Source organism: Eleutherodactylus coqui, chromosome 6 (genome assembly GCF_035609145.1).
Source record: "Eleutherodactylus coqui strain aEleCoq1 chromosome 6, aEleCoq1.hap1, whole genome shotgun sequence".
Taxonomy (NCBI): Eukaryota; Metazoa; Chordata; class Amphibia; order Anura; family Eleutherodactylidae; genus Eleutherodactylus; species Eleutherodactylus coqui.
This window is the reverse complement of record NC_089842.1, coordinates 51063393-51135029: the sequence shown is the minus strand read 5'-3', so window position 1 is coordinate 51135029 and position 71637 is coordinate 51063393. Positions and strand designations below refer to the sequence as shown.

Here is a 71637-nt window from a genome sequence, read left to right as displayed (position 1 = left end):
GTAGACTAAGGGTGACTTTACGGTGGACAACTATTGTCTAAATTGCTCAAAATAGTCGCTAAAGCATTCTAAGAACAGCGGTTTGTGTGCTTTTAAGAGCGATTGATCTTTTACCTCTCCTGAACCCACGCTCATTGGTTGCCGAGTCCACTGAATGTACATAAATACGTGCGAGCCATCTTCAAGTGAACGCTCAAGAGGCCGCAGCACCGAGTGCTCCGAAGAAGGCCAAACCAGTGATAGATAGACTGCAATGAGTGTATATACGAAGACCAAAACCAGTCAGAGAGCGTAACAGTGAGAGTTCTTTTGAAAACCAGCAGTGACTGTTCAGTCGAGGATCAGTCACACACATTTATGTTTTTTTGGGAGCCAATGAGCATTAAAAGGGCGGGCAAAATGTTTTAAAAAAGGTGTGAGCCAATCAGCATTCAGTGGAAGCCACACGCTGAATAAGCGCACACCTCCCTGCAAAGTTGTTGGGTGGTCGTTGAAGGACGATTACCTGTTTACACCAGAGGATAATTAATCAACCAAGGACTATTTAGGGTGAGCTGAAATGAAGCGACTAATGATTGAATTCTCACTCGTCACCCAGCTAGTGGCCGTGTTTACACTTAACAACTGTCGCTTACATTCGCTCTACCAAGCGACTATTCAGATGATAGTAGTAAAGCCAGCTTAAGACATAACAACACAAGGGAAATGAATTTCCACTGCAAATATTCAAAGGGGTAGAACCAGAATTTCAAGTTATTCCCTACCCAAAGGATAGGAAATAACTTGCTGATCGAAGGGGTCTCATCGCTGAAACCTCAACCAATCCAGAGGGGTCCCGTGTTCTCTATAACTCTCACTGCAGGCTTATTGTTCCCCCTGCTCACGGAAGAGAAGACTGAATAAAGTGACAGTTGCACAAGTGCGCTGTCTCTCCATTCACTTTCAGTGGAACTGTGGAGATAGCTAAGCAGTTATTTCCCTTAGCTCCATTAAAATGAATGGAGCGCCAACTGCGCATGCTTGGCCAGCGTTCCATTCACTGTGACGTTACTGTAGGGGAAGAAGCATACCCGTTGTGATGAGAAGAGGGGGATATGCTATTGGTGGGGGTCTCAGCGGTGAGCCACCCACCAATCAGCAAGTTGTCCTCCCCATAAATAGGGGTCAATTTGTAATTCTGGTAGAACACCTTTAAAGCATCCTAAAACAGTCCTGATAGGGTAAACACTGGGTCATGTAGAACTTCACTCTATGGTGACAACATCTTATTGCTGTCTGTATCAGAAAAAGAGACCCCCCCCCCCCCATAAGAAAACATGCCTCAGTGTCCCCATAATACAGCCTGCAACTGAAAGGACATTTTCATGGTAGAAGTAATCTAAGTAAATCAGGAATACTTGGAAGGCTTTTGCTTACTGTGCAAGGAGATTTTCCAACTTATTTTATGAGACACTCAAAGGAGGACTATAAAATCCCATCATCTGTGAAACACAGTCAGCTAGGATCAGAGCGGATCTTGGCGAGTTCAAGGATGAGTGCTCCTTACAGGGTGAGACATCTGCCACCAGTGTCGGATTGGGGTTCCTTGGGTGCACTAGAGGGTACTACTCTGAGGGCCCAACTTACAGCTATACAGATCATAAGCACATCCGCTTTTAATTTGCTGCTATATTTGTGCACATAGAAATACTCAATAAGATTTAATATGTTACCTGTAAATCATAAGGAGTAGACCATAGAGGCAAGTTTAAAATCACAGAGGAAAAAGAAAAAAAACAGGCATTTACTGAAAAAGCCAAAAAAATGCAATACCTGATATGCTTCAGAGCAGGCACAATCACTGTAGAGCAGGCACAGTCGCCACAGGAACAATCACCGTAGGGCAGGCGCAATCGCCGTAAGCCCTAGAATGCAGTCAGCCAGACTATGATATGGGGGAGCAAATTGTTCAATGCAGACTAATGTGCAGTCACCCACTCAACCTCGCCCAGATTGGCTGGGAGCAACTGCAAACAAAATAGCCTGCATATGTGAATGATACCAAAGAGGCCAGCAAAAGATGGATGTGGCCCACCATACAGGATAGCAACTCTCACTGATATAGCAGTGGGTTGCCCTGTATCTCCAAAGTGGGCCACAGTGGCTGACATCTTGGGTTCCCCCAAAATCTATAGTAAACTGCATACAAAAAATATTGATACATACTAATAAATGTGGGTGTTAGTTCTGCAATTTTGGCCAAAACGCATAGACTGATGGGCCACGGTAAGGCCACCATGCGTTCGTCGGAACCTACGCTATCTTACTATTAACTACATTAAAATCACAGAGGTGAGAGAAAAAAAACAAAGGCATTCACTGAAAAAGCCAAACAAATGCAATACCTGATAGGCTGCAGAGCAGGCACAATCGCCGCAGAACAGGCACATTCGTCACAGGCATCTGGATTGGGGTTGGATTGGGGTTCCTTGGGTGCACTAGTGGGAACTACTCTGAGGGCACAATCTACAGCAATACAGATCATAAGCACGTCCGCTTTTAATTTGCTGCTATATTTGTGCACATAGAAATACTCAATAAGATTTAATACGTTACTTGTGAATCATAAGAAATAGACCATAGAGGCAAGTTTGGCTCCAAAGTGATCCCAAAGTGGGGTTTGTCACGTACCGGAGAGGGGAGGATACCTATCGATTCTGCCTCTGTCCCCAATTACTCACGGATCAACTATTCAGAGCGCTTTTGTCACTACCAACCATCAAAGCAGAGCCTCGATCGATCACTCTAGGGAGATTGCAAGCTTAGGATTGTTAGAGTACAGGCCGATTTAAATCAAGCTTTCCCGTTGTCCTTCCACATGCAGACCGAAAGCAGAAATTAAACCTGACCAGTTCTAACGCACAACAGAGCTCTACAATGCGCACACAAGCACACGCTGCCATCACCAGCTGTTAAGTGAAGCTGGGACCTAGACTTATGAATTATGAGCATAATCTTTAAAGTTATGATTCGTTTTAAAATGGACAAGGCTTAACTTAAAAATTGTAGATTTATTCTAGAAAAGGTCTAGCACCGCAGATATATATGTACAAAAGATATACAAAAAGGTTGTTACACTGGAGTATAAGGAAATACAGGTATATACACAAAACAGAATTTTCTAAATAAACGGAGGGAAATAAAAGAAAGATACTGTATTTGGATCACGGTCCAATGTTCCAATATGTGCAGAATCACTAAAGTGAATGGAACAGCCTTATGATAAGGGCATGTCTCTGTAGTCTGATACTGGGTCTCTCTGAGACACTTTGATTTAAAAGTTTCCCAGAACACACCTCCCCCCACCCCCTCTGAGGTCATTTGGAGAGAGGTGGGTGGGATTCTCACTGGCTCTGAAAAATCATAATTCCCCATTTTCAGTCATATCTCCACACAAGATTCTCTGATCTGGAAGATATGCCTGCTATATTTCTTGGCATGATTTTACCAAGCATGATGCGTAGATTATAATCAGGTATTGGGATACGTAGTTTGAGGCTGTTACTGAGCCCGTACCGCAACCTGTGTGGATGCGTTTTGTTCAGTTGACCCACCCAATTCTGAAAATATAATTCATATCTTGCTGGGACCATTCATATGTCCCAGAATCCTTAATAACAAATTTCTCTCTGACGGTGCCTAATCGGCTGGAAACCCATAAACAGGCAAACGATTCAAATATTGTGACTTCCTCATGCTAACTCTAGCTAAGTAGACATTTGGGGTCAGGAGGCTTGAGGAGAATGGGGCTTATTTACATCACTGCTAAGGTGAGGTAATATAATTATCTTTCTAAAGGCAATATCCAGCAGGCAGGGAGGAAGGCAATTAGAATCTACCTGTCACTAGCTAGTTTTATTGCTATTGGAACAAAGGATTTCCTATAGACAAATGCATATCAGAAGCTCTCAGATGTGAGGGAGAAGGGGAGATTAGAACATTGGATTTGTCTTTTCCAGTAGCCTATCATCTATCTATCTCATATCCATCCATCTATCTATCCATCTATCTATCTCATATCTATCTATCTATCTCATATCTATCTATCTATCTATCTATCTCATATCTATCTATCTATCTATCTATCTATCTATCTATCTATCTATCTATCTATCTATCTATCTATCTATCTCATATCTATCTATCTATCTATCTCACAGGGTTGTCTTCTGTATGACATTTGTAGCCACTTTAGGCCAAACATACACAGTGTAAGAACTATTTTGTCTGGTAGCGCCGTCTCAGACTATACTCATCAGTCATGGTGTCATTATGTCTGCATTGTGACAGCTGTGTCCTTCTTGGGAACACAGATGTTTGGGACAAGTTTTCTTTCATATACTTTTTCTTCTGTCTCATTCTGGAGGAAGAGTGTGGGAATATTGGGAAGAAACCAGCGGGATGCATGGTCTATGATATAGTCCTACACTACGGTTATGTATTCCAGGGAGCCATCGACAGCAGCGAGTCTGCTCGGGACAGCCATAGGCAGAAGAGGAGCTTGACTTACCGCACTTACCCGTGGACCAGGTTGTAAAATTCCTAGTACAGCCTTCACTGACTTTGTGATTGAGTTGCGATACTTCTGGACTGTAGTAACCCCTTGAACTACATAACTATAAAAGAACTCTTGGTTGCAAGGATGGGGCTGAGCTAGGCGAGCTGGCAAACATTTTATCCATCTCCACATAGTTTGCAGCAGAACTTTTGTTGTTAACCAAAACTACAGTCTGTGACAAATGGCATGAACAGTCTAGGTAGAGGTCAGTGGGCAGTCTGCCAGAACCGGTTGGTGATGAGCACATATTTGCAATTCAAATTCAGGCCCGGATCTCCTTCGGTTTACCATCTTTTTCATTGAGCTTGCCCTTTTCCTCAACAGCTTGTCTTGCCTCTCTTAATAATGTCCAGGAGCTTTTTTTCAGCACGTTTGCCCATGTCTCATGTTCAGCTACAATTGCGCCACACAGAATGGCAATGGGCCACTTCTTGTTCCGGCCCTGCCAGACTCACTCACCGATTCTGTGCTTCTCAGAAGAGACATAGCTTAAACACATCCATCTAGCAAGAGCAATGTTACCTTCCCAGCACAATTGAGGAAGGGGTTGCTGTACCCAAAATGCTACTTTTTGCTGGATCAATTATAATTATCTAATAAAAAGAGAAGTTGGATTTACATATTTTACCTTCAAAGTCCTACTTTAATTTGGGAGATTGCTCTGTGACCAGAGTCTCTTTTTATAACTTTTATCCCTTACAGTGATGTGAGCGCACAGTCAACTTTCTTCCTAGATTACCCAGTACATAGAATCAGGTTCTCCTATTACTTGCATATTTACCACCAGTTGAAGGAGTTGCGCAGTTTAGAGAAATAGTTTTTGTATTACCTTAATTGGGAATTTTGAGGGGGTGCTTTGTTTAGGATCCATATCTCTTGGGCAGAGTAGACAGCAGTTACAAAGAATGTCTTGATCAGTCTGAAATTCCTGTCCTGTCTGTCACATTTGGTTTGAGTAGTTTGCACAACCGGAGGTGACAAGCAAAGGAGAGATAGACAGGACTGAATGAAAAACTAATAATACGGGTCTTTTCAAACTACCGAAGGATACCAGGATAACATATAGCAAAGTGCAGACAAATTTGCCAGAACTGCTAAATCATAATGATCTCTCAAGTGCAGCACCCGCCTCGAAAAGAGCAACCCCACTACGGGAGAGAGACTGGACATAGATCTGAGCCGAATTGGTGATAACTACTCTAAACCTCTGTACCTAACTAAGCTAAAGGAATATACTGATTGAGACCCGAATAACGTAATACTAGAACAACAGACTACTTAAACACCAAATGCTTTGGCAGGGCAAGTGGCCAAAATACAAACTGTATAACTGGCACTCTTAGAGCTAAGGAGCTGGTTTAAATACATTATAGTTACAATTGATAGACTGACTCGGCTATCAGACAACTCAGCCAGCCTATCAGCGCTGGCACCATAGGGAGTCCTAAATGACAGTGAGCATGCACTACCCGCCATATCATGTGGTCTGGGGTGATGTGCTGACACCAAAAAGGCGTGTGAACAGATGACTCTTATGTAAATGTATAGAATCGTATTGATCCAATCTGCTTGCCACGTGAGGACAGGAAGGAGTTTTGCCCTCCGTAGGGTGGATTGATTCATACCTTATGGGGTTTCTTGCCTTCCTCTCGCTCTAACAGAACACCTTAGTGGGACCCAATGGACCCTATTAAAAGTCAATGGGATCCGTCACATCCAGCATATCGTTTTGGCTTTCTTTTATAAAATGCAGATGTGAACAGAGCTTTAGACAATGAAGAACTATTCCGTTGGACACTTTTTTGATCGTTCTCTGTTTTGCTCATAAAGCTCATAAGGAATGCGCCTCATGATCCAGTACAGAAGAATCTGAAGCTGGCATGTCCTTCTAATGGCCAAGACAGGTTAATCCAGGGCTTTGTTGCAAGAGCAGGAAATGTGCAAGAAGTCGGACACATAAAACCAGGTTGATGTATTTATGTCAATATAATGTGGCCTCAGGACAAGCTTATAAAAGATTATTGGGAGTTGCCAAAAGGGATTGTGGGCCCCATGATATTATTGCATATTGTTACTGATGTGTAAACCATCTGCACCTCTGTGTTCTGCAAGAGGTTTGGAAAGCATGGCTACAAAAACAAGAGCGGTAACATTCATTCAACTAGAACTAGATCAGCATGATAGGCTGACATTGTGGTTTCCAAGCCATTTTCCATCTATAGTTATATCTGTTGTAGCTCCTAGGTATGTGGAACCATACATCTGGTTTGCTCACTCTTCTTCCAGACATTCCACCATAGCGTGCCCCAACCTCACACGGCACAGAGCTAAATCTATTTTTCCAGCTATCTCTACTGTAATTCTTATAAACTCCAGTCCAGGTCAGTAAGACCATCAACTCTGGTTATACACTAAAAATACTGTTAGTCCATTTTAACCTAAACTGGTGCCCAGTGTAAAAAAAAAATGTCTTGACCGTCTTAAAGGGGCTTTCTGTATTTGGACACACTTGTGAAGCAGGATGCCCTGTAAGTGCTAGAGTAAGTCACCAATTTGGGGTCTCTGCATCACTGCAGCTCAACGCACTACAGGCGCAGATAGATATCTCTCGTACACCTTCGCCTCACATCATTGTTTCCTGGCGCATAACGCTGCTACTCCAAATTGCCTTGTTCTCCACCTACAGTATATCTCATATCTTCACGTGGCATCCCTTTGCACATACTACCTTGCATCATATTTCCTATTTCCCTACTAAGCACCAAACATCCCACTCCGTCATCGCAATCCCTGCATTCCCCATATCACAGTCCCTGGGGAGATACTCCCTCAGTCGCATTAGTCCGTCATAGTCCCTATAGTGTGCACACTTTTGCCTTGTTGGACCGGCTTTACATATGCAGCAGGGTTGCTCTGTGTTTTTGGGTCCATAGCACTATCATCTGCTTCACTATCAAGTCCCGGCGGGAAGAGAGCCTCCCTTTCCTTCCATGCTGCATTGGCCCCCCGGGTCATCAGAGCTCTCTGGTGTCCTCAATTTCAGCCCTCTGGTCCTCAGGGCTACTTAGGTGGCCTCCTGCTGTGCTTCTCCCAGTATGGGGCTGCTGTGACATCACCCATGTGCCAGGCTTAGTCCACATTCACAGCCCCAGTACAGAGTCAGTCCTAGGGTATTCCAAGACTTTTCTGTGGTCAGGGCCAAAGGTCCTTTTCCACAGTCATAGAATCATAGCACATAATCATGCGACCTCTGTCTCTGAAGGTCCTTGAATATATAGAAGTCTGCTCCTGTATAGGCAGGCACATTAAAAGGGGTTTAATCTCTTATGTTCCTCCCTTACACTTGTTAGGAGGGTCAGTGATAGTAAGCCCATCACAAAGTTACCCCACTGCTGGAGCCCTGAGCGATCAGCTATGATCTATGTTCAATTTCCTTACAGCCACAGGAGGAATAAAACATAATTGCCTTTCAAATCAATGAGTTGTCTGTGAAATGCAGGATAGTCTCAAGGCGCCAACAGCGCCTTTTTGTAATAATGTGATCACCAATGGTCTTCATTTTTTCATCTTAATAGTACTTCACTTGTCAGAGCAGCAGTGTGCACTCCAGAGCTTCTCTTCTTAGTGTAACTTAGAAGTTAGATGAGAAGTTTCCGCCACCAAGGCTACAGCAAGCTCTTTTTGATCAACCAGTTACCGACATGCAAGCAAAAATATGTACAATGAATAAACCGTTTATAAAGGGGTTGTGCCATGTTTGAAAGTTATCCACTATCCACAGGAGAGGGGACTTTCCGATTGAAGGGGGTCCAATGTCTGGAACATCCATGACTCCTGATAACAGAGCATCCTGAAGTGAGGGAAGCAGTGGTCACACATTTCATTGGGACTGTTGGGAGTTAGCCAAGTTCAAGTGATGCCGATGAAATTAAAGGATCGGCGGGGCACGTGTGCAACTGCGGCTGCCCTTACTTCAGGACAAGCCAGAGCTCTGTTCTCAGGACTTGCGGAGTCCCAGTAATCAGACCCTCACTGATCTGAAAGTTTTTCCCTATCCTGTGGATAAGTAATAACTTTCAAACATAGAATTATAGAATTTTAGAGTTGGAAGGGACCCCCAGGGTCATCAGGTCCAACCCCCTGCTCAGTGCAGGATCACTAAATCATCCCACACAGATGTCTGTCCAGCCTTTGTTTGAAGACTTCCATTGAAGGAGAACTCACCACCTCCTGTGGTAACCTGTTCCACTTATTGATCACCCTCGCTGTCTAATATCTAATCTGTGTCTCCTCCCTTTCAGTTTTATCCCATTGCTTCTAGTCTTTCCTTGTGCAAATGAGAATAAGGCTTCTTTTACATGAGCGCAAATCGGTCGGCTGTGATATACTATATGTTGGGGGCAAAAAAACTGGTGAACGGGCGCACAAATCAAACGTTTGTGCGTCCGTTCATATGGCCTGGTGAGGCTGGCGCAAATGCACCGACCTCACCAGGCCATCTCCCATTTCCCCTCCCTTCCCGCTCGGTCTGTGCAATGGGTGGGGGTGGGATGGGGCGGAGCTAAGTACTGGTCCAGCAGGCCTCCTCCCATTGATGGTTATGGACAAGGGGCAGGGAGAGGGCGGTCGCTTAGCTCCGCCCACATCCCACCCCTTGTCCATAGCCATCAATGGGAGGGGCGGATCGGCGCTTAGCTCTGCCCAGCCCCCATTGCAGAGACTGAGCGGGGAGGAGAGGTAAGCCATAGGAGCCATGCAGTGGCCCGACGTATTCTGGCCCAAACATAGTTCCAGAACTATGTTTTGGGCCCGACGTGAAAACGCCCGGCGCTATATTGGCCGGCCAGGCGTTTTTACGTCTGGCAAATATGCCCATGTGATCTGATGCATTGGAATCCACTGCATCATATCACAGCGCATATCCGGCGGCTGTGAAAGCGGCTGGCCGATATGCGCTCGTGGGAAAGAAGCCTAAGGCTGATTGATGCCTCTGCACTGTGACAGCCCTTCAGATATTTGTAGACAGGGGCATAGCATGAAGCTGCTGGGCCCCAGTGAAAAATCTGGAACTGGGCCCCCAACTATAAAGCTTCATTGATAGTATTGGTTCAGTAGTTCCCATTTCCTGGCACAGTGCCCGGAAGGACCAATAATTGAGTGAATGATGAAAAAGTTTACGACTAAGGCCAACCTGCTGAGTCCGGAAGTGGCTGATATCTGCTGTTACGACCCCTTTAGGGGCTGGTTATGATTATTAGCCCCTGTAGAACTCATATAGGCACCTACAGAGGCATTGTTCAGGACCACAGTTTTAAAATGGGTTCTTGTGTGCCCCCAGTTATAAAAAAATGTGTACTGTATTGTATATTCCCCTGCCCCCTCAGAATAAGCAATCACTCATATATATGTTTCTGCATAGCTGAAATAGTGCAGTAGAAAATCTGCACCTAAATCAGCATTAAACCGCGTCAAAAACCTTACATCAAAATCTGCATCACTGGTGTGGATTTTGCTGTAAATCCCATTCAACTAAAAAGGTTAAATCTAGTGTGAATCCACAGCAAAAAAAGCACCTCAATAGCCAAACCAGATGGTGTGGATTGTGGCATAGATTTTGGTGTGGATCCAGAACAAAATCCCCTTTTGGTGCATTTTTTTGAAACGCAACATGTTCTAGATTTGGCAGTTTTTAAGGCGTTTACTTATAGGCTTCTTTATAGGAAAAGTAACACCTGAGAAAAATGCATACAGTATGTACATAAAAAGGTCACCACCCATAAAAACTCTTGTAAAAAATAAATGATAGTCATCTTATTTTTTTTTTACAAGCCTCAAAAAAAATAGTGTGAAGGAAACATTAAAGGTGCGATCCAGGAAAAAATGTTTTAATTAAACAACAAGTCTCACAGAGCTGATGAAAATAAAGAAGATGGAGTCTGAAAAGCTTCCAAAAGATCAATGATTGAAATTTATCTCACCACTTTGTGGTCAACATTAGATGGTGCTTAGATGCAATATACACCATGAAACTACCTCCTCTTCACCATCTGAAGGAAAATGTTGAGTCCGCTATCATGACTACCTCCTATTTTCGACGTCGGCAGCACGAACCCCTGTAGGCTGGCTTGGTGGGTATATAAGGTGTGCGATAGGCCGTCTGCTCACATATCACTTGTCGTGGGCAGAAGGGATGATTTATCAGAGTTGCAAAAAAGGGATGATTATGGCTTTTGGGCCAAAGGTGGTGGTATTTATCAAACAGTGCGGTTTGTAAACTTTTCGCATACTCCTGTGGTCGAATGGGACCATTAGGAATAACCGAGGTGGAAACTAGGGAGCACCAAGTGTCATCCATGTGAGAGGTGATCATTGGTTACCAAGGTGCGCAAGGGCCAACCGATTCACCACAGTGGAGCTGCTCACCATGCAAATGAACCAGGGGGCTACCAGACATGTCTCTAAAACAGTTCAGCGAACCCTATTGTGTATGGGGCTCCAAAGCAGATAGATGGTCACTGCAGCTATGCTAACAAAGGTGCATCGGAAAAAAAAGTTTTAATTTGCACAGCGGATTTGGAATTGGAGCACCGCTGATTGGCAAAGGAATGAGTCACGTTTTCTGCTTCATCGAATGGATGGACGTTGTCATGTCAGATGACAAATATCAGAGAACAAAAACCCTGCAGACATTACTGGAAGGACACAAGCCGGTGACGCCAGCATTATGGTCTGGGGAAATGTTTTGTGTTCTCTGGGCCGCTCATCCATGTGGAAGGCACTCTGAACTGATGTGGTTATAAATCCATCCTTGCAGATCACATACACCCATACATGCCGTTTGTCTTCCCCGGGGCACATGGGATCTTCAGGAAAAACAATGCGACATGTTGCACAGCTAGAAATGTCCAACAGTGGTTGGAAGAGCACAGCCAAGACTTCCAAGTACTTCCCTGACCCCCTGATTCACCAGACTTAAACCCAACTGAGCATCTATGGAACCACCTCGATCGTGCGTGTTCACTCTATGGATCCTCCCGCACACACCCTCCAGAACTGCAGTCAGTATGGCTCCAGATACCTGATACCACCTACCAGCACCTTACTGAGTGACTCCCGGCCCGTCTAGCTGCTGTCCGTGCGGCACACGGTGATTACTCTGGATGTTAGCTGGTGGTCCTAATAATGTGCCTAGACTCTGTATAAATAACACCTATTTTACAATAGGTTCCTGCATGCATGGAAGTGCTATTTGTATCATACCAGGAGGTGCGCTATCTATAAGTTTTCCTTGAAATTGTGAAGAGGTAGTTTCATGGTGTATACTGCATCTAAGTTGACGCCGTCTAATTGAAGACCACTAAGTGGTGAGGTATATTGGAAATGGGGACATTTTTTAGCATGGTAGTGGAGGTAATGCACCTACTGTAGTCAAGAGCCGCTCTGCTCCGGTCCCCCGATGTCTCACGTTATCTGTACTGTGGTGTGCAGCATCCTAATGTAGAATGCAAATCACTTTCTCTATTAATTCCTATGAGACTCACATTGTGGCTCTCATAGGAATGAATACAGAAAGTGACTTTTTGTCCACGCAGTAGACAATGTAGGATTTGGTAAGAACAGTGGTAATAGTGCGAGTCAATATTGTATGTAGGCTGGTGGGATTTGTGTGTCAGGGCTACAGATCTGCAAGAAAAACTGCACCAATGAATTTTACTAAGTTTTTAAAGTGGAAATGATAACGATTTTGGTGCAGATTTCCTGTTGTAGACCATCCACGACATTTTTGGTTGGAATGTACCCTAAAACACCAAGACAGTAAACAGTCTAGCAATGATAGGATCCTGACGTGCGCTTTGTATAGAAGGTCTCCTGGACAAAGCATTCCTTGCAAAATGTGCACTGGCTGTGGTGGACTCCTGACAATACTGAGGGGTCTCCAGCCTCCAGCCTTTTTTGCTTGTAGGTGTTTATATGTGTGCCATGTTGTAATGACAGTGTTTTGGGGTCATTGATGGTGGTGTCTAGAATAATAGAAGTTGTTTTTATGCAAAACTCGGCATGCAGTTCCATCTCAGGCAGATATACAAATGATGAGAGTTGTGGTGATTAGATGAACGGTCTTGTCACCGGAGGCCCTAAAAGTGGTTCCCCCCTTGTCCTATAAAAGGCTCTCGGAGGCTCCTTGTGTGCAGTGACCTCTTCTTCTGCTTGTGTAGAGCTTGTTGGCCACTAGACGCCTCTACGATGCGGAGAAGAGATTTCACCCCGTTACCAGAGTCTGGGAGGGGTACATTATTGGGATGGGAGAAGCTGGATGGTCGTATCGATGAATTGTCCCTCACCGGCCATTCTGACCAGACTGTTAGGAGGTGTAGGGACCAGTTGATGCATAAGGGCACCCACACAAGGTGACCGGGCTCAGGACACCCTGATAGACCACCAGTAGAGAGGAGCGTCTGATCGTCCAACAAGTTCGAGCTCCAACTATTTTGTTTTTCGCCATCCAGAGACAGATGGCACCATCGTTACAGGCCCATGTGTCAGTCGGAACCATTTCCAGGCACCTGGACCGAAGGATATTTGGTCTCACGGTGCCCACTACGTGTTCTGCCTTTGACACCCACCATTGCTTCTATTTGCAGCGGTGTCAAGAATGACGATACTGGACTGCTACGGAGTGGAACCGGATTGTCTTCAGTGATGAATCCAGGTTTAGCTTCGGCACTGACGATGGCCGTGTTCGTGTCTGGAGACCTCGGGGTGAGCTCCTCAATCCTGCTTTTGCTGTGGAGCGGCACACTGCCCCCTGCTGGTGTGATGGTCTGGGGGGGCATCGCATACAACAGTCGGTCACCTCTAGTAGTGATATGAGGGACAATGACAGTGCCAGGGCCTAGAGGCAAATAAGTCCCCGTGTATACGCGAGAAGACAGAGGATATGCTGCTAATATGCACTGGGACTATTTCTTCTCAGATGAAAGCTAAAAAAGTAAAAATTGGGAGAATAGTCCTTCTCATTGGCGCTGAAGGGGTTAAACGAGGAAAGGCGCTTTTCTCTTCCAAGTCGTCAACAGCTTGGTTCACGGCTCCCTGCTAGCATCTTATTGTCGGAGTTGCACATTTTTGTGGTTTGGCCAGCAGCATGGGGAATATTGTGACCGCACAAAGACTCACGCTGGCATCTCCCGGCAGTAAGGCCCAGCCCTGTCTCTTTCTCCCATATATGTGGGCGAAAATCTGAATTTATGTAGATTTTGTAGAAAAAAAAACACAACAGGTTTTAATCATTTTCATTCTCACAACGGAGCCTCATTGTAGAAATGATGTCATTGACGGCAAGGAAGTCATTAAAATCTGGTTTATTTTAAGTAAACACTTTAGTCAAAAAAAACAAGAAAATTTAAAGGGATTTTCCACTTTTTACGAATTGTTGTATCTTAGGTCGGCACCACAAGTGTACACAGATTATAGTATGCGAACGCTGAAAAGTCATCTTTTACATGGATGTGCTTTGTAACAGCGGACTATAATTGTACATGGGCTTCAGTGGGCACAACCCATCCTTATAGTGGAGCCAGGGGGCTTGGCGGGTTAGGTGCCTATTGAAGTCAATGGCATCCATTGTTTAGAATTGGTATAAGTGTTGTCCTTTTTGTCAATTAAGTCGGGAGGGGGGGGGGGAGCGTTGACTATTTAGGTCGTAAAAAAAAAAAAGCACAATATCCAAGGGTAAAAGCCAAACATGCAAATACCAGACTGAGCACTGATGCCAGTCTCTGTTTAGGACCCTTCTTCCATATGTTTTTACAGATGTCCGATGCCAACCATCATGCCAGCAATTGGAGGGTTGGGGCTATATACATACCTGTTCTATGACCCTGTGAGTGTTTCGGGTGCATAGGCTTGTGGAGGGTCATAGTAGAGCTACTATGGCTGCTGCTCCCTACACAACTGCCTCTTTTGCCCACTCCTTGATCTCCAGTGGTTCTTGCCCACTGAATCCCACGAGTGCTGTTGGAGCAGGTGTGCTTGAGGATTCACCTGTCCTCCTGGGCATGAAAGGGCATTCTTCCCTTAACCCCTTATTGACCAGAATGTTTGGCCCTAAATGACTCAACACTCTTTAGCAATTTTATGCATGTGGTGGTTTAATGGGCCTATTTTTATTTTTTTCTCAGGCTGCTGCAACACCCCAGAGGGCTGACCCCAGACACTTGCCACACATGGGGAGGGTTAAGTGATGGCTTGTCACAGCGACACTTACCAGGCTCCTTGTCCCAGAGGCATTACACGTAGCCAAGGCCAGAGCAGGAAACCGCAGCAAAATAGAGTAGACAGCACTTGAAAATCGCTTAATTCGAAAATGCCACGCACACCTGCAAGGCCCAATTGAAATCAATCTGAGCGTTCTACCGCGGCGATCAAAAAGTGAATGTGTGAGAGTGGCCTTAAGCTAGCTTGACACTGGCGAGGGCGATATCGGGCTATGATTCACGGCCCAATATCGCGCTCGCAGATGCGAGGATTGTTTTTAATGGGAGACCTTGCATCGTATGCATCTAGCACGTGGCGCGATGCTGCCGATGGCGCCGTTAAAAACAGTGGCCGCTGCAATGCGAGAGCATGCTGATAGAACATGCCGCGATTTGTATGGCGGTGCGGAAAAACAACGCTCATGCGTACGGCCCCATTCGAATGGGGTTCCTATTCATGCGAGATCTGTGCGTCTCGCAATGCACAAGTGATTTTCTCGCTCGTGTGAAGGCGGCCTTAGGCTGGATTCACATGAGCGTATTTGCGTGCATATTTGATATATTGATAACAATGGGATCATCCACATGAGCGTATTTGGCGTGCGCAATTCGGTCGCCAAAAAAAATACGCAGCATAAACTCATGAAACTACTGGCATTTCAATGGCTGAGAGCATTAGTGTGTGTGCGCAAAAAGAACAGTATAATACGCCAATGCGCGCACAAATATGTAACGCCCATTCCGCAAAAACGTATGTAAATATGCTTACGCTTGAGCGAAACCAGCCTTAGGCAGTAGAAGCTCTTGTCCAAGTGCGGCCTCTAATCTCTAACGGCAGAGAGCATCTATGTAAGATGCATATAAGGCATTGTTGGGATTCCTTCTGTATAGAGCAGCATGCTGTAGTTACAGAGTTTTTTCTGGCATTTTTCACGTTTCTATAGGAATTGAAAAACTCCTTGAAAATGCAGCCCGGAGCATGCCGCATCATGAAAAAGGGCTACTGGAATATTTTACAAGCATTTTAAAAAAAAAAAACGCTGCAAAAATAGTTTGCGTGAAGGCGCTCTAAGGGTTAACCAGAAACTTGGGCTTTCGGCAGCAGCAGTCGTTCTGGCCGATACATCAATGCTGCGGCGCTGGTAAGAAGTAAATAGAAGGTTGAGTAACAATCATGTGAATTCAATTAAGAAAAATAGCCATCTAGAAAGTCAGCGCTTCCTGCCCGGTTGTTGTTCCTGGCGGCAGATGGACCCTTCAGCTACCAGGAGGGGGGCTTACTGAGGAACTACAGCTCTGAAGCCACCGCTGCACCAGAAGATGGATCTGCTATGGAGGAGGTCGGCACAGCTGTGTATAAAGGTGGAGCGCTGCCAGCGACTGCAATCTGTACAAGTCCTGTAACTGCAGCAGCCATGTGGGGGTCTTGATGTAGACCCTGTCCTGGTCACGTAGAACACACATGTAGTTATTGGATTTGTGAGGACCCACGCACTCACAGGACGAAATTACAGCAAGCAGAGATCTTGAAGTCTGTAAAGGTACCTTTACACGAAACTCCTGCCGTTCGGATAGTCACTTAGAAAACTCGTTGAAGTGTATGAACGGTCATCGCATGTACAGCTATCTAAAGGGCTTGTCCAATCGGAGCGTTTCCTAGCAAAGATGAGAAGTCCAACCACTTTGGAAAATGTTGCCAAGGCGAGGCGCTGTTTCTGTAACTCCCACTGAAGTGAAGGGGTTTTAAGGACACGGCGCACTCTGCGGTTTTCGCCATACAGGAGTTATGGAAACATGATGTGCGCTGTGCTACGTTATGTCCGGAAGTCCCACTCACTTCAACAAGAGTAAGGCCGCGTGAACGCAGTATGCACGGATTCAGTGTGGGGAACCCCGTACGGAATCTGCCCGTGCCTGCGACCCTACTTACTTATCATTTCTTCTGCCACCACCGCACATGCGCAGTATAGATTTCCCTGTGCCGATGCTAGGCGATGACGCAGATCCCGATACACTTCTGTAATGCTCATTGCAAAAGTGCCGCAGGACGGACGGCTTCCATTGACTATAATGGAAGCCGTCGCCGTGTATTCCACTGTAACATAGAGAATGCAGTGACTTTATTTTCCGCGCGTTGTGTCCGCAAATAAAATCTGCTTGTGTGTGGAGAGAGCAATTGCCACGCACATCTATGGGCAAATTGAGCAGCAAATCCCCCCACTCCTCTCCATTGACTAACATGGTGGCCGTTCAGCACTAAACAGCTGCTATTTACACTGAGTGATCAGCGATCGGCTCATCGTCCATACTGCATAAACGATGGACGATGAGCCGAACGCTGATTGCTCAGTGTAAACAGCAGCAGTTCAGTACTGAACGGCCGCTATGTTAAGTCAATGGAGAGTGGCGGGGGAGCGCGAGGAGAGAAATCTCCTGCAGCCTCCCCGCCCCCTGCTGGCCACTCTATAAGCAAGCCAGCGATACTAGCTCCTGTGCAATAGCACGGGAGCGAGTGTATATGGGGACGAGTGTCAGGCATCATTTGCCCAGCATTCGTCCTGTCTAAATGGGCCTTTAGTCCTAGTAGGCAAAGCGTCGGTGAGGCTGGACTGATGCTTAAGGCCCTTTTACATGCAAAGATAATTGCTCAAACTGCCGAAAGATTTAGCGATGGTTTTGCATAAAATACATGCACAAATAATCACTCCATTAGCTAATTAATCACGTGTTTTCCTCCACGAGTTGTTTGCTCAGCTGGACGTGTGTTTAGGCGATTGTTATTGCATAACAATGTTTACCTTCGTTGCGGTCATACATTAACTGATAAAAAACGCAGAAGAGGAGAGATAATCAGCCCCCGAGTCCAGCCTCACCGATGGCTCTCCTACTAATGGCCCTTATAACATGTAACAATCATTCAAAATCTCGCTGGATCACATGAATCTGAATGATAATCGCTTAGTGTAAATGCTGCCAGCGACGGAACGATGAAAAATAGTTTGCTTTTCATCCGTTGTTCAGCTTCTGCAGGTACAAAAATAAAACGACGATTGGCCTAAGTAAAATGATTTTTAGACTGCAGTGTGTATATACAGTGATATGCAGAAGCTGCAGAAGACAAAACGTTGCAAAAATTTTAACTAAACCCTATTAAAAAATATTTGCAATTCCAAAATCTATGCATTTAAAAGGTACAAAAAAAAACGTCCAACCCCCGCCTTCCCCAAAGATGTCCAGAGCCTTTAAAACTAAGGGCCCAGGAGGAATATGTGTTCAGACAGACTACAGACCAGGTCCAACATTACTAAGCGCACCAGTCATTTCCTTTTGGCAGGGACCTGTCCTAGACATAGACGGTATTGATGTTGCAGTGAAGCGTTCCCGCGCTTGTAAACCTCATTTGTGCCGTCCCTCTGCCTTGAAGTGTGCGCTTGCCGTCAATTCATCATCTTGACTAATTGTCAGCTCTTTAGTTAAAAGCAAAAAAAATCAGTGTAAGCCATAAAAACGGTGGTGTAAGCAACATAGTAAAATATACTTGTAGCTCCACCTGCTGGTAACAGAGTGGCGGTTCAGTGTTACAGAAGTGTAATGACTAATAACGAACACCTACTGCAGTGCTGCAAATTACAGATGTCAGCAGCTCCCAAGTCTACTCCGCTAAGATGCCCGTAGGCGTCAACATGAACTTCTACAAGGTGCAGAAACCGTCGTTTTGCTGTTTATATATGCAGTTTCAAGAAAGTTGTGCACAGAGTTCCTTGGGAAATAGCAAAACTATACATTTAGCAGAATCCAGGAGTCCGGGGGAGGGGGGCTGTAAACTAAAATTAATTTAATTTAGGATTTACGGCAGTAGATAAATGCCAGATTATTAAATACTCTGGATGGGTGAAAAGTCACATATGAGTATATTGTAACACGTCCGTAATACAGATCCGCACAATGGCCGAGCTACAGATCAGGGGCGTAGCTAAAGGCTCGTGGGCCCGGGTGCAAAAGTTTATCTTGGGATCCCCCCAACTTCTTTAACCCCTTTACAGATGACATTGCAACCCTGTGTCTTCAGCATTTCATCATGGTTTGATCTGTTTTGGTGCTATTGGTTTAATTTTCTACTGGGCAAATACGGATCCATATACAGAGGCAAAAATGGACAAATATAGGGCTGATGCATTTTTTAAACACAGCCTTGAAATATACAGCCATGTATAGGCCTCTCATTAGCCAAACTAGAAACCTGCAAAAACTGATGAGGGACAATCACCCAGAAACAGCTGTCTGTGTATGGTTATTCTGGCTTTGGCTCATAATTCCCAGTCATTGTTATAAGGCTTGTTTAAAAAGCCTGACATTGACTTGCAGGAATGCTGCCTTCTAATAGGTGGCGCTGCAGAGCTATGGTTCCATCTTCCCATTTACAATAGAGGTAGTGGCAGCACTTAACGATGGCCACAGTAAGCAATATTTCACCAACTTCTTACCTATGGTCATCAGTTTCGTAAAGGGAATATATCATCTATGGCTTTTTATTAATTAAAACCAGCTACTCAACCATTTCTTAATTTCTACTCCATGTTTCTTAATTAGATTTTCTGATTGTGGATTTTTAATTCAAGGCTATCCAGGACCATAGATGTGATGGTCTGTCCTCATCAGACGTTCCAGTGACACCAGGTGAGCCCTGGTCACTCTTTCATTACAACCTTGCTTGCAGCTTTGGATGCCACTTGCATAATTCTATTATCAAGAGTTCATTTTTAATTGGTTGCAGATTTTAATAAAAAATGGTTGTCCAGTGTTGGCCCATAAGGACAACCCCTGTGTGTATGTCCAATTAGGGCATAGGAATATCATAAAGGAAGGTCTCCTTCTTAAGACCTGCTCTATAGGCCAGATTTTAAAAAACGGACAAGCTGCGGCTCCGACCCTGGCAGACTGGAGAAGTCCATGTATTACATGGGGGAGTCAATTCTTTGGAGAAGCTGACCAAACTAAATTTGGGCAAGTCTGTTGTGTGCCATAGATCTTGGGAGCGGGACACGCTGTGATCTACTGATTGGCACCATGGCTTCCAGACTAAAGGGGACTTTTTGCAACGGGACGTCTTTTTAAGTATAATTTTTGTATTGGCCAAAAGGACCCTGCTATGAGGAAAAAAATCCTTAATTTGAAGATTACAAAGTGGGAAGCTATGGAAGGAAAATATTCAGAGTGCAAAACAACTAAAAGACCATAAAGCCCCACTAGTGACCCGGCCTTCTACTAATAAGCTATTAAAGGGGTTGTCATTAAAATAAAAATTATCTAAACTTACCTATTCCTTCCCTGTCTGTCTCCTTACCACATCTTCTCCTGGTTGAGCTTCTTCAGCGCCCCAGGTCAGCTCACTGCAGGCTGGGCCCAGCTTGTCATGAGGGCTGCTTATCACAAACTCCTTCCTGCTGGGTAAGTGAAGGTCACATCCCTGTGCTGTAGCTTCACTGCCTAGGAAGGAATTGTAATCTATTTCAGAGACAGCTCGCATGAGCAATCTCTGAAGAAGATAGGCAGTCCTCCTGCTGGCCTGTGAGCTATGACATAACGTACATTGGAAGACTGCCAACCAAATGTACGTAACCTCACAGGAAGAAGAATCAGGCAGCTGGAGGTGAAGTGACCCCCATGACTGCAGGAGACAGGAGAAGATAAGGGAGGTGAAGATCTGGTAAGTAGACTGATGGGGGAGGAGTAGATAAGTATAGCATTTTTCTTTTTTAGTGACAGAACCCCTTTAAAGCAAACAAATAATGTATTAATATCATCTAAATGGGTCTAGAGAGAAATTTTCAAAACCAACCAATGTTTTGCTAATTCACAGAGCTACTTCCCACATTGATACAGGTGGTAAAAAGCTTACTACTAGCGATATAATATGGAGGAGGGCGGCATCTATCATTTATACCATAACAAGCCACACCCACTAAAAAGTAAATAGGTTCAAAAAGTGTTCCCGATATTGTTCATGTTTTTGAACTAAGGCTGTTGCCCCATTCCCCTGAGGACGCTGCCAGGTGGCACCGTAGTCCATTCAGTTATTAGACAGTGTGCCTTGTGGCAGTGTAAACTGGATATTAGGGGTCTGGATGCTGCTCTTCTCAATATTATATGGCTAGTGGGGTCACCAGTGGGGCTTTTTTTGCTCTTTCAGTTGTTTTGTACTCTGTAGGAACAAATAAGCTTCATCAAGTAGTTTATACAATTCAGAGCACAAACATACCGACACTACATAGCAATGGTGGCGAACCTACGGCGCAGGTGCCAGAGGTGGCACGCATCGCCCGCTCACCATGATAGTGAATACCGGCAGGAGCCGTGGCTCCCCTCCCGGCATTCAATCAGCAGCGCTGCTATCTGTGCTGATTCCGGCGCACACTATGACGTCAGTAAGCAGCAGGGATCCTCTTCCCCCTCCCCCGACTTCTCCTACTTGGTTCCGCAAGAGCAGGAGGAGGTGGTGTCCGGCAGCACACTGACGTCAGTGTGCACCTGCGATCAGCGCTGCTGGAGAGCACGCCGGGCAAAGGAGAAACAGCGCTTCCACAAGGAGGAGGGGGTAAGTATGTGGGTCTTGTGGAGCCGCTGTGGGGTGGGAGGTCACTATTACCGCTGGGGTATATTTACATGTGGCGGAAATAGGCAGGGCTGTTTCAAAATATGTAGATTTTGACTGCTTTTTGGATACGGAAATGCTGCAGAATTTTCCACAGAAGTTTCCGCTGAGGACATTCTGCAGTATTTCCAAATCCAAAAAGCAGTCAAGATCTGCACTCTGTCTATTTTGAAGCGGCCCGGTCCTTTTTAGAACGACGAGGGTAAAATCATACATCGTGATAAGCCCCGCCCCCTGACGTGTTGGCACTTTGCAGTAAATAAGTGGGTTTCGAGTTGCAGTTTGGGAACTCGGTCTCTAAAAGGTTCGCGATCACTGCTATATAGTAACAAACTAGCAAACCATTCAAACAAGGGGCATGAAGGTCCTGCTTGGAAGAGCTTACAAGCTATAAGGAAAGTAGGGATGATTTAAGAAGTAACAAGTGCCTGTTTTGTTTACTGGTCTAGCAATCTTTATAAAAAAAAAACTGGGATGTATAGATAAAGCTGCAAGAGCTAGCCATCCAGTCATTATCTGTGTATGTACAGGGAGTGACATAGTATGTAAGGCCCCAAAAACACATGTCCATCTAGTTTAGCCTATTACCCCCCAGTGTTGATCCAGGGGAAGGCAAAAAAAAAAGAAACAATAAAAAAGGTAGAAGCCAATTTTCCCCATTTAAAAAGGAAAAAAAAAAATTCCTTCTCGGATCCAATCTGGCAATTGGAATAACCCCCGGATCACCGACCCTTCTGAAGTAATCAGTGACTATAATATGTAATACTGTATCGCTCAAGGCGGCTTCCAGCCCCCTCTTGTACTCTTTTAGTAAATTCGCCATCACCACGTCCTCAGGCAGTGAGTTCCATAGTCTCACTGCTCTTACAGTAAAGAACCCCCTTCTATGTCGGTGTAGAAACCTTCTTTCCTCTAGACATAAAGGGCGCCCCCTTGTTACAGTCACAGTCCTGGGTATAAAAAGATGATGGGAGAGATCTTTGTATTGTCCCCTGATATATTTAGAGATAGTTATTACAGCGCCCCCTTGTTGCAGTCCTGGGTATAAACAGATGATGGGAGAGATCTCTGTATTGTCCACTGATCTATTTATATACAGTTATTAGAGCGCCCCCTTGTTGCAGTCCTGGGTATAAACAGATGATAGGATGGATCTCTGTATTGTTCCCTGATATAGTTATAGTTAGATTCAGGAAGGTGTTGGGCCTGCTCAAAAAGAAGTGACTTTTGGGGCACATTTACAACTGAGGACATTGAGAATTAATCTGACTGTCTGGAATACGGCAACAGGTGGCGCTGTAGAGGTATTGTTCCCTGTGTGCAAATGTACTGAAGTGGCACACACCAATAAATTTGGAGCATCTTAAGCCTCATTCAGAAGATTGTATTGCGAGATGCACCTGAGAATCTTAGGTGAAACCCTAATCTGCAGGCTAGCGCACACCGCATGTCTTATTTACGGAGCAGAATGGGACATGCAGCGATTACTTTCATACAAGCCATCGATCAGTGTAAAAACTCACCCATGTGAACAGCCTCAAAGGCTACTAAAGGGGTTCTGTCAGCAAAATAAAAAAATTATACCCCCCTGCATTCCTTCACAGTCTAACCTGTGGAAGCAGAAAAGTTAAAAAAACAAAGCATACTCACCTAATCCCGCTGTACTTGGTCCCTCCGTAGCTTAGGTGCCACGTGAGGGCCCATCTTCAGCGGCTCCTGCCGTCCTGGCAGCGTCTAACCTCTTCCAACTCTCCGAGGATGGCAGATGTTTGACGCGGCCAGGCCAATCAGTGGGCGACATGTCACTTGTGACGAATCGACCACTCACCCGGGTGGCAGTACTTGCCTTCCGGCAGCGGTCGGAAGCAGTTTGTCAGCTTCTGCCCTGCGATCGGACGGCTGCCGGAGGGAGAGGTGAACAGCAGCAGCCTCCCGGTGACCAGCCCTGTACAGCACAGGGGAGTATATTTTTTTTAAAGGTCTTTGTGCTGTGTGTGAAATACATGGCCAGCACAGACCTAAAATACCCGTCTGAATCCAGCCTTACTTTTCTCATACTTACACCCCCTCCTGTCTGGCTTACTTTATGCCAAGAATTTGCACCAAAATAATGCCGCACGCCATTAATAATTCAGGTGGATTTTAGGACTTCGCTGCACCTACCTTTCTGAACACTTTTCAAAACTATCTAAAACTTAGAAATCTGATGCACGGTTTACGCTATTTTCTGACACAATTGGAGCTGCGATTCTGGTGGATTTAAATGATTAAAACTGATAGAAAAAAAGCCAAAAAGTTACTTCTGTTTACCCAGAATAATTAGAAAAAAAAGCCAAAAAAATGGCCTGATCCTTAAGGCCAATTTCACACAAGCAAGTTACATTTATGCGTTGTAATACGAATGTGTCCGGACTGTGAATCTACTGACCCGAACTAAGAACATCATAGGGATATATGATCTACGTTTGGGTCAGTAGACCCCTAGTTGGGCGAGTACACTCCTCCATAATATGTTTGGGGGAACCTGGCCTAATGCCTAAAACATGCGCATCATTAAAATGGTTTTCCCATTACCTAAAATTGCTTCACAACCACTCTGCCCTTCCCGTTTGCTAGTGACCGAGACATGTGACTGATGCAGCCAATCACTGGCTATAGAAGGTCTAGCGATTGGCTGCAGAAGTCACATGTCCTGGACAGCAGCAAACCGGGACGGACAGAGTACTTGTAAAGTAATTTTAAGTTGTGGGAAAACTTTTAAGGGGTTCAAATGAAAAATTTAAAAGGGGTTTGTCCACCAGAGGTAGTGATATCCTAGGTTATGTCATCACATGGCTGTGGCCGACTCGTCACACTGCTAGTTAGGTGCTTTGGCTTCTTGACAGTTTATCTAGCACAATGCACGTTCGTGGACCCCACCAACCATGAAATAAAGGCAAATCCTAAGTAAATGCTGTCTCTTAAGATTGGAAGCCCCTTTAAATAAAAAAAGACCTTATAGAATCAGCAATCAGAAGGTCAGACGGCTCCTGGCCTGGAAATTCCAAGGTGTGTTCCAAACTCCCCAAAACAAAAGCCATTCTGTCCTCCAGTACCTACAGCAGAGATGAACACTTACTTTGTGTGAAAGTCCTATTTATTACATAGTGGATTCTAAAATAAAAGTAGCAGTCTCCACATCAATGTTTTACAAAAATTTTTGGCATGACCCAACCGTCCGGGGGCTTCTTCAGTCCGGCCCTCTTCCAGATTCGATTTAGATCAGCTTCAAATTTTTTCTGTTAAATGAGAAAACAGAAATAGGTGATTATCTCCAGCAAACGCATCAGAGATGGATATATAGTCATCAATATGCTGTATATGTTACAGACAGACGTGTGAAGAGGCAGAATGCACGTTTTCTTATTTTATTCGTTAGGGAAAATGTACAACACATACATTTTAGTACAAAATGTATGTGTTGTAGTAATAATAAATGTGTTTCTTAACTCCTTGAGTGGCACGCCCGGAAATTTTCCGGGAGGAGCTCCACTGCCGATAGTGATATAGCCCGGAAGATTTCCGGCCTATGTATCACTATGGGAGCTGCAGAGCACAATGCCACAAGCTGTGACATTGTGCTCTGCCTGCACAGTCCCACAGAGAACAAAGCAAGGGCTTTGAAAAACCAGCAGAAGATATCTGCCGGCAATCTCCTGCTTCTAAGTCTCCTGCTTTGTTTACAGGTTGCCATAGAGACCATCGGCTTGTCAGAAGCAAGCCGATGGTCTCTGTGGCAGGGAGAGCTGGTGCTTGGCTGTCAGAGGACAGCCAGGTACCAGCTCACAGCAGAGATCAGAGAAAACCTCCGATCTCGGCTGTGTTAATGCTTTACATGCTGCAATCTATGTGCCTGCAGCATGTAAAGGGCTGTCACCATCGGACCCCCGAAATGTGATCAGGGGGTCCTGATTGGTCCCTGTGGAAGTCCCCTAAAGGGACAAAAAAAAAAAAAAAAAAGTAAAAAAAATAATAAAAAAAAAATAAAAACACTTGTCTCCCTTTACTTGGTAAAAAATAAAATCACACATGTGGGATCCGTGTGCGTCGTAATGACCCAGAGAAGGAAGTTAATACATTATTTAACCCCTTAATGATGACATGGCCCCTTTTTTTCTTTTTTCCCCATTTTAAAAAAATCCCAACTTGTCCCGCATAAAACAAGCCCTCATATGGCCAAGTCAATGGAAAAATGAAAAAGTTATGGCTCTTGAGACGCAACTGCAAAATTAGTTGAAATTCAATGATTAGACCATTTAAAAAAACCTGCCCTGGTGGGTCTGACAGGGTGGTAGGAAACCCGCCACTCAAGGGGTTAAATCAGCCTAGGCAAACTATCAGGAGGCTGGAATCGGCACACGTGACGGGGCGGAGCTACGCGATGACGCGTAGAAGGGGGCAGAGCCAGAACGCCGCTGCTGCCGAACAGACCCGAAGGCAGAAGACCCTTCCGCGCAAGCGCGTCTAATCGGGCGATTAGACGCTGAAGTTAGACGGAGGCATGGAGACGGGGACGCTAGCAACGGAACAGGTAAGTGAATAACTTCTGTATGGCTCATAATTAATGAACGATGTACATTACAAAGTGCATTAATATGGCCATACAGAAGTGCTTAACCCCACTTGCTTTTGCGAGACAACCCCTTTAAGTTTAAAAAAACTCCCAAGTTTAAACTTAAAAAAAAAAGAAAAAGAAAAACAGCAGAACGTATGATGACAACACAAGTCACATGATGTCACAGGGTACATGACATTAGAGACAGCATATGATATGACATCACAATTGCTGCAGAATGTGAAAGTTCTAAACCAGATCGATCTTGTGTCACTTCAGCAGGACAGCCTGACGAGGATGGGTGCAGGTAAGTAGCTCCTCACCCAGTGTGGAGGCCTTGTTCACACATCGTGTAGCCGGGGGCAAGGGGTAAAGTTTAGAACTGCACCATTTTATCCCCCAAAACTCTCAGCACAGACACCTGTAGGACGGGTTACTTGCTGCGATTATCAGACTTTAAAAAGAAAGATATTTTAATGGAATGATCTTCAACCTGATTTTATGGAGAATGTGCGCATCAGGGCGCCGTGTAGTTTGCCTCTCCAAAAAAAACAAAATACACCATGTGTGAACTGGACTCACAGGGCTTTCCTATACAGCTATAGTAGACAGAGACAAGGGGCGGAGGGACGGACGGCCTGGGCCCGGGGGCCTCAGGGCGGACGGGCCTGGGCCCGGGGGCCTCAGGGCGGAGGGGCCTGGAGTCGGGGGCCCCCGGGGGCGGAGGGGCCTGCAGTCGGGGGCCCCCGGGGGCGGAGGGGCCTGCAGTCGGGGGCCCCCGGGGGCGGAGGGGCCTGCAGTCGGGGGCCCCCGGGGGCGGAGGGGCCTGCAGTCGGGGGCCCCCGGGGGCGGAGGGGCCTGCAGTCGGGGGCCTCAGGGCGGAGGGACGGACGGCCTGGAGTCGGGGGCCTCAGGGCGGAGGGCCTGGAGTCGGGGGCCTCAGGGCGGAGGGGCGGCCGGCCTGCAGTCGGGGGCCTCAGGGCGGAGGGGCGGCCGGCCTGCAGTCGGGGGCCTCAGGGCGGAGGGGCGGCCGGCCTGCAGTCGGGGGCCCCCGGGGGCGGCCGGCCTGCAGTCGGGGGCCCCCGGGGGCGGAGGGGCCTGCAGTCGGGGGCCCCCGGGGGGAGGGACGGGGGGCCTGCAGTCGGGGGCCCCCGGGGGGAGGGACGGGGGGCCTGCAGTCGGGGGCCCCCGGGGGGAGGGACGGGGGGCCTGCAGTCGGGGGCCCCCGGGGGGAGGGGCGGGGGGCCTGCAGTCGGGGGCCCCCGGGCGGAGGGGCGGACGGCCTGCAGTCGGGGGCCCCAGGGCGGAGGGGCGGACGGCCTGGAGTCGGGGGCCCCAGGGCGGAGGGGCGGACGGCCTGGAGTCGGGGGCCCCAGGGCGGAGGGGCGGACGGCCTGGAGTCGGGGGCCCCAGGGCGGAGGGGCGGACGGCCTGGAGTCGGGGGCCCCAGGGCGGAGGGGCGGACGGCCTGGAGTCGGGGGCCCCAGGGCGGAGGGGCGGACGGCCTGGAGTCGGGGGCCTCAGGGCGGACGGCCTGGAGTCGGGGGCCTCAGGGCGGACGGCCTGGAGTCGGGGGCCTCAGGGCGGAGGGGCGGACGGCCTGGAGTCGGGGGCCTCAGGGCGGAGGGACGGACGGCCTGGAGTCGGGGGCCTCAGGGCGGAGGGACGGACGGCCTGGAGTCGGGGGCCTCAGGGCGGAGGGACGGACGGCCTGGAGTCGGGGGCCTCAGGGCGGAGGGACGGACGGCCTGGAGTCGGGGGCCTCAGGGCGGAGGGACGGACGGCCTGGAGTCGGGGGCCTCAGGGCGGAGGGACGGACGGCCTGGAGTCGGGGGCCTCAGGGCGGAGGGACGGACGGCCTGGAGTCGGGGGCCTCAGGGCGGAGGGACGGACGGCCTGGAGTCGGGGGCCTCAGGGCGGAGGGACGGACGGCCTGGAGTCGGGGGCCTCAGGGCGGAGGGACGGACGGCCTGGAGTCGGGGGCCTCAGGGCGGAGGGACGGACGGCCTGGAGTCGGGGGCCTCAGGGCGGAGGGACGGACGGCCTGGAGTCGGGGGCCTCAGGGCGGAGGGACGGACGGCCTGGAGTCGGGGGCCTCAGGGCGGAGGGACGGACGGCCTGGAGTCGGGGGCCTCAGGGCGGAGGGACGGACGGCCTGGAGTCGGGGGCCTCAGGGCGGAGGGACGGACGGCCTGGAGTCGGGGGCCTCAGGGCGGAGGGACGGACGGCCTGGAGTCGGGGGCCTCAGGGCGGAGGGACGGACGGCCTGGAGTCGGGGGCCTCAGGGCGGAGGGACGGACGGCCTGGAGTCGGGGGCCTCAGGGCGGAGGGACGGACGGCCTGGAGTCGGGGGCCTCAGGGCGGAGGGACGGACGGCCTGGAGTCGGGGGCCTCAGGGCGGAGGGACGGACGGCCTGGAGTCGGGGGCCTCAGGGCGGAGGGACGGACGGCCTGGAGTCGGGGGCCTCAGGGCGGAGGGACGGACGGCCTGGAGTCGGGGGCCTCAGGGCGGAGGGACGGACGGCCTGGAGTCGGGGGCCTCAGGGCGGAGGGACGGACGGCCTGGAGTCGGGGGCCTCAGGGCGGAGGGACGGACGGCCTGGAGTCGGGGGCCTCAGGGCGGAGGGACGGACGGCCTGGAGTCGGGGGCCTCAGGGCGGAGGGACGGACGGCCTGGAGTCGGGGGCCTCAGGGCGGAGGGACGGACGGCCTGGAGTCGGGGGCCTCAGGGCGGAGGGACGGACGGCCTGGAGTCGGGGGCCTCAGGGCGGAGGGACGGACGGCCTGGAGTCGGGGGCCTCAGGGCGGAGGGACGGACGGCCTGGAGTCGGGGGCCTCAGGGCGGAGGGACGGACGGCCTGGAGTCGGGGGCCTCAGGGCGGAGGGACGGACGGCCTGGAGTCGGGGGCCTCAGGGCGGAGGGACGGACGGCCTGGAGTCGGGGGCCTCAGGGCGGAGGGACGGACGGCCTGGAGTCGGGGGCCTCAGGGCGGAGGGACGGACGGCCTGGAGTCGGGGGCCTCAGGGCGGAGGGACGGACGGCCTGGAGTCGGGGGCCTCAGGGCGGAGGGACGGACGGCCTGGAGTCGGGGGCCTCAGGGCGGAGGGACGGACGGCCTGGAGTCGGGGGCCTCAGGGCGGAGGGACGGACGGCCTGGAGTCGGGGGCCTCAGGGCGGAGGGACGGACGGCCTGGAGTCGGGGGCCTCAGGGCGGAGGGACGGACGGCCTGGAGTCGGGGGCCTCAGGGCGGAGGGACGGACGGCCTGGAGTCGGGGGCCTCAGGGCGGAGGGACGGACGGCCTGGAGTCGGGGGCCTCAGGGCGGAGGGACGGACGGCCTGGAGTCGGGGGCCTCAGGGCGGAGGGACGGACGGCCTGGAGTCGGGGGCCTCAGGGCGGAGGGACGGACGGCCTGGAGTCGGGGGCCTCAGGGCGGAGGGACGGACGGCCTGGAGTCGGGGGCCTCAGGGCGGAGGGACGGACGGCCTGGAGTCGGGGGCCTCAGGGCGGAGGGACGGACGGCCTGGAGTCGGGGGCCTCAGGGCGGAGGGACGGACGGCCTGGAGTCGGGGGCCTCAGGGCGGAGGGACGGACGGCCTGGAGTCGGGGGCCTCAGGGCGGAGGGACGGACGGCCTGGAGTCGGGGGCCTCAGGGCGGAGGGACGGACGGCCTGGAGTCGGGGGCCTCAGGGCGGAGGGACGGACGGCCTGGAGTCGGGGGCCTCAGGGCGGAGGGACGGACGGCCTGGAGTCGGGGGCCTCAGGGCGGAGGGACGGACGGCCTGGAGTCGGGGGCCTCAGGGCGGAGGGACGGACGGCCTGGAGTCGGGGGCCTCAGGGCGGAGGGACGGACGGCCTGGAGTCGGGGGCCTCAGGGCGGAGGGACGGACGGCCTGGAGTCGGGGGCCTCAGGGCGGAGGGACGGACGGCCTGGAGTCGGGGGCCTCAGGGCGGAGGGACGGACGGCCTGGAGTCGGGGGCCTCAGGGCGGAGGGACGGACGGCCTGGAGTCGGGGGCCTCAGGGCGGAGGGACGGACGGCCTGGAGTCGGGGGCCTCAGGGCGGAGGGACGGACGGCCTGGAGTCGGGGGCCTCAGGGCGGAGGGACGGACGGCCTGGAGTCGGGGGCCTCAGGGCGGAGGGACGGACGGCCTGGAGTCGGGGGCCTCAGGGCGGAGGGACGGACGGCCTGGAGTCGGGGGCCTCAGGGCGGAGGGACGGACGGCCTGGAGTCGGGGGCCTCAGGGCGGAGGGACGGACGGCCTGGAGTCGGGGGCCTCAGGGCGGAGGGACGGACGGCCTGGAGTCGGGGGCCTCAGGGCGGAGGGACGGACGGCCTGGAGTCGGGGGCCTCAGGGCGGAGGGACGGACGGCCTGGAGTCGGGGGCCTCAGGGCGGAGGGACGGACGGCCTGGAGTCGGGGGCCTCAGGGCGGAGGGACGGACGGCCTGGAGTCGGGGGCCTCAGGGCGGAGGGACGGACGGCCTGGAGTCGGGGGCCTCAGGGCGGAGGGACGGACGGCCTGGAGTCGGGGGCCTCAGGGCGGAGGGACGGACGGCCTGGAGTCGGGGGCCTCAGGGCGGAGGGACGGACGGCCTGGAGTCGGGGGCCTCAGGGCGGAGGGACGGACGGCCTGGAGTCGGGGGCCTCAGGGCGGAGGGACGGACGGCCTGGAGTCGGGGGCCTCAGGGCGGAGGGACGGACGGCCTGGAGTCGGGGGCCTCAGGGCGGAGGGACGGACGGCCTGGAGTCGGGGTAGCTTAACTACATATATACAGCAATATGCAGCAGAAGAGATTAGATCCAGGGTGATAGCCGATCGCCACATTTGGGGTCAGGAAGGAATTTTTTGCCCTCCTGAGGTAGAACTCTCCGGGGAGTTTTTTCGCCTTCCTCTGGATCTTTAGGTCCCGCGGCTCTCATTTTAGGACATTGGTGGGCTGGTCAGAAGGACCGCAGCAAGTTCTGTGGTCTCCACCGGTCCTAACTCGAGAGTCAGCGAGATCATTGTCTAATTTATTAAAGGGCTGGTAATATTTAATTACAATGTTGCCTATTGCTATTCTAATAAAACAGAATTCTATACGTGTACACCATGGTCTTTTGTCTGGATTTCTCCTTACACAGCGACAATAATAGGAGTCATCGCTGCAGCCTAATATTCCAGAAGTAGTCTTTGCTTACATATAATATAACGTATCATCTCCCAAAGACACGGAGTCAGCTGCCGCAGGGCAGGAACCAGAGAGGCCCCATATGGAGAGCTGAGAACCCATCACTCCACCTACCGTCATGTAATTACTAAAACGTTATGGTTTAGATCGCTCCTGCAGTATTATGTAATGCCAGAGCATTACATCATACTGCATTCAGGCAGGCGGTCTATCAAGCCACTCCACAGGGACGGCTTGATAGGCATTCTGCGAAGACAGCCCTGGGGCCTTTCAGAAGGCCCCTGGCTGCCACGACACCCGCATGGCTCCCTGCAATCAAATCGCGGGGGGCTGTATGGGACCCCCGAACATCATTCGGGGGATTTAAATACCGCTGTCGGAATGGACTGCGTCATTTAAAGGACTAACAGTTCCGATCAGCTGAAAGGCTGACCGGAGCTGTTGCAGCCGGGTGTTGGCTGTAAGAAACAGTCGGTGCCTGCGGTGTATGAGGGGAGATCGCCGCGCATTTTTTCTTCAGACATACCTTAACGCGCCAGGACGTAAATGTACAGCAAAGGGGTTAACGGGATTTTCTATTGAATTATTGATGATCTATCCCCAGGAGAAACTGGCCGATCACCCACTATCAGCGCCACAAAGCATGGGGAACAGAGCGAAAGCACTGAGCTCCAACCTCTGTTTAGTGGCTGGTGCTTGTAAATGCAGGGGCAGGTCTCATTACAATCAATGAAAGCTGCAGTTACAAGCATTGGCCACTATACAGGGGTCGAAGCATCAGCTTCCCCTCCATTTCCCTATGTGTTGTGGCATTGACCGTTGGCACCCGGGCAGCTTGCGTCCTGAGCAGCGGACGTCAAGCCAATCAACTATTGTATAGGTTATCCATAGTATTTCCCTCTAAGCAGCAGCAGCTTTATGTCAGTCAATAACGAACAGACAGAAAGTTTTGCTTCCTCTTCCCAAAGTTCTGCACACAATTATGTAACCCGCCAGAAGGCATCTCAAGACTGGATGATATCCGTAGAACACAATATAAGGAACGTCACCCTGTAGGTTTATGTGTTACGGTCTTACCATATTAGACTAGTAAAGAGTGCAGAAGTGAGATTATTCTATGCTGCAGTCAAACAATTAGTGCAATGAGAGGGAAGCAATTTGCGCCAACCATACGGGAAGCAAAGGAGGCAGCGGAGCTGAAAAGCTGCCAAACCACCAATTGGCAGGAGCATGAAAGAGATGATTGTTACAGGTCTGTGAATGGGGCAATAATAACCCTATGTGTGTACACAGAGCCCATTAATTAGGAAAGATGTGAATGGCGAAAGTTTCCATCCAATTACACAATTCTGAAAGTAATGAACGGTGTAACGGACAGCAGCGAGAGCGGATTACCAACACATGCAATTAACACGTCAATAACCTTGTGATGTACAACAGATGCAGCGACAGGAAGCGAACGGAGGGGAAAAATGTATATTCTGCAGTCTGAAACCGCCTACAAATCTTGGTGGGGAAATATAAAGGAACCGTATTTCATCTGCCAATAATGTGCCCAGACAGGTGCCAGATTATCAGACATTCCGTATTATTGGACAGTTAACCCCTTAGGAAGCACCCCCCAACCCCTTTTTTTTTTTCTTAAAATTTGGGTTTTTCCCCACTTTCAAAATAATTCGTACCTCTTACTTTTGTGCCGATTAAGCTGTTGAACGGCTTGTTTTATTGTGGGGCTAGTCAGACTTTTCAATGTACTGAAAGATTTCTAAGGCTGCCTGTCCACGGACGTTGCGATATTCCGCGGTGGATCTCTGCTGCGGGAGCCACCGCCGGGAGCAGGAGCCAGCTGATGATCTCCGCGGTGAGCCTATTTGACAGATAGGCTCACCGCGGAGAATCTGGGCAATTCGCAGCATGCTGCGATTTGCCTCCCACGAGCGTGCAATTGCTATGATTCTCCGCTTGTGGACAGGGGGGGCTGCGCTTTTCATAGCAACCCTATGGAAAGCGTTCACTGCGTTCCCCACGGCCAGATTATCGCCGCGGGGAGCGCAATGCAAAAACACCTGTGGACAGGCAGCCTAAGTGGAAAACTACTTTCTGACCGTTGATTGAGTTGTACGAGGGCTCGTTTTTTTTTTTGCGGGGCAGCCAGAGGTTTTTATTGTTACCATTTCGAAGTACATATAACTTTTTGATTGCATTTTATGTAAGTTTTTCTTACAACGTTCATTGTGTGGGATAAAGAATGTGTTATCTTGAACTTGCAATCATTTATTCGCTTATATCATATACAGCAATCCTTCAGTATTGCAGTATAGCGTATTTCTGCATGCAATCTATTAAGACAGGCCAGAAGCAAGTCTTAATAGGCAGACATACATAACAACCCTGGGATTTTTAGAAGGTCTCAACTACCATGACAACTGGATGGCACCCCTCAATGTCATCGCGGAGGGTTAGGGTGGGACACCTTCGATATTCCCATTAAAATACCTCTGACAGAGGCATTTAAAGATTTAACAGCCACAATCGGCGTGTACTCTGATCTCAGCCGTCGTGGCCACGTGACATCCGACTCTGGCCGTGTATGCAGCAGTCTCTGCTTCTGAACCTACTCCATATTTACCCCTAGGATGTATAAATATATGTTCTGGAGCGCATGGAGGGTAAATAAAAGTTTATAAAACATGGACATGTGTTGAATAGCTCATACAGATCCAAACCTAGGTACCATAGGAGGATTTTAATTGCCCAGACAACAAAGAACATGGTCAGGCAGCACTGGGATCCTTCAATGGACCCTGAACTATTTTTTCCTATGTAGTGAGGAGCCAACTTTTGAAAAGTTTCGGTTAGTTTGCCGAAGTTTTCCAAATAGTTCAGTTCAGTCTGAATTACTTTGAACCGAACCAGGAGTTCATCAAAATCCCTAAAAACTGAGTCAGACCTATTAGAGCTTCCATGCGATCTGATGGGATGAGCAGAGGTGTTAGGGGATCAGTGACTGGCCTACAGGGGGCAGCTTTGGGGATCTTTAGTATAGTGCAAACCCAGTCTGAAATTTGTAATTGAAATAAGTGAAATGGCCTTAAGTTGTATAATAAAAGTTACGTTTTCTGGGGGTAACATCAGGCTTGTGTGCCTTATGGGCTGAGCTATAGTGGTGATGATCAGATGGCCTGACTCCCATGAAGGGCAGTATAGGAATATTCCCTTGACGTAAAACTGGTATAAAGCGCTGTCTAAGACTCTCACAAGCACGTTTGTAAAAAAAAAACTACATTTTGCTGCATTTTTGTGAGCATTTGCCTGCGTTTTACTGCATATTTTGTGCAGTAACAACGCAGGTAAAGCAAGCTGCTGACATCACCATTTTCCCTCCTCTTGGTGGGATAGTAAGCAGGGTTAAAAACACTGTAAAGAATTTTACAGTGTTTTTAATGCACCCCATTTATTTCAATGGGTGATGCAGGGCGTCAAAAACGCGCGGCAATGCCCAAAATAGGACTCTTTATATACAGCGCTCTTTATAAACGCTGCACTAAAAGATCGTCTGAGAAGCCCCACTGAAATGAATGGAGGCTTAGTACAACATTTTTAGCGGGGGTTAAAAGCCCTCCGAAATGCTGTAAAAAAAAAAAAAAACGCTTATGTGAGAGTGACCTAAGCGCCATAAACCCCTGTATAATACTCAGAGTGGTTCTTAGACGGTGTTATACAGGACTAGTGTTGAAAGAACTGAACCAGTAGAACTTTGCGAAAAGCTCCATTCAAATCCGTGCTGAACCAAACTTTCAGCAAAGTTCGACATGAAACAGGGTTCTACTGTTTTATTTGGCTCAACGCCATTTCTATTGTTGTCTAGTTTAGAAGATCCCAGTTGAAACACCCTCTGAGATAACAGAGGGGGTCCCACATTTGTAGCCTCCATTAGTCAGTCGCAGCAGAAGACAGCTCCACGGGACGCCTCTCGCTCTTTGCACACTACGATGCCAGTGCTACCTTACCTGCTTCTTCACATTGCGCCGATCAAGCATGATCTTCCTGGTAAACCTGGTGCGCTTCTGCAGCTTCCTGTACCTGTGCTTGTTCATCTTCCTCCGCCGGATCTTCAGGACATTCTTACACTGCACAACACCCCTGTCCCCATTGTCATCCTCCCCCATATGGTCAGCGTCCCGACTAGTCGGGCAGTCATAGCTTCTTTCAGGCTCATCTGGATCCTCCTGGGAATAAGAGGTAAGAGGCTTGGGGAGGAAGTATTGGGAGGAAAGTAAACTCTCTATGGGACTGATGGACATTCTGCGTGGGACCAGTATGTCATCCAGCTCCGGCTCTAGGCTGCACCATATAGGGGTTGGAATTCGCTGCCTCTGGGGTGGCTGTCCGTTATAACATGCAAACAAGGTCTTGTAACTTGTAGCCGTACATCGTGGAACCAGACATCCTAGAAGACAGGAGAGAAGTCATACACTGGGGATACTTGCAGTGTAACAGAGCTGTCCCTAAGATCCACCAGCAGTCTACAAGTTAGGACCCTATGGTGCATGCACCAATGACTGCAGTTTGTGGATGGGCTATAAGGCATCTGACTGCATTGATGCAAGTTTTGTTAATCTAAGTATACTGGAAAGTTGCAGTAAATACAACTTTTAGGAACCTCTAAACAGGCGATACACTTTAACACCCGCTGCCCTGCAGCAGCAGAATACATGCCAATCGTTCCCTGAAATCATCGCATTATTAAGGCGCAGGGATGGTGTGGGCACAGGAGTTGTGTTCATGCCATCACATGTGGGTGCTTGCTGTTTTACACAGCCCGCTTGGACTCTTTTGCAGTGGCAACCTTCGTGCCTTTACAGAAGGATGGAGTTAAGGCCCTTTTACACACAACAATGATCGCTCAAAAGCCAACTTTAAACGTGCGCCCATCACGGACTCACTGTGCACTTTTCGGCCATTGCTGACTTCAGGTCCGCATTAAATCCTCGTACCTGATAAGAGGGACCGCAGGCTGAGTCCTCCGCAGGCAGCGCTGATAACATTCTTTCAGCAGCTGTTCCACTGGAGAACAATAGTGATGTATTTAGTGAACAGACCGCCCACTGTTCTCTAAATACATGCAATGAAGTACTAAAGCGCTGATTAGCCCATTAGTACCTATGCAAAATGATCGCTCACAACTGTCAGTTTCTAAATTTTGAGCGATCATCTGTGTGTGTAAATGGACCTTTAATCTGCAAGCCCATCAGCATGATCACGGAAGCTGGGGGGGCCTAACAATAGCCCAGGTTTACCATGTACAGAGGCTTATCAGACCCTGCCAAGGAAAGACCTAATAGGCATAATACACTACAGAACAGAAATACTGCAATGTTTGACACGATCAGGGGACTGTATGGGACAAAAAAAAGTAAAAGTTCATTAACTATTTTTAAAAAAACAACTTCCCGCAAAAACAAGATATAACAAAGCTGCATTGCCAGAAAAATAGAAATGTTATGGGTCTTAGGCCGGGCTCACACAAGTGTAACTTAATTGGATAATGTACGCGGCACAATACACGGTGAATAAAAGCGCATGATTTTCATTGATCCATTCACACTTGCGTATAATATACACGTAAAAAAAGACCGTATGCTCTTTTACCGTGTATACGCGCTATAGAGCCGTGCCAGGGGGAGCGGGTGCTCAGCTGTTAGATGACAGCCAGGCAGGCACTTGATTTAATAGCGGGAACCGAAGAGACCTTTGATTCTCGCTATTTAACCCTTTACACACCGCAGTCAGTGCGACCTCGGCATGTAAAAAGCAGGGAGAGGGAGGGCGCTCCCTTTGTCACCCATCGGACCCCTGTGATGTGATCAGGGGGGCCCGACGGGTTGCTATGGCACCCAGAAGCTTGACTATAGCCTCTGGGGTCGACCAGCTATGATGGCATGTGAGGCCCAGTCTCTGACTGACCTCATAGGTTTTCTTATGCACTGCTATACTGAAGTATAACAGTGTATCAGAAGAAAAACAATAAATGCAGATAATCAAGTCCCCCAGTGGGACAAAAAAAAAAAAGTTAAATAAAAAACACGACAAAATCCCCTTCTTTACTATGTAATTTAAAGAATTAAAAAAGTATATATATCACATATGTGGTATCGCAGCGTTTTTAATGACCCAGAGAAAAAAGCTAGTATGTTATTTAACCCGCACAGCGCACGTCATGAAAAAAGATACAAAAAACTGTCAAAATAGCTAATTTTGCCTATCTCGGCAAGAGACAGAATAGAAAGTGATCAAAACATTGCACGGATCAAAAAAGTACAACTCATCCCGCACCAAAATGTCACATAACACCGTTACCAAAAACAGAAAAATGTTAGGGGGTTTTTTGAATGCAGCGATAAACAAAAAATACATTTTGTGGAAAGAAAACCTATATAAATTCAGTATCGGGGTAATCGTTCTGCCTGCAGAATTAATTTAGCAGATTATACATATTATTAAGAAAAAAAAACAAAAACGGTCAAAATTGCAGATTATGTTAATCCTGCCTCTTGAAAAAACTGGAAGAGAACACAATATAAATGTTACGTGTTCCCAAAAACTGGATACATGAAGACTGGAGTTCATCCTACATAAAACAAACCCGACAGAGCTCCGGCTATGGAAAAATAAAACTGCCAAGGGGTTCCAATCCCGTTCATCGTTATTGAAAGGCACGAGGTCAGTGTGAACAGCGCCCTGAGCTTACCATCCTGCCGGAAACATAATTTGGCCATCCAACCTACCTGCCAGCCTGGTGGCTACACTGAGCCGAGAAGTGAGTCTCGTCAGCCACATGCTGAGATGGAGAAGTAACGGAGGTCAGGGAAGTCTGCAAGACAGATGTGATGCAGGTTATAATACATCTCCCCACATGTATACCGCCATACTGTGTAAGGTTCACCCTCTGGTGCACACGTGTCAAACACAAGACCCGCGGGCCAAATCCGGCCTGCAACCTCATTTTATGTGGCCCGCCGGCCATGCAGCATTCCGCTTACCCAGCCTGCAAGTCCGTTCCAGCGGCGACAGTGCTGTGTGATCTTTCCTCCCGGAGTCTGCGTGCGCCGTCTTGTAAGCAGGCCAGACTTCAAGGAGAGAGGTCAGCGGTTAAAGACTGCACTACTGCCACCAGGGCTGCAGGCTGAGCGAGTAGAATGCCTGTTGGGAAGTTGCCCGACCCGAGGCCAATAGGGAGGGGTCGCTATTACTATTGGGACGACTATGGGGGCCACTAATTACTGGGGCCAATATAGGGGACACCATTACTACTGGGGTCACTATGGGGGGCACTATTATTACTGGGCTTGCTATAGAGGACACTTACTACTGGGACTACTATGGGGGTCACTAATTACTATGAAGCCAATATAGAGGACACTATTATTACTGGGCTTGCTATAGAGGACACTTACTACTGGGACTACTATGGGGGTCACTAATTACTATGAAGCCAATATAGAGGACACTATTACTACTGGGGCCACTACTATTACTGGGCTCACTATAGAGGACAGCATTACTACTGGGGCTACTATGGGAATCACTAGTACTACTGCGGACACTATGGGGGGGATTACTACTACTGGGGTCACTATAGAGGACACTATTACTACTGTAGCCACTATGGGGGACACTACTACTACCACTGAGGCCACAATGCGAGGCACTACTACTACTGCAGCCACTATAGGAACACTACTACGGTACTACTGCCAGCACAATGCGGGACACTAGTACTACTGCGGGCACTACTATCACTGAGGCCACAATGCGAGGCACTACTACTACTGTACTACTGCCAGCAGAATGCAGGGCACTAGTACTACTGCGGGCACAATGCAAGGAACTACTACTACTTCGGCCATTATGGGGGGCACTACTACGGTACTACTGCGGGCACAATGCACTGTGGCCACTATGGGGGGCACTACTACTACTGTGGGCACAATGGGGGGCACAACTACTACTGTGGCCTCTTTTAGGGGGACACTACTACTATTGTGGGCACTATGGGGGGCACTACTACTACTAGTCCAGGCACAATGTGGGGCACTACTACTACTACTGTGGCTACTATGGGGGGGCACTACTAGTAGTCTGGGCACAATGTAGGGCACTACTAATACTGTGGCCTCTATTAGGGGGACACTACTACTATTGTGGGTACAATGTGGGGCACTACTACTACTGTGGGCACTATGGGGGGTACTACTAGTCCAGGCACAATGTGGGGCACTACTACTACTACTGTAGCTACTATGGGGGGGCACTACTAGTAGTCTGGGCACAATGTGGGGCACTACTAATACTGTGGCCTCTATTAGGGGGACACTACTACTATTGTGGGTACAATGTAGGGCACTACTACTACTGTGGGCACTATGGGGGGACACTACTACTACTGTGGGTACAATGCGGGGGGACTACTACTACTGTGGGCACTGTGGGGGGGGGGGCAATGCGGGGCACTACCACTACTGTGGGCACAATGCGGGACACTACCACTACTGCAGGCTCAACGCGGGGTACTACCACTACTGCGGGCACTATTAGGGGACACTACTACTACTATGGGCACAATGTGGGGTGCTGCTACTACTACCATGGCCCCTGGGGGGGGGGGGGGGGGAGGACTACTACTACCATGGCCACTGTGGGGGGGGGGGGGGGGAGGACTACTACTACCGTGGCCACTGTGGGGGGGGGGGCACTACTACTACTGTGGCCACTGTAGGGGGGGCACTACTACTAGTCTGGGCACAATGTGGGGCACTACTACTATTGCAGGCACAATGCAGGGCACTACCACTATTGTGGGCACAATGCGGGATACTACTACTACTACTGTGGGCACAATGCAGGGCACCACTACAACTAGTCTGGTGGCCACTGTGGGAGGGCACTACTAGTACCGTGGCCACTGTGGGAGGGCACTACTACTAGTCCGGGCACAACGCGGGGCACTATTAGGCCTCATGTCCACGGGCTTAAAATCCGCAGCGTTTTTCCCGCACGCGGATCCGCGCCCCATAGGGATGCATTGGACACCCGCAGGTAGTTAAATACCTGCGGATGTCATTTTTCCCGTCAGGCGCGGATCCGCGTGTGGGGAAAAAAATGGACATGCTCCATTTTCGTGCGGGTCTCCTGCGGGGACGGCTCCGCGGGCTTCTATTGAAGCCTATGGAAGCCGTCCGGATCCACATAACACACCGTGCGGGTACCCCAGTGGGCACATAACAGTGTGGGTTCCCCCGTGGGCACATAACAGTGTGGGTTCCCCCGTGGGCACATAACACAGTGCGGGTACCCCCGTGGGCACATAACAGTGTGGGTTCCCCCGTGGGCACATAACACACCGTGTGGGTAGCCCTGGGAACGGGCCCGCACAGCACTGGCTTACAAGCGTCCCTGTGGCGGCACCACGAGGCTGTTGTGGCCCTCGGTGGTGAGGACTCCAGGCAGTGTGACATGGTGGCCGTCAGACCTCACGCCCTCCGGTCACCTCTGTCCTACTAAGTCCTCCCATTACCCGTGAAGTACTGGAGCATCTCATCATATACCCTGCATGGTGCGCTCCCTCTGCTGCTCTTCCTGGAAATGCACAGACATGTTGACAAGATGCTGTCAGCAGGTTGTGCCAGTTTGCTGGTGGCGGGCAGCATGGGGCACTGAAGATACGCCGCATGTATGAAATCCTCCCCCACCTACATGGGGCGCCATTCTGCACAGATGTCCCCACAGGTCACCGACCCCTGGCAGCACCTCAGCACGGCTCACTAACATTATACCCCTATCTGCCCCCGTATATACATTATAGACTGCCGACCTCAGAGCCCCGTTCCTCTTGCACACCGACTTCCGGTCCGTTCCAATAACACTTCCCCATCTGAGCACTGCAGAAAGGTTCCGCGTGTGCGGCGCTCCCTCTAGTGGTCATAAAGCGGAACTACAGATGAATTGCATCCTTCTGACCTGGGATACATTTTCACCCAGGGCCATATGGTCGCCTTCAAAGGGCCAATTGTAGTTATATTTGGTAGTAAGGGCCCGTTCACATATTCATATTTGTGCAGCGTATTACGCACATAATTTTTACATGTGTAATACGCAGTGAATAGAACTAATTGATTTCAATGGGTTTGTTAACATGAGCTAGTTTTTAACGTGATGTGCAATTTTGGTGTGTATTATGTTTCGCAATAGGAGATTGACGTGAATGGCCGGGTGCATGTATGTAGCAAGCCTGTGTATTCATTGTGCATTAGCGCAATTCCAATGAACCTGCCTGCGTTCTTTTTTCGCATTCGCAAATACACAATGTATTTCTGCATATTAAAATAAGAGCTGCGGAATAAGTTGGCGCTATACAAATAAAGATTATTATTATAACCGCGATTTCATGGTAAATTGCGATTTTGCGCGATCGCAATTTTAACATTACAAGTCCCATAGACCCCTGCAGAGAAAAAAATGCAGCGAATTTCGCAGGGAAAAAAAACGCTAGTGGGTAGGCACCCTAATGCAGAAAGAAGTGCAGTTAAAAAAGATTAAAATTGATAAATCGGGCCCGGATGGATTACACCCAAGGGTTATAAGGGAACTAAGTGATGTGATAGCTAAACCGCTATTTCTTATATTTATGAACACACTTTTGAGACCGGAGATGTACCACTGGATTGGCATGTTGCCAGTGTGGTTCCAATATACAAAAAGGAGTCTAGAAAAGAGCCTGGTAACTACAGGCCGGTAAGTCTCACTTCAGTAGTTGGAAAAATATTCAAGGGGTTTCTAAGAGACGCCATCCTAGAATACCTCAAAGAGAACAACGGCATAACTTCTCATTAACATGGGTTCATGAGGGATCGATCATGTCAGACCAATCTGATCAGCTTCTACGATGAAGTAAGCTCTAGACTGGACCTGGGAGAGTCTATTGATCTCGTATATGTGGATTTCTCTAAAGCATTTGACACCGTGCCGCATAATAGGCTGATATATAAAATGAGGCAGCTCGGATTGGGTGAAAACGTGTGTATCTGGGTAAAGAACTGGCTCAGAGATAGAAAGCAGAGGGTGGTAATAAATGGTTCATACTCTGATTGGGCCACTGCTGCTAGTGGGGTGTCTCAGGGTTCAGTAATAGGCCCCATTCTGTTCAATATATTTAATGACCTGATAGAGGGGCTGCATAGTAAAATATCAATATTTGCAGACAATACTATAATATACAAGGTGATGAATACAACGGAGGACAAGGTACAACTATAAATGGACCTGGATAAGCTGGGGGCTTGGGCAGAAAAATGGCAAATGAAGTTCAATGTTGATAAATGTAAGGTTACGCACATGGGGAGGAGGAACGGATGTCACCAATACACACTAAATGGGGTACGGCTAGGGAAAAGTGATATGGAAAAAGACCTGGGGGTAACAGTGGACTGCATACTAAACTGGAGTAACCAATGCCAGTCAGCTGCTGCAAAAGCTAATAAAGCCTTGGGGTGCATTTATCCTTTCCCTCCATATGACGTAAGGGTACGTCATGGCAGCGAGGTACTTTCCGCAACTAGACATACCCTTACGTTATGGGGATAGCGCAAGATCATAACAGATCTCGCACTATCCAGCAGCGGGAGCCGGTTGTCACTGATAGCCGGCCTCCAGCTGCAAAAGCGGTGGTGCATTGGAGATGCGCCCCCCCACTGTTAACCCCTTCCCTGCTGCGTTCTTTGAAGAGCCAGGCTCTCGCCAAGTAATCACAGAGAGTCTGGCTGGTTGCCATGGTAACAGGACACCACCTACAGGCGTTTTGTATTACTATTGCCTATGATCGCTGTAATAGGCGATAAGGCATTGCAGGAGAGAAGTCCTGCAATGCCTTATCATAGCGATTAGAGATGAGTGAGCATACTCGCTAAGGGCAACTAGTCGAGCGAGCATTGTCCTTTGCGAGTACCTGCCTGCTCGGAAGAAAAGATTCAGGTGCTAGCGGGGGGCGGGGAGCGGCGGGGGAGAGCGGGGGTGAACGGTGGGGAGATCTCTCCCTCCCTCTCCCCCCCCCCCCCCCCCCCCCCGCTCCCATCTGCTTACTCCCGCAACTCACCACTCACCCGTGCCAGCACCCGAATCTTTTCTTCCGAGCGGGCAGGTACTCGCTCGAGTAATTGCCCTGAGCAAGTATGCTCACTCATCTCTAATAGCGATCATCACTGGTATGGTGTATGTCCCTCAGAGGGACACAAATAGTGTTAAAAAAAAGATTAAAATGATGTATAAAAAATAAAAATGTAAAAAAAACCACCCTTTTTTATGCTTTTTCTCATATTAGCATTAAAAAAAACAAAAAAACCCACATATTTGGTATCATCGTGTCCATAAAGACACGTACAATAAGTTGAACATGCTTTTTATACTGCATGGCAAAAAGCATTACAGAAAACGCTGCAAAAACTGAGGCAAAACGCAATAAAAGTGATCAAAAAAGCCATATTTTCCCCCGAAATGGCACCAAAAAAAACTACAGTTCGTCTCGCCAATAATAAGCTCCCACAGAACTCCGCCCATGGAAAATAAAAAAGTTATAAGACTTTAAATGCAGTGATTTAGAAAAAAGAGGGCATCCGCTATGTCTAGAAGAAAGCAGGTTTCATCACCAACACAGAAGGGGGTTCTTTACTGTAAGAGCAGTGAGACTGTGGAACTCTCTGCCTGAGGATGGAGCGATGGCAAAATCCATAAAGGAGTTTAAGAGGGGACTAGATGTCTTTCTAGAGCGCTGTGATATTACAGGATATAGAGATTAAATAACCAGTGGGGTTGTTGATCCGGGTCTTACATTCAGGTAGGAACTTTCAAAACGTTGATCCAGGGATTATTCTGACTGCCATTATGGAGTCGGGAAGGAATCCCCCCCCTTCCCTACCAAAATGGGCTAAATTGGCTTCTGCCTCATTGGGTTTTTTTTGCTTTCCTCTGGATCAACAAGGGGGAGTGGAAACTGGCCGAACTAGATGGACATTGCCTCCGTTCTGCCTAACATACTATGTCTTCATTCCTGGACATTGTGTTGCTACGCGTGCGTGCACATAGCTATAAGTGCTATATACAGTACTGAATGCACACTTGAAACCTTTTATTTTTAGGTTTTGCACCTAGGGTTCTACTTGGCTCAGACTTTTAGCCAAAAACATTGTCTTGCGTTTTACAAAATGTTATGCTTTAACCCCTTCCTGACACTTACCGTCATGCATAAGGGTTCATGCCCATGAGTGCTACGTGATACGCCCGTGGATTTACGCCGCGGGAGTACCGCGATTAAAAACAAAAATGCCTACGAGTGATCGCGGAATTTCGCGCGGATTTCCGCGGTCTCCATTAATGCTATATCAATGGAGACCTCCCGCGGCGTAAATCCACGACCAATAGAACATGCCACGATTTATTTCCGCTGTGGAAATCCGCAGTAGAATTCCGCATGTCAGCATTGGCAGGCAGAAAGCTATTAGGTTCAATAGTACCTAATAGCCGCAGGAAATGCAGTAGAAATCCGCGGGGCCTCATGTCCATGGGCTTAAAATCCGCACGCGGATCCATGCCCCATAGGGATGCATTGGACACCCGCACGTAGTTAAATACCTGCAGACGCCCTTTTTCCTGTCAGGCGCGGATACGCGCCTGACGGGAAAAAAATTTGGCCATGCTCCATTTTAGTGCGGGTCTCCCGCGGGGACGGCTCCCGCAGGCTTCTATTGAAGCCTATGGAAGCCGTCCGGATCCGCGGGAGACCCGTACCAGAATTAAACTCACCTGCTCCGGACAATGCGGTTCTTCCCTTCTTCGCGGCTGGATCTTTTTTCTTCGGCCCAGCGCATGCGCACGGCACACCCCCGGGCCGAAGAAAGAAGATCCGGATGCGAAGGAAGGAAGATCCGCATCATCCGGAGCAGGTGAGTTTATTCTGATTTTTAGGCCTCATGTCCGCGGGGCAGGAGGGACCCGCTACGGATTCTACATGAAGAATCCGCGGCGGGCCTGATTTCCCCTGTGGACATGAGGCCTTAGGGAATGCATTGGTGTGCACTCCAGGCTGATTGGCTTGTGCAAGTAGGTCCACAGTTATGTTGACAAGCACTGACAAATTTCTGTACAGGATGTTCCTTGATAAATAGCTTTTCTTATTAGGCCGCCTGCATACGAACGGGTCAGATTCTGCATGCGGGAGCCTGCAGTGCAATCCGACCCTGTGCCTGGCCGGCATTTGTGCGTACCTGTCACTTTTCTTCTTTCCCTGTAGTGCGGACGGTCGGCACGGCTCGCCGCCGGACATGCGCAGTGCAGTTTTTTTTTTAATACCTCCTATTTCCGCACTGTCGCTATGTGATGACACAGAATCTGCGACCTTTCCACAAAGTCAATTAGAGAAGGGCTGCGGGTCGGACGGCTTCCATTGACTTCAGTGGAAGCTGTCATCTGTGCAAAATAGAACATGCTTTGAGTTTTCCTGCGCAATCGGAAATCACAATTGTTTTCCGTGAGTGTGCAGGAAGAAGCATGTTACATAGCATGTAACAAACAGCATTTGCTGCAGATCCGCGGTGCAGGCGCCGACTGTGGATTCCGCAATGCAAACCAGTTTGTGTGCAGGAGGTCTGAAGCTATTCTCTTACCACCATCTTCCCATGAGTTAAAGAGGGTACCGAAATATTTAAAAGGAGTTGTCCGGTAGTAAACTATTGTTGCAATGAAATGTGCTTTATAGTGCAGAAGTCGTTAAAACCTATAAAACCTATACGTACCGCGTTTGGTATCTCTAATTTCACCAAACCGAAAAGGTAGCCATATTGACAAAAATGAAGTAGCCATGGCTCTATGAATGCAGCAGTGCCAACCTAAGTCTCTTCCCGATCTGTTCCTTCAGAACAAGACACTCCTTGCAACAGCCCTCCCTCTGTTCCTGCACAGGGGGAACATCTCTAGTTTCGATTTTCTTTCAAACCCGAAAACCCATTAAAGGAGGTTTTGGAGATTTAGGTCATCAATTGTTGACCAGCAGAGGGTCTGCTGCACAGGATCCCCCTCCACCCTGCATCAGCTGTTTGTTGGGCCAGTGCGGACAGAGCAAGGAGGACACAGCTCTGTCCATACTGCAGTGGTCCAGGTTGGTAACGCAGGCATAGCTCCAATTGTATTCAATGCAATACAAACCCGGACTGCTGCAATGTAGACGGAGCTGTCAGCTTCTGACTGTCCACACTGACTGTAGGCCCGACAACTAGCTGATTGGTCGAAATCCCGGAGAAGCTGATTCCTTTTAATCGAATGTTAAAGGGGTTGTCCCGCGAAAGCAAGTGGGGGTATACACTTCTGTATGGCCATATTAATGCACTTTGTAATGTACATTGTGCATTAATTATGAGCCATACAGAAGTTATTCACTTACCTGTTCCATTGCTGGCGTCCCCGTCTCCATGGTGCCGTCTAATCTTCAGCGTCTAATCGCCCGATTAGACGCGCTTGCGCAGTCTTGTCTTCTGAATGGGGCCGCTCGTGCCTGAGAGCGGCTCCTCGTAGCTCCGCCCCGTCACGTGTGCCGATTCCAGCCAATCAGGAGGCTGGAATCGGCAATGGACCGCACAGAAGACCTGCGGTCCACCGAGGGTGGAGATCCCGGCGGCCATCTTCACAAGGTAAGTAAGAAGTCACCGGAGCGCGGGGATTCGGGTAAGTACTACCCGTTTTTTTTTTTTTATCCCTGCATCGGGTTTGTCTCGCGCCGAACGGGGGGGCTATTGAAAAAAAAAAACCCGTTTCGGCGCGGGACAACCCTTTTAATAATGTTCTAAGGATAGGACATCAAAATTGATTGATCCCTTTTAATTTACATTTATGATGATGATTATCCGTTTAGTCGAGGCTGACTTTCGGTCACTTTATGGATCGTCGCTCTCCAGGTCTTCCTATCCTTGCCGCTTCTTTCAGTTCTCCCAATGTACATGTTTGTATCCGCCTTGATTGCGCTCAGTCAGCGTGTTCTTTGGGGTCCTCTTCTCTGTGACCCACTAACTGTGCCAAGCATCAAGGTTGTTTCCAGAGAATTGGCTGGCATGATATGTCCAAAGTATGAGAGCCACTGTTTGGTGATTTTGCCCTCTAGCGATATTTTGGGTTAGATACGCTCTAGGACCATCTTGTTGGTGACCATTGCCATGCATAGTATATACAGCATTCTTCTTCAACACCATAGTTCAAAAGCATTCATTTTACTGCCTTCCTTAGTGTCTGACTTTCACATGTATATATGGGGATTGGGAACACAATTGCATTTATCATTTAAATCTTTGTAGCAATGCGAATATCTTGCTCTTCTATATTCCTGCTGTTAGGAACCTGTATCCCCAGAGGCCCTTCTTTAGGGGAGAGCTACTGTTAGGGTTGTGCTGGCTGGGATCTCTTGTACCACAGTGTTTCTAGCAGCACAGCTCCACAGGTGTGGTTGATTGACCTGGCTGGGTGTGGTTTGCGCCAGTCAGCCAATCTCACAGGTCTGTTGCTTATATATACCAGCTCGTTTGTCAGTGTCTGCTGGTTTTTCCTCCTGCAGCGAATAGTCTTGTGTTCCTGCTTGTCTGTGCAGACTTCAGTGTGAACTGTGTTACGTTCCTTTATGTTTGTGCAGTCTTCTATATCTTCTGTGCATGTGACTGGACATGAGGTGTGAACAGTGTCATGCTCCTGCATATATGTGTGGCTCTCCGTGCATTTGGTGTGAACTGTCTTGCAGTGGATCATTTACCATCTAGGGCTAGTTAGGTCCCTAGGTTTCAGTGCGGGGCCATCCCTATCGGGGCGATCACACTGCTTGCAGGCAGATAACGTGGGGTTAGTTGTCTCAGAGCAGGGACCCAAAAGTGGGCTTTCGGTTTAAGTCACTTAGCCACTCCACAAACTAATTCCTCGTACTTATTATAGCAATTCCATTTGGCTATAAGTGCGGGTAAGTGTTTGAGCGTTTGTCAGTCAGTGTTTTATGTCTGTTGCTCAGTTATGTCCACTGTTTCCGAGTTCCAGTTCGCAGCTCACGTGGCAGTCAGACTCTGTGGAGTGTTGACGTCCCAATTTGACATTATAGAATATACATATATAACAGATGAGGGGAGGGAATAGAACAAAGGCACAACACATACACAGAGATTCGTTATCAAACTATTTCCTTTACCTTCTTTTCTTTGTATAACAGTTCATCCTTCACTATCCTTCTTCCTGTAATCTTCATTCCCTAACCTTCAATATACATAACCCTTCCTTTATATCTTTCCTCTCTTAATACTCGCTGTCATCATTACCTTTATGTTGAGGTACAGCCCCCTGCGCTAACTTTCTTCTTTATTTCTTCGGATCAGATATTCCAGGTTCTTTTCACTTTCCACAAGCAATGTTGTATCACTGGCATATCAGAGGTGGTTGATGTTTCTCCCACTGATTTTCACTCCAATTGTTGAGTCATCCAGGTTGCATCATCTCATGATTGTTTCGATGTACTGATTGAACAGGGTCGGTAATAGAACGCAGCCTTGTCGAACGACTTTCTCAATCTTGAACCGGTCAGTGTTATCGACATCAGTCTGTAATGTGGCTTCTTGGTTCTCATAAAGTGGTCGTATCAATTCTTCCAGATGCTCTGGGATGCCGACTTGCTTCATACATTTCCACAGCTTGTTGTGTTCAATGCAGTCGAATACTTTACTGTAGTCTATGAAGCACATATACACATCTTACTGATATTCGCTCGTCTTCTCCTTAATCCATCGCAGGTTTGCAATTTGATCTCTGGTTCCAGCTTGGACGTCAGGGAGCTCCTTCTCAACAAATGAGTTCATGCGTTTTTGAATAATCTTGAGCAGGATTCTGCATGCATGCGATAGGAGTGCAATGGTCCAATAGTTGCAGCATTCTTGCGTATCACCTTTTTTTTTGAAAGTGGGACAAAAACTGATCATGTCCAGTCTTTGTGTCACGATTTGGTCACTTGAAAAAGCATTAACATTGGGATTGGCACTGGTACCTCAGTTGGTGTGTGGTCAATGCCCAGGGCTTTTCAGTTCAGAAGTTGTTTCATAAGCCAGGCTACCTCCTCCTCCAGATGATCTGGTTCTTGCCCTGTTGAACCTTCCTGACTGGTTGATTGACTTGGTCCATTGCCTACGTATAGCTTGGCTGTGTATTCTTGCCCTTTGTTTAATTTACATTTATACAAAGTTTAATAAAATTCATTATTAACTCACATACTGCAGTGTGTGGGGCAGGGGCGGGGGTTTAGTGGTACTGTCATGGGCACCAGTCACATATTAAACTAGATTAACAATGGAGGGTTGATAGTCTGAAGTAATATTCTACTGATGGCTCATTGCTCATTGGATTGGAGACTCCACCAATTAAGTACCAGTGAAACTCCCAAACTGACTTGTAGCCCTGAAGTATTGGCATTTCCTTTTGATGATGAAAACTGCCAACCAAATAGATGTTCCAATGTACAGAATATCTAATAGCTTTTTAGACCCCAGGAACCAACTCGCCCGCATTGTACTGGTTTCTCTATTAGAGCCTGCTAGATTATAGAACACGCTTGGATATTGTTCTTAGGAAGTAAGTATATTCTAAGAAAGGAACACATCAACACAATATTCGATCAATAATTTGCATTTAGGATGAATCTAAGCCAAAATTCTAGCTTGAGTTCTTGATTTTAAAGTTATGAGGGTGCGTTTAGATAGCTTATCAAAAATAAATGTTAAGTCTAAAAGAATTCTATAACTACTACACATAAGGATGCAACTTCAGAGAGAAAGATTCTTATGTAGTGGCCCAGTATATCCATGTCTGGCCGCCTCCATAATATCATACATGTCGTGTCTTTTGTACAGGTACACTGTGTCAATTGCTTTGTCCTTCTGTTGTTTGTATTGCACAGCTGCAGCAACTGAGGAGTTAAGTGGTTGCATGAGCCTGGGAGATGTTTGCAATGTATCAGTTATGTCCCATCACGTGATCCATGTTGTCTATAAATATGAGTGTTTTGGGTGTGGTAAAGAGCCTATTCTTCTGTGTTCCTGTGAGAGAGTTTCAGCCACATGGGGGTACCTTCAATTCCCATGTGGTGAAGAATGGAGGAAGAGTGGTTCCTGATCTTCTTTGTGCTAGTGACCATGGAGGAGTGACAGTCCCAAAAGAGAGTGTGTGAGCATGCTGGTGGTGAATGAAGGCCCAGCCTTTGTGCACTGGTACTCTTGTGCTGCTTTCTTACTCGGATGTCCTATACTCTGGGATCACCAAGTAGAGATACTAAATTCTGCTTTCCTACGCGGCTGTCATGTATTTTGGATCACCGTGTAGAGGTACTAAAATTCTGCTGTCCTACAAGGCCGTCCTGTGCCCTGGGATCATAGTGTAGAGGTGCTAAAGAAGATTCGTGTTGTCCTGCACATCTGTCCTGTGTAATTTGTGCCTTTCACCCAGTTTGACGAGAAGTCAAGTCTTGCCATGCCCTGACCATTCCCAGGGACCTGAGGTACGTTATACCAGTCTGTGGCTCATTTATTTACTGCCGAGGGTCTTTCCAGGGGGTATCGGAAGAGTGGTGTCACCCGTGACAACCCACTATATCTTTTTCCAAGTTTATTGGGCATTCCTCTCCGAGGGGTGTTCGGAAGAGGCCCAGCACTGCCCTGGCCGGGACTACGTGTGTCCCTCCAGGAGAGAGCATGGTAAGTGCCAACGTAACAAGCCGCCATCTTGCCCTCCCAGCTCCCCAACGTATGCCCTGTGTCTGGGGTCACCCTGTGGGATGCTGCACTTATATAAAAATTCCCCATTGGAAGTAAATTGTAACCTCCATCAGTTACTAGAACAGTCTTACCTCAGATTTCCAAAGATACCTTACACCCTAGGATGTGTGGTGAGGAAAACGAGGCTTTATCTATTGTTTTTCCACTGAAGATCACCATCAAAATCAGAGCAGCCCAACACAGGCAATATGAGTTAACAGGTTATAGGCAGAGCCTAAAGGCTATAAATCAAAGGCAGATCTTGGAGCCATAGGCAAAGCTTAGCAGCCTACAGGCTAACACGCATAGGCGAGGCGACAAGTGCTAGGCAAAGCACAGTCGCTTATTAGTACCTAAGTCTGGAACAGAGGCCCCAATTAAAAACACAAAAAAGATAGACATGGGCTATAGACCATAGGCCACAGGGCAAAAACCACAAAGGCCTTTAAGGTTATAGGTTAAAGTCATAAAGGTTATAGGCAGAGACATAAAGGTATAGGTAAAGCTATAAAGACTATTATTGCTATAGGCAAAGCCGGCAAAAGCTATAGGCCCATCAAAGTTATAAAATGTTATTTGGGCAAAGCCTAGAGGCCATAGGGCCCAAGCAAAGACCATACAAAATCCTTGACCAGGTTACCAGACAGGTAACCGCTCATGCCGTAGAGTTTGGGGAGTGAGGCCCTGCAATCCGCCACCTTTAGAGATCTGAAAGAATCTAAGCTTCGCAGTTTGTTAAAAAGTGAATTCAATAAAATTTCAAAACAAAAGACAGGAGATGAGGGTGAAGGGGTGAAGGGTGTGCCTGCCTTTAAAGAGATCTGAGAGGTTCCCGCTTCCTGTAATTAAGGCCTATCCCTTTTAATTTACATTGATGATTATCCGTTCATAGAATGGTGGAGTTGGAAGGGGCCTCCAGGGTCCAACTCCCTGCTCAGTGCAGGATTCACTAAACCATCCCAGACATTTGTCCAGCCTTTGTTTGAAGACCTCCATTGAAGTTGAACTCACCACCTCTCGTGGTAACCTGTTTTTTTCTAATATCTAATTTGTGTCTCTGCCCTTTTAGTTTCATCCCTGCCTACCTTTAAAGAGATCTGGGAGGTTTCCATTTCCTCTCTGGATGGGAGGCTGTGTTCACTGCTACTGACTGAAACTATTGTCTTTAGAGACTATTCCAGATTCTGTTTGGGGAGCCGACAAGTCATGTTTGAGTATGGAGGCCTTGTAGTGAGCACTTCAATCCTGCTTTCACTGTGGAGCTGTTCTAATGATTTGGGAAGCAAATCACTAAGACAGTCAGTTACCCTTCGTGGTACAAGCAGGGCTTAGGAGTTGGGAGTTAGTGCCACTTCGGTGGAGTTGGTATAAATGTACAGACTCAGGCTTGTAAAAATATTCGATCAGATTAGAGATCATTCATGAAGGTTCTGATGGAGGTGATACCATTTCCGAGAGCAAATTCATAGGCTGCAGAAATGTTCTGAACTACATTTCTGTTGAAAACTTTTTTTCCTCACCTAAACGCATTGTGTATGGCATATTTACAATTTATAGTAAAGTTTTGTGTTCTGAATTGTATTTCAAAATATATTTCATGGTCTATCTAAATAGCTGGATCATTTTACCATAATGGTGATAAGCTTGATGTTACCATTATAATACGGTGAATCACCTAAAAATGAGTCATATATGAGGAAGTCTGAGAAAACTGAGTACTCAGAAGTTTGGATATCAACTCTACAGCCCTAGCTATGAGACAATGACAGCTCAGCGATATGTTCAGGACATCCTGCAGCCACATGTTCCTCTCTCATGGCGGCTTCCAAGAGGCAGCAGGATAATGCTCGGCCGCGCACACAAGGGGGTCACAGGAGCCTGCACAACATTGTCATACTTCCGTGGCTGCCCGGTCCCCATATTTAATCAGCAATCCAGCATGTAATGGGACTCGCTAGGACGCAAGCTTTGAAATGTGCAATATCTAGAGCCCAAGTTACAACATCTGTGGGCAAATGTGCCATAGGATAACATACGAAGCCTGTATGTCTCCATGCCTGACTGTATCTCACTATGTATCCAGGCTAGAGACAGCCCAACACGATACTAGAGCCTCCTTTGAATTGTCAAGTTTCCCCAATATACCTATCCTTCTGCTCTAATATTGTAATCACTTACATATATTACATTTAGGCCTCCTGCACACAGGCGGAAATTCCGCTGAATTTCCGCCCGTGCCTGCTGCCATAGGATGGTATTAGATAATGCAGTTCTATGCAGACAGCCATGATTTGACCACACGGTAAACAAATCGCAGCATGTCCTAATTCTGTGCGAGCCTTAGAGGCCCGCACAAAAACCCGGCCTCTGTACAGAGTGGAGAAGACACCGGGAGGAGGTGAGCCGCAGCGGTCACTACAAGGGCACAGCTCGCATCCGACTACGAGAATTCTCGCAGCAGGATCCGACCCAGCCATCTGCAGGAGGCCTTACACAAAGTTTCATTCCATTCCAATAACCCCTTAGTGCATTTTTTTAGTCAATGAGTACATAACATGCTGTAGGTGTATCATTCTAGTGTTGCTATTGGAAGAGTCAACAGTTTAACAAGTTAGACATCACAGGAAGAGACACGACCACCACAAGTTAAATATAAAATACAATACTTTAATGAAGAGAGGAATACAGCTTGGATATACCATTAAAACTGATACGGCCTGGCTGTTGGTTTCCATAGAACTGGTCAACAAGCAGAAAGACAAACCTTCTTAAGATATATTTGAGCTATCAAATATCCTGAGTAGAATTTCACGTACGCCTGGAAATAAGGACGATACATGTGTGACTGCACGTGTCCGGCACGAGCACGGTAAGGTATAAAGTTATCTATAGTACAAGGTACATCACACTTATTACTGACAGACTCTCCTGCACAGACTCATTTTGTACATGTAACACGTGACTATTAACATATGTTCAAAAAACGCTAAGGCCATGTCCCATAACGAGAAAAAAATCCAACGCATTCAGTTCTGACCTAATATAGGTCTACAAGGAACTTTTGCATCTATAATGTACTGTTCTTCAGATACATCACATAACTGACAGTCTGTGTAGTTCAACATCCTTCTGAAATGTCATTCCTTCAACTGTTAACTGTAAACTATAACTCTCCATTCAGATGTTTGTTATCCTCCAGCATATACATTGGGGCACGAAAAAAAAATAATTGAAGTCTCAGTGTCATTTAGCACCAAAATGCAATCAGATGGGTGACAGGAAGTCAGTTTCCCCACATTCTATCGTCCAATGTACATGATCATCCCCATTAGGCAGACGTTAAAAGATCAGGAGTTGATGCAGTATTTTCATCTTCGGTGATGACTGTGGCCAGGATAATCGCGATCATAATGCCGACGAGGCGCTCTCTCGTAAGACCGGGAACGCTCTCGCCGCTGGTCGCGGTAGTAGTGTCTTTTCTTCTTGTACTTTCCGGAGTCTGGACTTCCGTGTGAGCGGCTGTGAGGGGAGGAGCTTCTGCTACGGGATCTTCTTTTCTGTCCAGTGTATTTGTAGTCCTTGCCCTTTTCATATAAATGGCTTTTGGAGCTTTTGTAGGAGCCATGGTTTGCTTTTCGAGGCGGAGAGTCGCTTCGACTTCTGGAGTGACTGCGAGATTTTGAACCACTGGAGGTAGAGTAGCTTTCACTTTTCCTAAGGAGGAGACATAAGGATTAGTATTGGGTTCATTTTATGCAGAATATAAAAATATTTTCTTCATTCCACCAAGGAAAACATGCAATATATTACATATATATAGGATGTACATTCATATTGGGTAACTATGGCTGCAATTTGAAGTACATCAACAAAATTTTCTTCACCCCATTCTGAATCTAGCATTGGTTTGGTAATTTTTTGATATCTTCAAGCTAGGCTAGATCCTTAATCTGGTGCAATTAATGTCAGATGTCTCATAGAAATGTACAAACTGCACGTGAGCAAGGTCAGCAGCGGCCCATAGCAAACAAGAACCTACGTACCGGTATGAGCCAGTGTACTAGATGCATTATGTAGGGTAAGTCGAAAGTCTCCATACAGGTGTTTTGCAGGTCCACATAAGCAATGTCATTGACAGTCATGTGTAACTGCTCTGAAAAGGCGACCCATCTTCTTGAGCATTTGAATCCGTTTCGCAACACTGTCACGCATAACTGTCATGGCACGTGTCCACTGAATGTCTGGGCCACATGATGTGTTGACCCCAACCCTGGCAGAAGTATCACATTGATCTGTTTGTCAGCGACATCGCTTATGTAAATCTGCAAAACACCTGTATGAGACACTCACTTTTTGCCCAGCAGTGCTTAGCTTAGGGCAGACCTTACAAAGCCCTTGTATACAAGATTTATACTTGTAATGTCACAACTCACCTTCGTTTTGGAGAGGCTGATCGCGAGTGAGACCGCGAGTAGCTCTGGTCTCTGCTTCCACTACCACTTCGGCTTTCTCTCCCTTTTACGACACTGTTACAACAAAATTTTTAGTGTCAATTAAGTCAGCTGCATAAGACAACCTTTTAAGGTGGCGTTCAGTAGCGATTTTGCTCCAAAAATACTGCAGACAGATTTTACATTACTAAAGCAAAACATTGTAAGGTTTACAGCAGCTTTGGCATTTTCATCTTAAAAACGGTTGTTTTAAGTTATAAAATTATCCAAAGGATAGGGGAATAAATATGATCACAGCAGGGTCTGACCGCTGGGACTCTGACCAATCCCAAGAACGGGGGTCCAAAAAGTCCTGCATCAATGAAGCAAAGGTCATGAATGCTACTACTCCATTTATTTCAGTTTGGAGTGCCAGGTGTTGCTGAGCATTTGTTCTGGGCAATTACCATTGCTCTCACTGATATGAATGAAGAAGCAGCGTGCATGTTCAACCTCCGCTACCATTCAGACCCGTTCTCAGGATTAGTAGGGGTCTCAGCAGTCAGACCCCCACTTTGATCATTAGTTATCCCTATCCTTTGCATAGGGAATAACTTTATAACATGGTGCAAATACTTTAACCCAACCCCAATATACTCTGTAAGGCTTTTTTTTTCTCCTGACATTTTTCCCATAGGCTTTTCTATAGGACTAGAAAACCCATTGCTATCAAAAAGATCTCCTGATATTTGTGAACTAGCTGAATTGTGAAAACCGCTATGGCCTATATCACCATTTGCACTGGATGCTCCACTTACCCGTTCACAGGGCTTGATGATGTCATCCTTTTTGCATCCTCTACTTTTCTTTTGACGTTTTTCAGTGCATGCGCAGGGATGGGGGAGGGTTTGCTCGATTTTCCTTCCTTTGGAGACACTGCAAGAAGAAATAATTTGCTGTCATTTAGGCACGAGAAAAAGGAAGAATGAAGTTGGAAAACATCAAAAATTTAAAACATACCACTTTTCACATTGGGTGAAAACTCTGGGGCGTTGTCTATACGCGGCGTGCCATCAGGCAGCAGCCCTTTCGCTTTGGCTTTAGCCTCTTCAAGCATCACCTTTTTTCTCTCAACTTTACTTTCCAGATCAGTCAAATCAGCCTGTAATTTAACATAAGGATTTTTCAGGTTGTACATGCAAAGCATCGAGGAAACTGCGGTGATGAAGGCTGAGAGGAGTTTAGACGTCTACATACCTTTTTTCTCGTGTACAGTTTTAAAATGTGAATACAGATTTCCCGAATGTCGTCTTCAGAAGCACCAAACAAAAGGAACCAGTGAGGACGATTTGGGAGGCAAATCTACAAGACAAAATCTTTTATTTAGAGGTGTTATATTAACATTTTAAAAACAGGTATTTTCCCAGAATTAAGCTATTGATGACGATCTTCATGAAAAGTCATTAATTGGGTGGTGGGGTCCAATGCCCAGGACCTCCATCAATCCAGCTCTTCATTGAAGCTGCCGTACCTCGAAAACACAAGTTGTGCAAACTGCGGCGGCCCCTAATGCTACTGCAAGCTCAGTCCCATTAAGGATGTATCTATGCAGGATAAGTTATCAATAGTTTCATCCTGAAAACCCCTTTAAGGTTTCAAAACTGTGCGAGATTTGTGCGTTGCGAGACGCACATATATGGACCCCCGTTCTTTTGAATGGGGTCATATACGAGTGATGTTTTCCTGGATGCAGGAAACAAGTCGCACCATCTTCTATCTTGTGAGTGCTCTAGCATCGCAGCGCCCATTGTTATCAATGGGGCTGGCGGCAGCATCGCACCATGTGCTAGGTGCACGAGATGTGATATCTCCCATTAAATACAAGGAGACTAACTCCCCAATCCTCCGCCAAGGTAGAATTACTTCTTCCCCAAAGTGGTGTGAGGCTGTTTTGCCATAAAAACTCCTCGCATCCTTAGGGAATTCACATGGTGGGGAGTGCGATACAGGGAAGGGATTCACGGCTCCATACAGCGCTCGCCAGTGTGAAGTTAGCCTAATGGTCATCAATCGTTTACTCACAGAAAACCCCTTTAAAGAGCACCTGCACTTTCACTTCAGAGCGCTCCTGCGGCCATATTAAGCTCTTTCTGGTAGCGGAAGACAACCCCGTATAGTGCTTATATAGTGCTATTGGGGACAGTCTTCAGTTGCTGGAAGGAGAAGAAAACTACTCATGGAGCAAGAGGGCTCTGAAGTGAAAGCGCAGGTGTTCTTTAATCATATGAAAATGTTGCATTTTACTTTATCAAGCTTAGCGATCCTTGGTATATACCAACCTCCAGCGTTCTTGCCGCCAGATAGATGCAGGCGCATGCAATTGTTTCAGGGTCAAATCTCACAAAGACATCAGTGCGGAGGCTGTCATTCATGTAATTCCTGAAATTACATAAATGAAGCAAAATACTGTAAAAACCAAAGCACGACTTACTGTATAATCTGATAATTAGGGGTTTATATCATACAAATGCTAAATTGTGGAGGATGGAGAACATATTTTAACTTCTGTAAGTGTGCCCAAAAGGCTTTTATACGTGAACAGCTTGTGTGTCAAACTAAAATAAGTGCAGTTAAAGACAATTTGGCTTCATCCATGATATCCAGATGAGTTATCATCCAATGGCAGCGTCGTTTCAGCCAGGCCTGCTTAAGAGGTCTCCAGCAATGTTCATACAACCTCCGTGTGCGGCAGAATATATGATGTGTTCCACATAACAAACCTTTCTAGAGATACTCTGCTGCAAAATATGAGACATGTTCTAAGTCAATTTCAAAGGAACAGTAAATGTAGACAATGCTAAAAATTCCTCTCTGAAACTTAAAATACAAGAAAAGAATGTTTTACATTTAGAATAAACCATTGTTATAAGTTAGATGTTAAATATACAGTTTATGTAAATATAAAAGCAGCACTTCAACTACTTTTTGCATTGAAATAAACTACAAAATCAAAAGAGGCAAATTAAAATAAACTACTTTTCATTGTAAAAGAGAGGTGATGAAAAGAAAGGAAACCACAAGGAGCGGTGGAGCCCCGTTACTCCGCTGGATGTATACCACCTGACCAGAGGCAGCCTTCGTTTCTGGGGAACCTGCTTGGGATTGACTGAAGACGGCAGCTATCCCTGCACCAAAGCGCTTGGACAGCAGAGGAGAAGTCTTAGTCACTTACCCTCAGAGGCTAGCCTTTGATCAAAAGAGTACAGAAAACAAAAGTTAAAATAGGTTCTCCATCCATTCAACAAATAAATAGCACCAGACAGTTAAGTCAGCATTCCCCCCAATTAGCTGTAAAAACATCTTTAAAAGCCCATGAGAATTTTTTAAATGGAGTTTCATCATCTTATAAAGAGATGGCATAGCGGTGGGATATGCGATCACTATGGTGGGGGTCTGACACAGATCCTGAAGATGAAGGGGAATTGCAGTGCTGATGTAGTGCTCCATTCCATACTATGTTACCTCCATAGAGGAGTTTGCCGCATTCACCTGAATGGGGGTGTGCTGCAAAAGCCCTAATGGTGACCAGAGTACCACTATGCAAAGGCAAAACTGAAGTGGACATAGCTATAAACCAGCGCTGCGTACCATTCACCATCAAGATCGGTGTCAGACCCCAAAGCGATACAATATCCTTCTCATATGCCAGTTAAGTTGAGGAAACCCTTTATAAAGGCTTGGATAGTCTTGATAAGATATAGGTAAAATTATAATATATGCAAGATACCTACTAGTGCAATAGGAGGTCAGATACTGAACTGGGCTAACAGAACAAGGTAACACCCCCCTTACCAGTGTGCACAATAGGCTAACAAAGTCTTAGCAAGTGTAGTTCCTCTATATGGCATTTCTTATGTTAGTCACTTTAAGAACAGCAGTGTAAACTAAACTTTACGACAACTTAAGTTAGTACAAAGTTTACAAGATACTAGATCGTGTATTTCCAGTTGCTCTACAAAACCATGAGATGAGCCTTGAAAATGTGCCAAGAGAGGCAGAGGCACACTTCAAATCTCTCCCAGCTCTTCACTCCAAATATGGGAAAGCTGACGCGATTCCCATGCATTCCCCTTCAGTCAATGGCAATCAGATCTTCTACCGTCAACAGTAGATAACGGCTGCAATTGAGTGAACTGTTATAATCTGCCCCAAGGCTTGTACAGCATTGCTTGGCAATGCCCTACAGACCCTGCAGGCAATGGAAGGAATAAACTGCAGCTTACAAGCTCTTAAGAACTCCATAGAACAAGAAACTTACCATGAAGTCTGGACCAGATGCTTATTACGTTCACACTCCAAAACTTGCAGGTACATCACAATTATCTAAGGGAAAAAAGGCGATAAGGAGAGAAGAGGGGAAAAAAATGGTTATTTTGTGCAGCCCCACGAGCGCATGCAGTAAAACAGATCTTCAGGCTATCCTACTTCAGAGTTTGCATACAAGCCAAACTCCCAAAACAAAGAAAAAAATGTTATACTTATATGTGGCAATTCACATCAATGGGTGTCATAATAGGGTATGGGGATCTGTGGATTTCCCAGGGCAATAATCAGCTGTCACGGGTGCAGCAGCTAGACCCCCCCCCCCCCCCCAATGACAATTTGGTGGGAGCAGCCACAAAAATGTGCTAAATAATCTGCAGAGCTATTGAAACAAACTCTGTACAGCGTTACGCATTGAAAAATATACTCACTTTATGGGGATGTTTCACATGTACACAAAAGCCCAATTCCTTCAGGACTCTCCTCTCGGCTTTTATTATTTGGTTCTTCAGGTTAACGTACTCCTGATCCAACACCAGAGGGGCCACCTTCCTGGAAGAAGTCAGACATTGAAGAGGTCAGATTAAATCAACCAGTGCTGAACCCCAATGTGCAAAACACAAAAGGGCAATAGGAACTCACTGCCTCTCCCGTAACTGTCGAAGGCGATGAAAGACGTTGATCACATCCCTAATGCGGCGCGGTGCCTCTTCAATCTTGGATGCCAAATGAATACAGGCCATTGAAACGTGCTAAAAAGAGAACACAACACCCTGCTGAAGATTACAGGAACAAACAGTCAATGAGTCACGTGGAAAGAAAACTAAGAACATAGCAGAGCGTGGATGAGACTCTTACCTCCATTGAATGCTTTACAAACGATTTGGAGTAGAAGAATCGTTGAAATAATACTTGTCCCGTAGCCATCGCAACCTGCGGAGAGACAAGACAAGACTGAGCACCATGGTACTGGCAGGCGGAAGACTATGAAGAACGGATCAGACAACACCTCCGTTGTGTGGGCTGCAGCAAGAACACGAAGTGCTGTAATATTCTGTAGGCGAACAAGCGATCAGATGAAGAAATGACAACGGGGAAACCTGCAAGTTACACTTTATAGCGTCGTTCTTCATCTATGGCTGTCCAGTAAAATCTTATAAGGTCACTAATCAAACATGTGCTTACATGGTAGCCAGTGATTACTAGCAAAAGTGATATTCCCTTTACCTAAGATAACTGTGCTAAAAAAAAGCCATCTCAGAGGCTGGCCACTAGGGGTCTCCCTTCTAATTTACTGTCCACTGCCTGCAGGGCACAACCTAGAGGGGACACCCTTCTCTGAGCTATTAGTTACTGGAGAACAGGAAGTAGAGGCGGGCAACATCTCCTGCTCATACAAGCATAGAGGGGTGGATTTATAAAACTGGCAGACACAAAAAAAAAAAAACTGTCTTAGCTGCCCATTGCAACCAACCACAGCGCAGCTTTAACTTTACCCAAAAGAATCAAAAATGAAAGCTGCGCTGTGATTGGTTGCGATGGGCAACTAAGACAGTTTCTTTTAGACCGCTTTATAAATTTACCCACGTAAATGTAAACACAGGACCGACAGGGCAAGAGTGGCTCACCAAGACACCGTCGGCCCATATAAACAGGCAGTCCTTAATCTGAATTAGTACTCCGATGTGAAAGAACAGGAGTGACAGTGACTGGGATGGCCTCCTTTCACATTGCACAATTATTCTGCAAACCACTTCTGCGATCGGGTGGTTTACACGATTATTGTGCGGGGTAAACGCATGTAGTGAAAGAATAATCACCAATACATTGCTGATTGTATCTTTCATGCAGACCCCAAAATCACCGTTGGATGATTGTGTTCTCCACATCCATTGATCTGAATGGCTGCCCCTGTGTAGCCGGACCAAAACAAGCCGCTGTAATGTTGTTTCCTCCATTGTGTAAACCACCGTATGTCTGTCAGTCCCATTATCTGTAATAGCCGTGCTCTGCGGGGCGCGGCCTCAATATTTAGGCCGCATTTACCAGTTTATTTTTAGACGTCATTGTTTTGCTTTTCTTTGAAACAAACCAATTATAGGCCGGTCTAACACGACTGGATTTCAATTGCGTATTCAGCGGTCGGGTACTTATAACATCGCTAAGGACATACAAAACAAGCTGCACTGCACATGCCCATCCGCGTACGTGGTCATTCACAATACAATTATGCGCCGTTGCGTGAGCCTGGCCATACTTGGGAGATTTGTGTCATTTACATCTATTATAAAGGTTTCTACTAAAAGAACCTAGAAGTGCGTGTCCAACGGAAGCCAACAGGGGGCACTTTTGACCAACAACCTATGTACAGTATCCACAAGAAGAACCAATAGTGAGAACTTCACCCTAAGGGCCCTTTTACACTGAGGAATCACACTTCAGACTCTTGCTGGATTGTGCGCGACTAAACGATAATCAGAGCCAACGCCGCCAGCGGCCGAACGATAATCAGAGCCAACGCCGCCAGCGAGCGATAATCAGAGCCAACGCCGCCAGCGAGCGATAATCAGAGCCAACGCCGCCAGCGAGCGATAATCAGAGCCAACGCCGCCAGCGACCAAACGATAATCAGAGCCAACGCCGCCAGCGACCAAACGATAATCAGAACCAACGCCGCCAGCGACCAAACGATAATCAGAGCCAACGCCGCCAGCGACCAAACGATAATCAGAGCCAACGCCGCCAGCGACCAAACGATAATCAGAGCCAACGCCGCCAGCGACCAAACGATAATCAGAGCCAACGCCGCCAGCGACCAAACGATAATCAGAGCCAACGCCGCCAGCGACCAAACGATAATCAGAGCCAACGCCGCCAGCGGCCGAACGATAATCAGAGCCAACGCCGCCAGCGACCAAACGATAATCAGAGCCCGTGTAAGCAGGAAGTCTCATCTGTGAACTGGTTGCTGTGAAGGGAGGAAGAGATCTCCGGCCCGCTCCCATCGCTGGCCGACAAGCCAGCAAACCTACCGCTAGATGTAATTGGTGAACACTAGAAGCCAGCAATCATCAGTGAGCGCTTCACTAGTATCTACAAACATAACCTGTAACTCCTTTCACTCTTCAGACCGAGACTACAGCAGGTTGGCTCTGACGGCCGTATGTCACATGCTCGGACACAGCAGATAACATCAGCCCCATGAGTCAGGTCACAGCGTGAACACGAGCCGGCCGGCGGGCGTGGAGGAAGTCCGGGAACGTGACGTGCTGCTCCTCTGGAACAGGGCAGGCCCGGCTTCTCAGAAATAGAACAAAGCAGCAGCTGGCTGGGAGCTGACGTCACGTCCCAGAGATCAGCGGGGCCGGGCGCCTCATCCACTTACTAATCTCAAGGTGGAACCTCTCCCTAAACACCAGAATATGCAGCAGGAGCCAGAGGAATCTCCATACGCTGCAAGAAACGACGTCATTACCCCTCATGCAGGGAGGGGGGGCTAGAGGGTGTAACAGGGGGGTCTCACAGGACATACAATACCCCGCTGTGTAGAGTATGGGGATCAGCTAGCAAAGCAATCACACGCCTCAGGAAGTCACTTTCAGGAATGTACAAAACTTTATGGTTTGAGAACAGATGCTACAATCCGGGCCCTTACTCCATCCTCGGGGGTCGTGGGTCTCAGTCACTTCTGACTTCGGTATAAAGAAAACCTGCATCACATACTAAGCTGTGAAAGAGGCCCAACATGGTGGAGATGGCGGAGGCCGTCGCAGACGTTTCTTGCTCTCCATGTGGGTTACGGTTATCACTTTCTGCATTAACACTAATTTAGTTTTGCGCACATTTCTCTACTGGGGCCACTTTATACACGATGGACAGATTGATATATTTGGGGATAAGATCCATTCTTTCTACAGCCATTTCTTTCAGTTTTCATGTTTTTAGGATTCTATCGGGCACTCAAAAAGGTTTATTGCTATTCTTCAACAATTTGGCATGATGTACTTTTCTTGCCATTTCCAGCGCTGCTGCAGCCTTCTTGTATATTTAGACATCTGACCTCTAAGCGTCCTCCTGCAGGGGGCGATCAGGCGCTCAAGTGCCGACTGTCCCAACAAGTATCGCCCGTGCTTTCACACAGCAGGTCTCTGGCGCTCCGTCAGTAGCGCCTCCACCAGCGCATAGACAAACCCTTGCCTGTTTACATGGCCGATCTACCCCTGCCGACGTGAATTATCATTCGGTCTCTGGCAGCGTTTACCCGGAGCGATTACTGTTCAGCGTCGCACAATCCAGCGGTAAGCTGAAGGATCATTCTGTATAAAAGGACCTGAGAACGGTTGGCTGTCCCGCTAATACAGCTGGGCTTATAGGGTGGGAGCTCAGCTCTGCAGCAGTAAATTCAGCCTTCTGACGTGCGAACAGCGATTTTTTGGTTAAACAGAGGCGACTGAAGGTCAGGCACAAACACTTATTTTCTTGAAGGCGGGCCGTGTAAATACACCACAACCAACCGATGACTAATGTACCCGCCGGCTCATCAGTCCGCTCCCCGTATGGGAGAATCACCAGACTACATTATAGCGCCATACTGTCCCGGCACTGGTTGGCAGAGCGTCGGCCGCCTTCGGGCTCATTCACACAGGCGTAATATGCAGGGAATAGATCCCACGGATTCCAACAGGTTCATTCACTAATGCAGATTTCCCACATGATTTTCAGTCGTGGAAAAAAAATATGCAGCATCTCGTTTTGGTGTTGATTGCGGACAGAATTAGACCAACGCAAATATAAGAGAAACTTACGGATTTGACTGCACATTGGCGTCCTTCATGTATAAATATGCTGCATATTTACACGGGCAAAAATCCTGCATCAGGGCCTAGATAGTACAGAGGGGCCCTGTCACTCCGGGGCCCGGCGGGGCAGGAGGGGCCCTGTCACTCCGGGGCCCGGCGGGGCAGGAGGGGCCCTGTCACTCCGGGGCCCGGCGGGGCAGGAGGGGCCCTGTCACTCCGGGGCCCGGCGGGGCAGGAGGGGCCCTGTCACTCCGGGGCCCGGCGGGGCAGGAGGGGCCCTGTCACTCCGGGGCCCGGCGGGGCAGGAGGGGCCCTGTCACTCCGGGGCCCGGCGGGGCAGGAGGGGCCCTGTCACTCCGGGGCCCGGCGGGGCAGGAGGGGCCCTGTCACTCCGGGGCCCGGCGGGGCAGGAGGGGCCCTGTTACTATGCCCCAGGGGCACAAGCCTGTGACCACGGCCTTACGCCATGTAATACATGTAAAATAGATGTACATCATTACGTCACCATATCCTTCTATCCCGCTCCCCTCTGCCACAGCGCACCCCCTGACGCGTTAGCGAGCCGCCATCCCACAACCAGATGAGGGTCCGGTCGCACTTAGCGGAAATGGTGTGGATTATACTAACAAAAAGGCGTTTTAAACCAACAGTGCAGGTTTTGCGCGGCTCAGCAGTAACACCCCCCCCCCCCCCCGCTCCAACCGACATCTACCGCGGATCTGTGGAAACAACCCCATCAAATCTCAAACTAATAGCGCAATTCTTGATGCAGACTCTCCGCTACGTGTGAACGAACCCCAGCAGTTTATATTGACGACCTCTCCACAGCTGGGGGTTCCTGACCAATCAGCTGTCCACGTGCCCATCGTCACACCACACAGGTGTACAGTACCATGATCCCCGCGCAGCAGCCAGCGCCAGCAACCACTAAGAGCTGCAATTACAGGCGCCGACCACTACAGAGCGGTGGGAGCCGTCCGCTTCCTCTCCGTACCCAGTGTGTCGTGCCGTTTACATCGCAGCCCTAACAGCTGACTGGCCGAGGTCCCGAGCTGCAGACCCCATCGATCACTTATGGATTACCTAAACGGAGGCCAGCTCAAAAGAAATTGCGTGGAAGCCCCCTTTACAGGTCGCTCACACGTAGCGGACAGCAAAAATCCCGTCAAACCTGCTTTTCGCGGCGGATATTTTAAAAAAAAGGCATTTTTAATCGCAGATTCGCATTTTTGATGGACTCCCGCGCGGTTTTTGCCGCAGACTACAGTGCGGATTTTCTGACAACGCACGCCAACGCCGCGCAGCAATAACGTAAATAATCATCTGAGAAGTTACAACAAAACGCCCCTTCATCTCCTCTCCGCCCTTCCAAGTCTGTGCTAGGCCTTCCTATAACCGTCTGCTAATCCAGAAGGCCCGGTAGTCCGGCACCAGCCTGTTTATAAAGGCCCTCCACGTAGAATAGAAGGCGAGGCGCCGGATTATTAGTACCCAGAGATGGCGGATTAGAGGAGATTCCCCGGATAATCCGCTCTGACTAGACTGCGGCCTCCGTCCTCACACGACCCGCCCGCCTCCCGCCGCCATTGTCTCGCACGTACTCTAGCGCAGGCTTCGCGGCGGTGTAGGCCGCAGCACCTTCCCGCACTATCTCCATGACAACCGCCCGGTCTCATGCCCCTCTCCCGCCACCTTCTCCTCTTACCTGCGGGAGCCGCAGCAGGATGCCGGCTGACTGGATGAGCTCGCAGCCCACACTGCGCAGGTCGGTCTCCGTCTCGCCATCCAGGCCGTCGCCGACGGAGGGGGTGAGCGCGCACTTCTCCTCAGAGATCAGGCAGTTCTCCAGGTTGATGAGGACGCCGGAGTAGATCTTATCCCCGATCAGGATCCCGTCGCTGGGGCCGGTGGTCGCGGCAGCCATCTTCTCGTCTTCCTCAGCTCTGAGCTTCCAGCGCGGCGCTGCCCTGCCAGTCTTTTACAAATTCTCCCTGCCTGTCCTACAGCGCCTGATTGGCTGGCGCCGACTCGGCTTTGGTCGTGATTGGGTAAAAAGCACGTCAGTCAAAGCAGGAGCCAATCTGTAAGCTGACGTCAGGGAACGTGACTGAGCGACGCGCTGCTCCCGCCCACTTCCGCTCGGATGACGCAAACCTGGAGTTTCTAACAAACAAGTCCCAGAATGCACCGCGCGCCCGCGGCCTTCTCTATTGTTAGTCAATGCTGGGAGTAAAGATAGAAACTCGTGTGACCCCGAGGCGGCGGGTGTGACCTCCATGCAGGGAAGGGCACGCAGAAAGTAGTCATAGGAGCCTCTTACCTGGTTAAAGGGGTTGGCCAGGGTTAGAAAACACCCTTGTCCGTGGCTTATAGAGGTGATAGAAAAGTCTACACACCCATTAAAATGTTATTTAAGAAATCCGACACAGACGAAGCATTCTGATTTATTTCCGCCTCCAGTGGGACCCGTTATCTGGAGAATTACACTGAAATCATGTTGGGTGGGAATATAAAATGTGGTTGCATAAGTATGTGAACCCTAGAATGGTGGAAGGGACCTCCAGGGTCATCGGGTCCAACCCCCTGCTCAGTGCAGGATCCCTAAATCATCCCAGACAGATGTCTGTCCAGCCTGTGTTTGAAGACTTCCATTGAAGGAGAACTCACCACCTCCCGTGGTAACCTGTTCCACTCATTGATCACCCTCACTGTCAGAAAGTTGCCCTAAAACTAATACTTTCTTGATGCACCCATCGACTTTATGACAGCACTCAGTGTTTTTGGGGTTGGTGTCTATCAGCATGGTACATCTTGACTTGGCTATCTTTGGCCACTAAAAGTGCTCCAAACCTGTCCGAGTGTGAGGGTATCTCGTGTGTAGCGCCCTCTTCAGGTCACCCACAATGGGATTCAGGTCTGGACTGGCTGGGCCATTTCAAAACTTCATTCTTCTTCTGGCGTCGCCATTCTTTTGGCGATTTGGAGGTCTGCTTTGGGTTGTTGTCGTGCTGGAAGGTGAAAATCTGCATCTTTTTAGCCGAGGCCTGAAGGTTTTGTGCCAAAATGGACTGATATTTAGAACTGTTCATAATTCTTTCCACATTGACTAAAGCCCCAGTTGCGGCAGCAGAAAGACAGTGCAACGCCTAATGCTGCCTACACCATCTCCATGGCGGCTCTGGTGGTCTTCTGGTGATGCACAGTGTTGGCTTTGTGCCAAACATACCTTTAGGAGGTATGGCTAAAAAGTCCAACCTTGGTCTCATCAGACATAACACGTTCTCCCACAGACTTCTGGCAGACTTGATATAAGTTCTGGCAAAATATAGTCGGACTTGGATGTTTTTCTTTGTTAGAAAAAGCTTCCATCTTGCCCCCAGACATATGAAGAATACGGCAGATGGTTGTCACAGGCACTACACTACCAGTACTTTCAGAAACTCCTGCAGCTCCTTTACTGTTGCTGTCGGCCTCTTGGCAGCCTCATGGAACAATTTTCTTCTGGTCTTTTCATCAATTTTTGACGAACATCCAGTTCTTGGTAATATCACTGTTGTGCCAAATTGAATCCACTTCTTGCTGGCCGTCCTCACTGTCTTCCCTGGTATGGAGATGTTTTGGTCCCCTTCTCCTGACTGATACTTTCCAACAATCAGATTCCTTTGATGTGCTGTAAGATCTTTATGGACCAACTAAGGAAATGTTAGGAAATCCTCCTAGAACAGCCGAACTTTATATGGGGTCAATCAGAATCCCTGTAAATACCGGCAGCGGAGTACTGACTACTATTTAACATGAGTCTAAATGTGATTGGCTAATTCTGAACACAACCCTATCCCCGAATATAAGAGGGTGTGAACACTTATGTAAGCACAATATTTTTAGGCCCATTTAAATAGGCAGTTGTAGGCTGAATGGAGGCGGGTGGCCATAAGAGATCCTCCGTGCGCTCCGCCTTCATTCATTGAATGATTATCGGGCGCTTAAACAGCCAACAATAGTCTTGTGTAAAAGGACCCTCAGGGATCGCATGTGATATCTCATGATGGAGCCACGGTGACTTTGGCTACAAAAGATCACAATGGCACCAAGTCAGCTACATATGTAACATAAGAGAGTGTGATGACATATAGGCACCTTTACACAGGATGACGAGGGGCTGAATAATTGCTCGAAAGGGCGAATTCACATGATAGTCTTCAGTGTAAACACAGCCTCCCAACTGGATGACGAGCGCTAATTCACTCACTAGTGACTAGTTGTTTTGTTTCAGCTCACCTAAAAAAATAGTCACTGGCTGACCAAAAGTCATCTGATGTACAGTCACAGTCGTTCATAGAGGGGGTCTTCATCCATATTCATTCGCAAGTCGTTCAAATGCAAACAATATCACGGCAAAAAATAAATGAATAATCATCATTCAGTGTAAAGGCAAATTAATGACTGTCATTTGTACGCTTTAACGACTCTTCTGAGTGACTATCTGAATAATAGTTGCTCCATCTAAGGGTATCATTAATGATTCTGAAGTAGGGACCCATCACTTACAAGAACTCCATCAAGTTTGGTTGTGTTGCGACTGTTAGGTTACAGCATGTTGCGAATCAGAACATTTATGACCACATCCGAGTGGAAGATTGTATCAAGTGGGGACCACAAGGCTCTGTCCTAGGCCCAAAGTGTTGTTCAGCATTTTTATAAATGATCTGGAGGAGGGAATTGATGGGAAACTGATCAAATTTGCAGACGACACAAAGCGAGGAGGGATAGCTAATACTAGGGAAGAGAGTATTCAAAAAGATCTAGACAAGCTTGAACAGTGGGCGGCGATTAACAGAATGGTATTTAACAAGGAGAAGTGCAAAGTCCTACATCTGGGCAAGAAAAATGAAAAAAGCACATACAGAATGGAAGGAATTGGGCTAAGCAGCAGCACATGTGAAAAAGACTTGGGTATAATAATAGATCACAGACTGAACATGAGTCAACAATGTGATGCAGCAGCCATAAAGGCAAACACAATTCTGGGGTGTATTAAGAGAAGCATAGAGTCTAGATCATGTGAGGTCATTATCCCCCTCTACTCTTCCTTAGTCAGACCTCATCTGGAATACTGTGTCCAGTTCTGGGCACCCCACTTTAAAAAAGACATAGACAAATTGGAGCAAGTTCAGAGAAGAGTTACCAAGATGGTGAGCGGTCTGCAAATCATGTCCTATGAGGAATGGTTAAAGGATCTGAGAATGTTTAGCATTAAGAAGAGAAGGCTGAGAGGAGACTTAATAGCTGTCTACAAATATGTGAAGGGCTGTCACAGTGCAGCGGGATCAGCCCTATTCTCATTTGTACAAGGAAAGGCTAGAAGCAATGGGATGAAACTGAAAAGGCAGGAGGACACAAATTAGATATTAGAAAAAACTTTCTGACAGTGAGGGTGATCAATGAGTGGAACAGGTTACCACAGGAGGTGGTGAGTTCTCCCTCAATGGAAGTGTTCAAACAAAGGCTGGACAAACATCTGTCTGGGATGATTTAGTGATCCTGCACTGAGCAGGGGGTTGGACCCGATGACCCTGGAGGTCCCTTCCAACTCTACCATTCTAGGAACCACATTCACGTATCTGCGATGCACGGAGGACAACGCTATAGTTTCTGGCCATGTGTTGTGGTCAAAGTCACTGTGTAGCCCCAGCTTAATTCTTGATGGCATCAAGTGATAATTGCGTTCCAAGTGTACCGATTATGGCAGAGCAGCGCCAAATTTTTTTTTTTTACTACCAAAAATTCTCCTACCACTGTGTACGATTTTCTTCAATTCAGCCGAATTAATCGCTTGATCTGAAGAAAACCATAACAGTTTGCAGGACTAGGTGCATATTAGCCATAAGTGCAGAGTGCCCTAAAGACTTGAATGTAACTCACATTGGAAAGCACAGACACTAGTCTGTGTGCGGTCCGCTATACACAAACGCAGCACATTCACATGTCCTATTTTTTTGTCCATGAAACAGACAGGAATAGGAAACACTATAAGTGGGGTATTTTTCCTTTTTATGCAGGAAAAATTATATTGTGTTAAAAACATCCACATGCAGAACAGCATGGGCAGCGCACAGCCGGAAATTACACATGTGCGCCAGAGGCCTCAGAAAGAAAAAGGACATACGTATGTCTATCCAGTTAAGCCTATTATCCGGCAATGTTGATCCAGAGAAAGGAACGAATAAAAAAAAAAATCAGTTAGAAGCCAATCTTCCCAATTTTAGGGGGAAAAAAAAATCCTTCCCGACTCCAATCTGGCAATTGGAATAATCCCCAGATCAGCGACCGTTCTGAAATAATCAGTGATATAATATGTAATATTGCTGCACTCAAGAACGGCGTCCAGGCCTCTCTTGTACTCTTTTACCGAGATTGCCATCATCACGTCCTCAGGCAGAGAGTTCCATAGTCTCACTGCTCTTACAGTAAAGAACCCTCTTTGTCGGTGTAGAAACCTTCTTTCCTTTAGCTATAGAGGGCGCCCCCTTGTTACAGCCACAGTCCTGGATATAAATAGATGATGGTAGAGATCTCTGTCTTGTCCCCCGATATGTTAGACTTCGTTATTAGGTCGCCCCTCAGACATCTTTTTTCTAAACTAAATAACCCTAATTTTGATAACCTCTCTGAGTATTGTAGTCCGCCCATTCCATTTATTACTTTAGTTGCCCACCTTTGAACCCACTCAAGCTCGAATATGTCCTTTTTGAGTACTGGTGCCCAAAACTATCCAAAATATTCCATGTGTGGTCTGACCAGTGACTTGTAAAGAGGAAGAACAAGTAAGCGCTGCGGAATAAGTTGGCGCTATACAAATAAAGATTATAATATAATAATAACAATGTTCTCACCATATGCCCCTAGACCTCTTTTGCTGCACCCCATGATCCTATTTGCCTTGGCA

The 71637-nt window shown here is 47.8% G+C and overlaps 2 protein-coding genes across 6 annotated transcripts; both read right to left on the bottom strand.

The window, feature by feature from the left end:
• Nucleotides 1-24620: 24620 nt before the first annotated feature.
• AURKAIP1 (aurora kinase A interacting protein 1) lies at nucleotides 24621-41221 on the bottom strand. Of its 2 annotated transcripts, none has more exons than XM_066606808.1 (4): nucleotides 41146-41221; nucleotides 38060-38145; nucleotides 35282-35721; nucleotides 24621-24780 (listed from the first exon to the last, which is right to left on the bottom strand). In XM_066606808.1, the coding sequence occupies exons 2-4, from the start codon at nucleotides 38109-38111 to the stop codon at nucleotides 24682-24684; spliced, it is 591 nt and encodes a 196-aa protein (XP_066462905.1). In that variant the 5' UTR covers nucleotides 38112-38145; nucleotides 41146-41221; the 3' UTR covers nucleotides 24621-24681. The 2 variants fall into 2 exon arrangements, with proteins under 2 accessions (XP_066462905.1, XP_066462906.1); XM_066606809.1 differs by lacking the exon at nucleotides 41146-41221 and adding an exon at nucleotides 38315-38419.
• A 12564-nt stretch (nucleotides 41222-53785) lies between these two features.
• On the bottom strand, nucleotides 53786-66690 carry CCNL2 (cyclin L2). 4 transcript variants are annotated; one of them, XM_066606803.1, is made up of 11 exons: nucleotides 66397-66682; nucleotides 60751-60825; nucleotides 60535-60644; nucleotides 60324-60444; nucleotides 59888-59952; nucleotides 57909-58008; nucleotides 56827-56931; nucleotides 56590-56731; nucleotides 56388-56505; nucleotides 55573-55665; nucleotides 53786-54853 (listed from the first exon to the last, which is right to left on the bottom strand). In XM_066606803.1, exons 1-11 carry the CDS (start codon nucleotides 66613-66615, stop codon nucleotides 54508-54510), a joined length of 1494 nt encoding a protein of 497 aa, XP_066462900.1. In that variant the 5' UTR covers nucleotides 66616-66682; the 3' UTR covers nucleotides 53786-54507. The 4 variants fall into 4 exon arrangements, with proteins under 4 accessions (XP_066462900.1, XP_066462902.1, XP_066462903.1 ...); XM_066606805.1 differs by lacking the exon at nucleotides 66397-66682 and having other exon boundaries at nucleotides 60535-60668; nucleotides 60751-60831; XM_066606806.1 differs by lacking the exons at nucleotides 60324-60444; nucleotides 60535-60644; nucleotides 60751-60825; nucleotides 66397-66682 and adding an exon at nucleotides 58802-58815 and having other exon boundaries at nucleotides 59888-59940.
• Between the last annotated feature and the right edge of the window lie 4947 nt (nucleotides 66691-71637).

Coding starts and splice junctions, on each gene's coding strand:
- CCNL2 (XM_066606803.1), bottom strand. CDS start 66,615: ATGGCTGCCGCGACCACCGGCCCCAGCGACGGGATCCTGATCGGGGAT. Junction 60,445..60,534: donor CGACAGTTACGGGAGAGGCA/GTGAGTTCCTAT, acceptor GACTTCTTCCAG/GAAGGTGGCCCCTCTGGTGT. Junction 56,932..57,908: donor TGGCGGCAAGAACGCTGGAG/GTTGGTATATAC, acceptor TTTGTCTTGTAG/ATTTGCCTCCCAAATCGTCC.
- AURKAIP1 (XM_066606808.1), bottom strand. CDS start 38,111: ATGTGGCTGACGAGACTCACTTCTCGGCTCAGTGTAGCCACCAGGCTG. Junction 35,722..38,059: donor TGTAGCCACCAGGCTGGCAG/GTAGGTTGGATG, acceptor CCTGTCTTCTAG/GATGTCTGGTTCCACGATGT. Junction 24,781..35,281: donor GGCGCAATGTGAAGAAGCAG/GTAAGGTAGCAC, acceptor CTCATTTAACAG/AAAAAATTTGAAGCTGATCT.